The sequence below is a fragment of the Numida meleagris genome, chromosome 1 (genome assembly GCF_002078875.1).
Source record: "Numida meleagris isolate 19003 breed g44 Domestic line chromosome 1, NumMel1.0, whole genome shotgun sequence".
In the NCBI taxonomy this organism is placed as follows: Eukaryota; Metazoa; Chordata; class Aves; order Galliformes; family Numididae; genus Numida; species Numida meleagris.
Window position 1 is genome coordinate 7,479,621 of NC_034409.1, and position 63,988 is coordinate 7,543,608.

Below are 63,988 nucleotides of genomic sequence, written 5' to 3' on the forward strand. Positions count from 1 at the left end.
CCACCCCAAAACTGAGATTTTACACTTCAGGCCGTAACTCCTACTCAGTTTCTTGCTACTGAGCTACTGTGAAGCTCAGCCCAAGCAGCGTGTCTCAGACTGGACGGTGTAACATCATCTGCTGCAGGTGGAGGGAGATCTGGTCAGAAAGGCAGTTTGACTGATAACCAATAATTACTGAATGAGGAGAAGAAATCTGGTGTTTCTCAGTGGTTCTAGCTGCCACTTTGCTTTTCTTCAGACTACGTAGAATGGAAAGTTCTGTGTTACAAGAAAGATTGCTCCCTTAGTCCCTTTCTCAGGGAGGAGAAATCTGCCCAGTCTTTTCAACAAAGCTGCACCAGTGGGCAGGTGGATTCAGCCCTCCAAATAGGTAAAGATAAAACAATTGGGCTGTAAGAAAAACATAGTGCATTAGTGTAAAATCTGTTGAGAGTCTTGACCTGCACATTGGAGCACCTCAGCCACATTTCACACATTAATTTCCATGCAGTTCTCCACTTCCTTGTTTAGAGCAGATGTACCCAAATATCTTACTAATATGTATTTTTTTCTATCAATTTATCTACTTATGCTTGTGACAAGAAATACTGAAAACTTGCTGAGAAACCAAATAAGACAGACTCAATTCAGTGACTTCAACACACCTATCTCATCCAGTGCAGGCTGACACGACACAGGACCTCCAGAAGGTGCACATCCTTCCAGGCCAGCTGGAAGTCCCACAGGGTATCCTAGGACATCCTAAATGGCTCTAGATATGCTCAGGCTAGTGATTCAAATCTAGGTTTACCAGACAATGCAAGACTGTCAAGGGTCAGAGGCGAACTTTCAGGTGTTTTTTTAATTTGTAACGCATTAGAAGTTTGCTCATTACTCCTGGGAATACAGGCAAGGCTCTTTTCTTCCCTCCTGGTTGCGCTACAAACACGCACCCTGATTCTCTTGTTCTTTCCCTTGTCTTTGCCAAATCTCGGTAACTTAGCTTTGAGTTACACCTAAGAAAAAAGAATAAAAGGATCCTGTTGTTTGGGCCATCCTCCTAGGAAAACACAGGCACAATGCCTGCTCACTGGGCTGCTCAGGGACCGCATCAGTGCCTATGAAAATTACAGCATCACGAGTTCATTAACCCCAGTGTACTGAAACAGAAAGCGTGCCTACAAGTAACCACTGAAATTGAAGCAAATGCAATCTGAATCCTTTTCCTATTGGCTTATGATGTGGCACTGAACTGTGGAAATAACAGCGTATTCCAAGGGCTTCCAACACACGAAGCAGCTTTTTTCCTAAGTTCTGAATCATGTTTTATTTTTCTCCTCCAGCTAGCAATAAACAGGTCTCACTTTCTCCAGAATGGTTCAACCAGATGAAGGTTTTGTCCTGCTGCCGAGGGATCTGCTGCCAATCTCAGGCTTTGGGACCAGCTCACATCCTGCCCATCAAGGCTGAAGCTTCTCATTCAGGTCTCAGTCCTGAGTCTGTCCTGCTGCTAATCAAAGCTTTCCTGGGCACAGCAACGCAGGCTGGGAGATGGCACACTCACCTCTGCTGGGTTTAGAGGGGATTCTGCTGACTCTGGCGGGGAGACAGGAGCTTTCTAAGGCAGAACCACAATGAACTCTGCTGGCCTTTTATAAGTTGTACTGATCTTTCTGCATCATCTATTTCTCAACTTAAAATTAAGCTGTACGGGATCTACCTGAATGGAAGGCAAATAACTCATTTAAACAAGCAAAACGTCCTGGACTAGTGGGATTTTCTGGTTGTGTGACCATCCATTGTATAAACACCAAATAGCAAGGGATTTGAAGAATGCCAAACAAAATAAAATGTATCACACTAAAATATTTCTTGATCTTAAATATGAGAGATGAGAGCTCAAATTATACTGAAATCCTCTGAAAACTTCAGCTTAGCAGAGTAAGCAGAGGTGGCAAAATCCCTGGCTACCTATGGATTTTGGCAAAATATAATACAGGTGGACAGAGATGTAACAAAAGAGTTTAGTGATCTATCAAAAGAGGTCAAATAGTTTATGTTTTAATTTATGATTGCTTCTAAACCGCGTTAGACTGAGTATATGTGGCAAGATGCTGCAAAGACAACAAACAAAAGAAAATGCAGGATCGTTCAATAATTATTCCCAAACAAAGATCTACGGTGTATGGAAAAAACCCCACAGTAGATCACAGATACAGATCAGATGAGGCATTCAAGAACAGCAGGGCACCATCTGACTTTCTTGAACTGGCAGGAAAAATTCACTAAATCAAACAGGTCCTTACCTTCCTCACACCACTCTGTGCTGCAGCTGCATAGCTGCAGAATCTATCACATTATCACTCTGGTGCTGGAAATTTTTGTTTTAATTAGAGCATAGCATGTATTTATGCCCTACAGATCTTCCTATCCGTGATAAAGATTAAAAGTGCAAAGTGAAACTCATTATTCTCTCCTTTGTGCACTACAGTCTGGCTTTAAAAACACAGACTCAGACTGTTAGGTTTTCCAGGATTTGGCTTTATTCAGTAGCATACAATAGAAAAAGGTTATCTGCAGGGTCCCTGCCTCTTTCCTTTACCACTAAGATGAATGGAAAGAAGCTTCTAGGGAAGCCAAGATAGATTTCTGTCCAAGATGCTGCCTATGGAAGCTGCAGCCAAATAACTCTGTATGAGATTACAAGCTGATTTTTGCTAAACCTCAGCTTCTGATAGAAGTGCATGAAGATGCAGTCACATGCCATGTTTTGTCAGAACTCACGTATCCACAACCACCAGCAAGCTGCAAATGCATCACTGGAACCCTACCTTCAACTCCCAGCCTAAATCTTAGCAGAGCTCAGAGGCAACTCATGCAACATGGCTGGAGTGATTTAAACCTGCCTCACGTCAATATAACTCGTGCTTGTAAATTACAAAGTCTACTGGTGTTGGCCACACTCAAAATCAATGGAGAACCTAATCTCCGCTCCACTTGGGTATTGATTGAACTCCATTGACTTAAATTCAAATCTACTAAATCAATAGAGCTCCCTCGCACCGACACAAAATCTCAGGTTAGAGGTACTTCTATCAGTGTAGCTTGTCCAAAGAAAAATCATTTTAGCAGGATTAATTTTTTTGCCCGGGTTTCCCTGTGGATACGGTTGGACAACTGCAAGCAGGCAAGTTAGTTCCTTAAGACATTTAAGAGGAAACAGCAATGCTGCAAAGAAGAAACCTCCACAAAAGACTGGAAAAGCAGAAGGCAGGACACTCTGCACAGTCCTCCAAAGCTTGACCATCCCTGTTTGCTGGGTTCTTGCGCATTACAATGTGTGCGAATTCTGCCAATTTTCTGCAAGAGTAAAATGAAAAAATGAAATTACTGAACCGCCTTGCAACAAAGGTTTGATATTAGAAACTGAATCAACCCATCATGGGAGTGGGTCTAGATCAGCCCAGTGGACCTGCAGAGGAATGTGTTCTGTGCCAGTTCTGAGCAAGAATTTCTTAATGGATCCATAGCAAAGAATAATAAGAAGAAAATCAGAAGAGCAGATGCATACAAATAGTGGTGATGCATAGTAAGAGGTTGAGTGTTTCCTAGCAACACAGGCTTTAGGTGGTTAGTTTTGGTTAGCATTCTCTGGCTAACAGCTGCAATTTTCATCTGCTCCTCACTTGCCCACCCGTGCTGAAAGAGAGAAGAAACAACAGAGGATAGGACCCATCTGTGCTAAAGCTCATTTCTGAAAGTGATATTCCTGCTTGTGTGGGCTCCTGATTCTGACGGGCTGAAAGCAGCTCCAAATGCCCGTTCCTGCCGCATGTGATGAGCTCAGAGCTGGACCTTGCTGCAGGACGCACAGCTTTCACCTCAACTCTGCTCTGGCACTCTCCTCCTTCCCTACCTCCAACCCATAGCACTGGAATAACCAACAGTTAAATCAGTTCTTACTATCATCAAGTAGAGACCCTTGACTTCACCAGTAATAGAGCAGAGACCTCAGGTTTTATTTATTTATGGAATTCTTCTGTGGCTTTACTCACATCGTGTTATTAGAGAATAACATAGGAAAGCAGTGTGTGTGTGTGCATGTGTATGTGCATCTGTATGCACAGGTCATGGCTGACAGGGACCCTGGCTTACTTATTGCGAGGTGAATAATTCATGATTGCATGTCTGTTAGTAACCTTTTCCAAAGGTGTTTGAAAAAAAAAACATCTAGCATTGCTAGGGTACTACAAAGCCAGTTCCTAGAAAACTCTGCAACAATACCTGTAGACAGTACCTGTGAGCAATATGGCCTTGGTAGCAGTGTCTGCTCTGGGGTTTCTGCATGGACACGAAGGGTCCAGAACCTTCCTCAGGATCCCAAGTTCTGCTTTCCCCACACTAATTCTACTCACTCCTTCCCAGCCTGTCAGAAACCTCAGGTTCAGCCTTGCTCATCCTGGAAAGCTCCACAGATTTTAATTCCAGTTTCTTTTCTGCAAGAGGAAAGAATGTAAGAGATGCTTTAGAGAGCACGTAAGGCTTCACGTTGTCCTTAACTCCTCTGTTCTGCCAGAGAGGAAAAAAATACATAGTTGCTGAAAATTGCCGAAGGGAGGCAGGGAGAGCAGCTGCTACGCCCCACACAACCCGTGCTTGCCGTCCTCTGCCCTCAAGCCTCCTGTGCTCAAAAGTGTTTAAAGCTCAGGACCAGTGCTTTGTTGGTCCATGACATCCCTAGAGTTGGTGGCAGCAGCTCCTCTGTCACATTTCTTTTCCCCATAACTAGGATTCTCCATAGCCCCTAAGAGGAAGGCTGGAGAAGAAATCTTATCAGCCCCCAGAGCAATCTCTCAACAGAGGGAATCACAAGATGTGCCCAGCTGTGAGAAGTGCCAACCCTTGTGTTTTGCTAGGACAAAAGCAGCCGAACCACAGGACAGGAAGCCGTGGGAAATGGGGCTCCGTTCAGTCCCTATGCTGGCTGTTTATATGCGACATTCAGGTTTTATCTGCCACCACACACTGTCTGAGTAAGAGGAGAGCAAGCAAGTTTTTGACATACAAAGAAAGCAAAGACTAATTAACTAAAGGGGAAGAAGAGATTCCATTTATTCAGGTTATTTAAAACTCTGCAGTCTTTGTTAACAGCTGCTCAACTTGAACAAGCAACCTCACTCTCAAGGATTCAGCACCGCTCCAGCTTCACTGAAGAGTTGGGAAAGTGCCCATCCACGTGTTTGAGTCATCCAGACTGCTCTGTCTGGGATGAGAATACAAGCCCCAAACTCTCTTTCTTTCCTGGCCTAATCTGTAAGTAGACACAAACAGATTATTTCCCTTTCTTCTTAGGTTTAGAAAGCCAAAAGAACGGAAGGAGTCTGTGGGCAGGGACCCAAGAGAGACAAACAAATGTGACAAGAAAAGACTCCAAAGCCCCAAAATTTGCTTTAAAACCTCAGCCTACATACACTGTCTGACAAATATCTGTCTTCTTAAACTTTTCACACATCTTAAGCAGAAATACATGTCATCAACTGACTTCAGCAATGACTTTTGTAGGCAAAGACGGGAGCATTTTCAGCCCTTTTGAGAGCTCACAGGCGTAGAAGATGCACCCAAAAATCAGGGGCTAACTTTGTCAGAAGTCACCTGCTGCAAGCATGGGAATCCCTCTTCTTGGGGGTAAAACACATCTCCTGGCAAAGCAGAGAGCACAGCAGTGCCAGAGACCTGCTCTTAAAAAATGTCGTTAACACGCAAATAATGGCTTCTCTATTTCTAGGTGGTATTGAATGATGTTATTATCATTTTGTTTAATTTTATATCTGTCATAAATCCTGTAGGTAACCCTTGGATTGTGCCAGCTTGTCACATGAATAAACATAATGAATGTGCAATTAAATGAATTAATGCAGAAGGCAATGCACCAATGAAGCACTCCTCTCTCATGCTGGAGTGCATCACACGGAAAACAGCGGGGGATTTCTGCTAACTTTTACTATGTATGGAAGGCAAACAGACTGCCTGTGGTTTTAAATCAAGGATGAGAGCCTACTGTCTTTACCTATTTGATCTGCCTCACTGGGACCCATGGTGAAGAAGCACTCTTCAGCACAGGAGTGGGAATTCCTGTTGGTTTGGCTCACATCTTTGCTTTTCACTTCTTTAATGGCTGCAGGTTCTTCAAGATCTTGTGTTTTTTCTCTGTTGTAGAACAGAACTCAGAGAAATAATATCTGGACATGAGAACAGCGCTGAAATATCACCAAATAGTAACCTGGGAAAATAGAGACCTGAAAATCCATGTTCATGCAAAGGGAGGTTCCATGGGGAAGACTGGTGCTACTGACGGTGTCTGCTGCGTGGAAGGGACAAGCCAAAAAGCTGCAAGCTACAAAAATCTCAGGGGTTGCCCCACACTTCCAAAGAAGTGAGGAGTCCCTGCAGCATCACTAATTAATATCAGAGCACGGAGAGATTTTACAGTGTAAAGTGTGTGACTGCACAAAGCTCCTGCAGTAGGACCCACCAGAAAATGAGTCCCAGCGCTGCGGCCCTCACATCTGCCCTGAAATCGAGTCTTTCAGCCCTCATAAGCATGCACAGCTTTCCACAAATATGACAGCTATTTTCCTTATGTGCAACTACCTGGACCCAGGTGGGTAATACCAGAGAAAAATATCAGGTGCCTGAAATACATCAGCCCTGAAGTTCTCACCGAGGGAGAACAGGGCAGTCGTCTGCTAATAAGCAGCGCTGCGTCCCTTCTCTGCCCCCCTTGCCTCTCCCAGTTTCAGTCTGGAAAGGTGAAAGGGGGTTTCAGTCTTATCTATTCAGTCATCAGCTGCTGAACTGCCAACAGCTATGCTAATTTTCCCCTGCTGTAATATGGCGTTTAGTGTCCCAGCCAACGATCACGGAAGCTGCTGGAAAGAGTCCTACTGATTTCAATGACCGTCCAACAACATGGAGCCATACACGCCGAAAATTAAGCACTGATCCTCCAAACTCATTTCACACAGGCCACAGGACTGTCCTCTGTTACTAGCAATTATCATCATTACTGTCATTACGGGATTTGAAATAAAGCCCATGAGAGCAGATGGACAGTGATTTTTATCTAACAGAAATTCTGCCATTTAAGGAGGACTTTCTCAGAACCTGAAACAAAAGAGGATGGTTCCAGATGCTGTTCTGTTCCTTTTCCATCCCCACAGCTGCTGACCAGTTATGGTGTCCACAGCAAAATTTGTATTTCTTTCAAATGAAATGCAAAATCTGTCAAAAAAAAACAATCTTTACATGCTGCAACGAGAAAATAAAAGCCTTAAGTTGAACAACAGAAACCGGTACAGCTGCCAAAGGAAAGTTAGCAAGTGAGCTAAAGACAGGGATCATTAACACTTTTTAATTTTTTTTTTAATTAAAAAGAGAGATGACTGCTCTGTAGTTTAGAAATAGAACTCTAATTTCATCTTATAGATAATGGTGGGCTTGTGGGAAAGGAATTTGTTCTGTCAACTCTGTATGGATCCCATTAACACTTTTTTTAATAAAAGGAGTTCAGAATCTATCAACACTTTCATCTCAGTTCAATAAAGCTAATCCTAGAGTCAGTTTTAACATGGGCGTTTAATTGTGTTTAATCACCTTCTGCAAAAATCAATTTAGGTGACACGATACTGACCAGGACTGGTCAGTAGAGATAAGGAAGAGTGATGTTCTAGCTACCCCAGCCTATTAAACCCATCTCTAAGCAGGCAACTAATTAATGTAGTTATCCTCATAACACCCTTGGGAGGAAGGGAAAATGCTACGCTTGGGTTTTTTTTCAGATGAAGAACTCAAGAAACAGTAAATTTAAATGACTTCCTCAAGGTCACGCTGCAAATCTCTGACAGCATACAAAGTCACTTTCTTGTTTCAAGCTTATACCCCCATCCCTAAACCAGTTCTTACACCTGAAATTAAGGTATCTGTCACTGACTTGCAGCTGAGTGTGACTTATTTTGGCAATTAGCTCTTCCTACACTGCTAGGTTAGGCACCGTCTGTTTTGTAAGGAAGTGATACTACAGTGTACCAAATTTACCCCAGTGCTCATTGAACACCGGGTTTTCCACACACAGCACAAAAGTGAATTTCATTCATATTTTACCTTGGAACCGGCTTGGAAAGCTCTGGGATTGCACCATGGCACCTTCTCTAACTCACGATGTCACGCAGGCCTGCATTATTAACCATCACATTTTAAATTTACAGAGCACTCTCCAGCAACGATCTCAGCACACTTCCTATCTATTATTAAAACCTCCCAACATTCCTATAAAGTCAGTCTGGCATCATTTAGGAGATGGAAAAACTGGAACATGGAGAGGAAAAAGGCCAAAATGCTAGCAGGGAGTTATCTGAAGGTTTTCCTATTATTTTCCACAGAAAAAAAAATTGAATGTACGTTTAAATGTTCTCAGATTTTACATAAGTCATAAAATTGTTTAATCAACCATGACCATCATAGATATGCCCAGAGATGACAGCACCTGATGCAGACTACAGCAATTCTCAAAACAGCGAAGAGAATATATATCTCTTGTTTTGTTAACACGGATTGTATATGCAATTATCCGTAGCACAGGCTTATTGTTACTCTAAAGAAAATCATACCTATTTGATTTTCATAATTGCGAATAAAGCTTTCTGAAATGTGATCTGTGTGAGTTCTCAGTTCTAGCAATGAAATATATTCCCTGTGTTTAATTTGCCATTAGTGCCTTCCTCTTCCTTCTACTGAATAACCTGCAATCGGATGAATAGCGGCAGAGAAGAACAGTGTCAGAGCAGCATGGAAGAGGCTGGTATCTTCGGGACAATGCTGCTTTCAGACAAACTGAGACACTGGCAGTTTCCCTCAGGAAACTTCAGAGTACAGGTTGACAGCTCTTTGCGTGAACACCGATCAGAGTCCCAGTCTCTTCCCCCTCTGCACTGCTCTGGTAAGGCCACATGTGGAATACTGTGTCCAGTTCTGGGCTCCGCAGTTCAAGAAAGACAGAGAACTGCTGGACAGTGTCCAGCACAGTGCCACAGTGATGATGAGGTGCCTGGAGCATCTCCTGTACGAGGAAACAAAAGCAAATAGATGATCAACATGCTTTATGTCATCTGAAGCAAAAAAATATTCTTGGGATATTCTGTAATAAGCGCTCCAGTGGGAGTTAAAAAAATCTGGCTTCAACTTTACTGCAAACCTACCGAGCCTAACTGGCTCAACGTTGTAGATGATTTGTAACATTGCAATTACATGCTGTGTTGATGCCACCTGCAGGCACTAATGCCAGCCTTTCAGCAGATTTGCCTGCCAAGCTTTCTATGTACTTTTTCTGCCAAATACTTGCTTTCTTTTTTTCTTCTCGATGTCAGTGAATGACTCCAGAGCAATCCGAATCTCGATCCATAAAAACATTCCGTCCAGCTTATTAAAAATTAAAACAAGTACTTAATTCACTGATTGATCATGACATTTAATTGCTGATCCACTAACTGAACTTGCCTCTTCCCTGCCACTTAGCTACTGCGATTATGAAGCAATGAAGACACTGAAATCAACTTTCTCAAGTGCCTTTTGCAATGGATGGCAAGTGTTAAAGCAAATCCAGAAGTCATCTCCACCTTCCACCATCCTACCATCAGTAGGACACCCGCGCCTACCTGTACAGTCTCATGTTGTCTGGGGGAAGACTGTTTCTGAAAACCAAGAGGGAAGTGCCACCTAGTGGACCTCTGTCCAGATCTCCTCACAGCCAGGCTCTCCTGGGAGCTTTCCTTAGTAGCTCCTCTGACCTCAGTCCCATCCCCAGGCTGGAGATCACAGTCTTCCAGCTGCCAGATCCTCCTCGGAGCTTAATTTCCTGATAATTAAGTCAGAAAACACATAAGATAATTAAAAGGAGTTCTCTCATCCTTCCTTTCTCATCCCAAGGGACATCTTAGAGTATATACACTATTTACCAGACACGAAACAGTCTGTTGTTCAGAGATACTTGCTTCCATTCTAAATACTTAACAGGTGTTACTGCTTTTTTTTTTTTCTATAATCTCCATGATTTCCCTACTATGGACAGTATTTCTGCACTCAAGCCTTGCAGGCTGCCTGGGAATACAAGCACTATTTTGGGCAAGTTCACGTCACACTGTGCTGGCAGCTGGTCTCACGGTGGCAGGCCTGGTTTTTGGATGGCTGACAGATGTGCCACAGACTGGGAGAGAATGGGCATCTCTGAGATTCTGACCTTGTCTCAGGCAAAGAAGCTTTGTGCCACTGATTTGGAAATAATGCTAACATGTTTCAGCAGCATACCAAGCCATATCTACATAGTGTTGGAGCAGGAGAGCATGGTGGGCCTGTCTGATGTGTATACCTGGGAACGTGTGGGACTCTGAGCAGACTGGGGCTTGGTCCTTCTCCTGTTCATGACCAGAAGGAGAGCTTTGCCCAGGGGTGCGAAAAGCAAACTTAGTTGCGCCCTGAGTCCAGACTGCTGCTGGCATCAGTGTTCACTCTTCCTTTCCACCTTAAACATATTAAGGCTTTCACTTACTCACAGAACTGTCATAACAAATAGGGCAACCTTTTCTTTAGAAGTGGGTTGTTTACCCTATTTCTAAGCTAACTCAAGCCCAGTGCAACTTCAGAGTTTCCCATTACCTAAGGGAAACATGAAGCACACAGACAGACAAGCTCTTTTTACTCCACTACTACTGGCTGTCGCAAACAACTGCGAAGGCATTTCCAGCTGCTCACAGGTAGGTTCACAGCTGTATGGACTGTTAACTGCATTAGTTAAGGTAAGCAGAACTTCTGTGTGTCTGTCCTGATGTATCCACGGCATAACAACATCTGAAGAATAACTGTAGATGTGCTTAGTTGTGTAGGTGACATTGGTAGTGTGGCCACAAACACTTTTCCACACACACATTACACATAGCCTTTCAGGTTCTAATCCCATTACCAGGTTTTTTGTTTGTTTGTTTTTGTTTTGCATAAATGGTGCTAATGGCACTGGGATAGAAAGCACAAGAGAAATAAGATTTCAGTTCTCCTTTACCCTCCTAACTTTAATGTCTCTTTCTGTTCATTGCTTTCTACAATACCTTTTTCCAGCTCCCCTGGTCTCTCTTGCTCACCTTTACTCTTCTCTTTCCATTACTCTGCTTACAAGAGGAAACAGAAAGGAACTACAGTTTGAGTACACTGCAAAGGTATTGTTTTCAGCGGCACCAGTTTTGCCTTTATCAGCACTGTGATCATCTCATGAGCACAAACAGCTGCAAGCTGATCTACAGCTATGGAGCTCTTGGTCAGCTTTCAGCAAGCTCTGTTAGTGCAAGGGCAATAGTCCTACGGCTTAGGAAATAAAACCCGCTGTAGTTTCAACCACTAGCAAAGCTGAGCACGTATCCCAGAGATGCACAGGTCAATGACACAACTGGTCATGCAGGCTGCCCCAGCTAAGAGCTACCTTCAGTAGCACGTACACACAGGACTCATATAAAACACACACAGGCAACTGTGATCCCTTCCTCTTCATGGCTGTTGCGTACAGAAGTTCGCCAGTGCAGGCACACAGTGCACTCTCCACATTCACAAGTGCATGCACATTCACACACCAGCATGGCCCAGCACCCCTGCCCAGATCTTGGGCCCCTTACCCACTTCACAGGTCAACTACTCAGACCATGGCCCTATAGCCCAGACCCACACCAGTATCTGGCACTGAAGTTCACCCACCCACATCCAGATCTTGTCAGGATTGGGCAATTAACCCCTGCAGCTCACATATACACAGGAGAGAGTGCAAATACACATAAATTAGTGCAACTGCTCAGAGCTGGTTCCCATCACTGCCTCCCTTTCTCATTATCCCTTGTTGCCTTGGAAAAGGTCCTTGACCAGTGCCTCCAGAGGAGCAGTCAGTCTCCTCTTACACACCCTTATGTCCATCAAGAGAGATCCACCAGCACACACCACCAAAATCACGCTGGAACATGGTTTCTGGTGACTTCCATCTGTGCTTTAGCTCAAGTGTAGCAGCCTAAGCATATTCTCCTCCTCCCTTTTCACAAAGCAACCCAACATCTACAACTGCTAGATCCATGCTCCTACCTCTTTCAGTGAAACCCTCTAATATTAGAAAAAATTCTTCTCGGGAAGAGTGGTGAGGCATTGGCACAGGCTGCCCAGGGAGGTGGTAGGGTCACCGTCCCTGGAGGTGTTCAAGAAACGTGCAGGTGTGGCACTGAGGGACATGGTTAGTGGGCGTGGTGGGGATGGGTCAGTGACTGGACTAGATGGTCTTAGTGGTCTTTTTCAACCTTAATGGTTCTTTGCCTGAGAAACACAGCTGCCAAGGTTTTTAGAGCCTGAAAGCGAAGCGCTGAGGCAGCGCTGCTGTTGGGGGATGTGAGGAGCCTTCAGCATGTCAGGAAGAGGCGAGTTCTGCCTAAATGACATTAAATCTTCCCAAATTTTAGGCAGTTAAAAAGCACACTGATTAGTAATAATAATAATAATAATCTGTGGTAGTGCAGATGGATTTCTCCAGCAGAAGTGGAGACACCACGATGTGCTTTCAGATGTTGGCCACGCCTGGTTAGGCTGTGCAGAAGCAGCACTTCAGCCTGACCGCCTCACTTTTAATTACGAGACTTGGCTAAAAAAAATATTTATACTGCTTGCATGTGCTTCATTAACCGTGAGAGCAATCAAAGCGCCTCCCTAGTACATGCGTGAAATAACTTAATTCGTCCTCCTCTCTTTTTGTAATAACCAAGTGTTAAATTAACTCTGGGCTCCGCCCGCCGCGCCGCCCTCGGTAGCCCTTTCCCGCCAAACAGCCCGCCCCTCCCTCATAGTCTGCCGCGTTGCCATGCTCAATGATGTCACTCTCACTATTTTTCTCATTGGTCGCTCCCCGATGACGCCACACCCGAGGCGCGGGGTCGCAGAGAAGGACGAACAAACTGTGCGCTTCGTCGTGATTGGTTTAAGAGGCGGGCTTTGATGGGTGGCGCGGCGCATTGTGGGGTGGCGGGCGCGCGTGGAGCGGGAGTGGCTGATGGCGGCCATCGGGGTTCACCTGGGCGCTACCTGCGCGTGTGCCGCCGTCTACAAGGTGCGGGCCCGGGACGCCGGGAGGATGGCGATGATGAGGCCTGGGGGTGTGGGGCTGCGGTGCGCGGCGGCTCACGGTGATGCTTCTCTCTGCAGGACGGCCGCGCCGATGTGGTCGCTAACGACGCCGGGGACAGAGTCACTCCTGCGGTTGTGGCTTTCACAGAGAACGAGGAGGTGAGGCCGCGCTCGGCTGCGGGTCGGGAGGGACTCTGCATGGTGCTTACTTCCTTTTTTTTCCCTTGTTTCATTCAGGTTGTGGGCTTAGCTGCAAAGCAGGGCAGAATAAGGAACATTTCCAACACTGTGGTGAAAGTAAAGCACATCCTCGGGCGGAGGTAAGCAGGCCCGGGGCCGGCGGGTGTGCGTCCCAGTTGGTATGTATAGCTTTCCTCTCTGGAAATGTCTCAGCACGGCTGTGGGAGGTGTTTTACTCTTCAGTAGTGTAGTGAAGCTAACCCGGCATTGGAAGGTGGGTACACCCGACGTTAAAGGTTAATTCATTGAATCATTAAGGTTGGAGAAGACCATAAGATCATTCAGTCCAGCCATTGACCAGTCCCCACCATACCCACTGAGCGCGTCCTTCAGTGCCACTTCTGCCCTTTCTTGAGCACCTCCAGGGGTGTTGGCTGCACCACCTTTCTGTGCCTCACCACTGAGAAGAAACTTGTCGCAGTATCCAACCTGAACCTCCCCTGGTACTACTAAAGTCCTTTACCTCTCATCCTATCGCTGTTACCTGGGAGAAGAGGTCAACCCCCACCTCCCCCCAGGCTCCTTTCAGGCAGTTGTAGACAGCAGTGAGGTCTCCCCTGAGCCTCCTCTTCTTGAGACTGAACAATCCCAGCTCTCTCAGTCATTCCCCATCAGACTTGTGCTCCAGACCCTTCACAGCTTTGTTGCCCTTGTCTGGACACACTCCAGTGCCTGACTGTCTTGTAGTGAGGGGCTCTAAATTGAACACAATACTCAATATGCAGCCTTACCAGTTCCTAGTATAGAAGGATGATCACCTCTCTAATCCTGCTGGCTGCAGTATTAGTAGTTGAAAGACAGAGGCAGTCAGAACAATCATGGTTTTTTTTCATCTCTATAAATGTATCCTCAGCGTGAGAAATTTTGCCTAGAATGTAGCTTAATATGCTGTTGACACTATAGGAAACACTAGCAAGATGAACTTCTTGCAGTTACTCTTGAACATTCAACTTATTTTGTTATTCTGTGTTTGTCTTGACAGTTCTGGTGACCCTCAAGCAGAGAAATATATTAAAGAAAGCAAATGTTCAGTGAGTATGATCTAGTTTTTTGTTCTCAGAATAACTTGTTTCAGTTTACGCTATTGTACTCTGCATTGTTTGTGCCATGCTGTTTGTTCTGTAGTGATCAGCTCTCAGTATATGAGCTGTTTGCTCTTGTATAGAACGTGCTTATCTCTACCTAGTGGAGAATTTTATCACTTTCTGAGATGTGCTGCCATAACGTAGTCCAACAGAAAAATTACATGTCTTGATCTCATCAGAACAGACAATTCTTTTAATCATAGAATCATAGAATGGCCTGGGTTGAAAAAAACCTCAAAGATCATTGAGTTGCAACCCCCCTGCTGAGTGCAGGGTTGCCAACCATTAGACCAGGCTGCCCAGAGCCACGTCCAGCCTGGCCATGAATACCTCCAGGGATGGGGCATCCACAAACCCCCTGGGCAACCTGTTCCAGTGCGTCACCACCCTCTGTGTGGAAAAACTTCCTCCTAATATCCAACCTAAACCTCCCCTGTCTCAGTTTAAAACCATTCCCCCTTGTCCTATCACTATCCACCCTCATGAACAATCGTTCCCCCTCCTGTTTATATGCTCCCTTCAAGTATTGGAAGGCCACAATGAGGTCTCCCCGGAGCCTTCTCTTCTCCAAGCTAAACAAGCCCAGTTCCCTCAACCTTTCCTCATAGGAGAGGTGCTCCAGCCCTCTGATCATCTTGGTCGCCCTCCTCTGAACTCGTTGCAAGAGCTCCATGTCTTTCTTGTGCTGGGGCCCCCAGACCTGGATGCAGTACGTTATAGTGTTTCTTAGGGCTTGTAGATAATGCTCAGGGTAACACAGCTTGTGATTACAAATGTTTTACTGTTTGATTTAATCACAGTACTTGATCTGGGCAATACTTTACTAGTTACTAGAAAATTCCTGGCCTCTTGTAACATCTGAGGAGAAAAAATATCTTGGAATGTATCTTCCTGAAGATGTTGATATCCGTAGGCTTATTTTTATTGAATAGGAGTAGGCAAGTAATTTAGTTGTTGTAGTACAGAAAACATTTTGATAGCAAAGGGAAATTTATAGCACCGCAAATGTCACCGTTGCGTCTATTGGATAATATGAGCTCCTCCTTTTTATTCTTTAGCTACTTAGAACGGAAACTAAATTGAACAATAATTTCAGTAATAACCAAACTATGTGTCTAACAAGGGTGTGTTGTCTTTCTTTACAGGTAGTTGAGAAGAATGGAAAACTTCAATATGAGATAAATAATAAACTAATTAGCCCAGAAGATGTGGCAAAGCTAATTTTCAGTAAAATGAAAGGTATATAATAAATGTTTTTAAGCTGTTCTCACAGTTTTAAGATACTATATGTTGATGTTTTGCTTTTAATCAACATGTTCTGCCTATGTTTATAAACAGAAACTGCTCAGTCTGCATTGGGTTCAGATGTAAATGACGTTGTTGTCACTGTACCATTTGATTTTGGAGAGAATCAGAAAAATGCCCTTGGGTAAGAGGATTAAGATTTCTCTGTTATTTAACATGCCTAAAGCAGACCTTCTGGCAGATCAGCAGTGGAAGTTCTTCTGCTGGACTTGAACTTGCAGCTGTCAGTTGAGACATTAGGTTCCTATTTGAAATGAGGAGAACGTGAAGATAGGAAATCAAATCCTGACTATTAACTTTTCATGGAACTTACTGTTGTGAATTGAAATCAGTAGAACTGAATGGAGTTTTGATATCATGAGAAAAAGGACATCATTTACTATGCTGGCTCTTCAGCGTCCCCTTTGAACTTCAAGTGGTTTCTCAGCTCTCCTCCATAATTTCCTACAGTTTCCTAGAAGAATGCTCGCCAAACTAAATGGCAGTACATGGCTTTAATTGAGGACTGTGTTTGTTAGAGAGCAGATAATGAATACATACATACTGGTGTTCTATTTGGGAAGTGCAGCTGTGAAAGTACCGTTATATATTTAAAAACTAACAATAATAAAATATGACTAGACTTCTGCCGTGACAAAAGTACAGCTGAGTATATATGGCAGCATCTTTCTATGTTTGGATTATAGAATACCTTGTGTTGAACTATCATGGGAAAACTTACAACACTCTTAAGGTTAGTCATAAAATGTTCTTGAGCTGGTTATCTCCTGTAAGCGTAATGAAACATTCTATTGCTTTAGCATACAAATTTCAAAATATCTTCAGAGTGGAGAAACTGTTAGGAGAGCAGTTAAGTGCAAGAAAACATGGAGGGGAAATGTGAGCTGTGGTAACTTCTTTTGAAAATAAAATTTTCCTGGTGTAACAACTGGTGAAATAAAATGCTGCAAACATTTAGTGCTGGGCCTGAAGTTATGTCACCGAGCTTGCTTGAGGGTGGGATTTTCATCTTGCAGTTGAGGTTTTTACACTGTTTTTTTGTGGAGCGTGCAAGTCTGATAGATCAGTGTTTTCTGTGACAGAAAGCATGCAGCAGATCCAGCTAACTGAAGAAAGAAGTTGCAGCTCAGCTTCTTTGTATTTTTCTTTTCCAGTCATTTCACTTTGTTAATGCCATAATGTAACTAAGTACTGAATTGGTTGCGTATCTAGTTCTGATGATGTCTTAATAATGTGCATAACTACAGTGAAATCGCTAAGGTAAATGCTGTTGTGTGTTACCACAGGGAAGCAGCTGCAGCTGCTGGTTTTAATGTTATGAGACTAATTCATGAACCCTCTGCAGCTCTCCTGGCTTATGGAATTGGCCAAGATTCACCCACAGGGAAAAGGTAAATATTTTACTTCTTAAACTTAAGCTGCTGTAGTTTAAATCTGTAGAGATTTAACATGTCATGTTCTATCCTGAGAAATCTTAAATGAGGGAGTGCTGCATTGCCTAATTTTGAGGTTGGAATCTACAGTGTGTTAAACTTCTTTATTGTTCTGGTTTTTTTTTACTATTTAAGAGGTTATCTTAAAGATTTGTCCCCAGATTGTGTTGCTCTTTAATGAGCTGACTGGCTTGAAGAAAAATGTATCCCTTCTTGAGTAGGTTTACACAGCCAGTTGTGGGAGGTGTGGTCGTTTTACATACACTTGAGGAATTAAAGGTTCCGCCTGGAACGTGCATTGAGTTCCCCTCAGGAGTATTCACATAATTCACAAGGTTTTCAAAATAGCCACAATTGCCATGAGTGAAAACAAATGTCTTTCTTTCCTTATTGGTTTTTTTTACCTTTTACGTATAATTGGGACCCATGACCTTAAATGTAGTGTTCAGTTGCATTGTAGGTTTAACATTGCTGACTCTTGCTGTATAGAACAGAGTAACTTGCTCTTTAGGAAACATGGTCAAGTAGTGAGTGGTTATAAGATAGATAAATACAAACAGCTGAAGTCAAGTTTTCATGGCAAAGTTGATTAAAACCTGCAATATATGACATGGTAATGCTGATTTTAGGAAGTATGACAAAGCATAATTTTAGATGGCTTATTAATGTTACTTTCAATTTTCTTTACCATGGCAGCAATGTGTTGGTTTATAAACTTGGTGGGACATCGCTTTCTATCACAGTTATAGAAGTAAACAGTGGAATATATCGTGTGCTTGCTTCAAACACAGATGATGGCATTGGCGGAGTGTGCTTCACAGAAGCTTTAGCACAACACTTAGCATCTGAATTCCAGAGGTAGGTTTTGAATTCCAAGTATGTTGTCAAGACAGGAACTTCATTAGCCGATGCTTGTTTTCAAAAAAGAATTCATATTAATTTGTCAGATCTAGCAGACTGTGAGTGGAATGGCTTACAAATATTAAAGGAACAGTCAGCTGTTGGAGACTGTTGGAGCTGAGAAACAGTTCAGACTCGAATCTTTGTACTAAACATTAATGTCCAAGTTAAGATGAGTGCCTCAACACAGTGTTCTTTCATTGGAAATGAAATAGATGGTCTCATTCTCTGTGAACTTTCAGTAGTAACTCTGAAATGTCTACAGACAAATGTTAATAGCTCTGAATAATTTTTTTCTTTCAGAAAGTTGATGTTGCTGCTCAAATGCTTGCCTTTCTAAACAGACTCTTTTTTTTTTTTAATGTAGATCTTGTAAGCATGATATCAGAGGAAATCCCAGGGCTATGATGAAGTTAATGAACAGTGCTGATGTTGCAAAGCACTCGCTATCAACGTTGGGAAGTGCAAACTGCTTTGTAGATTCGCTGTATGATGGATTGGATTTTGATTGTAATGTATCCAGGTAAAACAAACCTTGAAGCTACTACTGTTGTGTGAAAGTGTGCTTTTTCTATTTTGTACTTTGAACGTTAATAAGCTTTAGGATTTGATGATGCTAGCTTTTAGAAACAGAAGTAAGATGGAAGATCCATGTGCTCTTTTTCTTTTGAGCTGTCTTTCACCTTGATTCTGTCATGATGTGATCTGTAGCAGCTGGGCAATAACATTAAAAATGTTTCTGTAATGGGTAAAAAAAGAATACACTGAAAAGGTACATGGAGATCCATTCTTGGAGTCTGGTCCCTGATGAAAGGCAGATAGGCACTACAATTACTCAAGATGTTTCTCCCCTGTTTCCTCCATTCTTCTTGTCGCTGTGTTGTTTTTTCCTTACAGAAAAGCATTTTGGGACTCTTTCATCTAAATGAGCTCCAGAATTATAGGAGTCATGGATATCTTGATGCTGTCTGACAGAAAAAGTTTTTTTTATCTCCTTATTTATACTGCTGTGTCCTACTCTAAGTATTTTATTTCTTGGAAATGATCTTTTAGTGAAGTATTCAGTAACTTTTATTGTTCTTCCAGTCACCAGCAGCTTTAGCAAAATGAAATTGGGCTTTAGTTTTCTTTTTTCAAAGCTGTACATGCACCATAGCAGCAGTTAGATCTGATGAGGTCAGGCACAGTGTCTCCAAGCATGAGAAGCTCTGCTGTATAGTGTGTTTGGCTCAACTGGGATAAGGATGCTGATGTTACAGAATTTGACTTACTGTATTTTTGTGGAGTGAAAGATCCTATTCGGGTTTGAAAGAGCCTGAATTGAGCACGGGTTGTTTTTTAATTTTACAAAGTACCTGCCCCTCCTGAAGCAGCTTGTTTGCCTCTGAAAGTTCAAATTTGGATACTTTTGCTTCTTTATTGTTGTCTTGTGAAAAATGTTATGTTTTTTTTTTTTTCCAAGAGTACACTAAGGAAAATGAATCTAAATTTCTTGAAGGCGTTAATGGTGGAATAGACAGTAGAGATATTATCTTAACAAAAATAACTTCTTTAAGATTAATAATTGGGAAATAAGATCTTGACTACTTAAAAATGGCATGAAATGAGGTATAGCTAGAGTAGTGAAGTATATTCTAAGAGCGATTGATCTGTTTTAGGTGTTAGTTTCTAATGAATGAGATGACATGGTTTTAATTGTTTTGTTTTCTTTTTAGGGCCAGGTTTGAACTTATCTGTTCTTCACTTTTTAGTAAGTGTGTGGAAGCAATTAAAAAGCTCTTGGAGCAAGTTGGATTTACAGCTGAGGATATTAATAAGGTAATAATACTTGTCTGCACTATGCCTTATGGCTCCACAGGAACATTTAGGGGATCTGTTTTCCTTTTACTGAGCTATTTCTGGATTTGTTCATGCATTTTTAGCTCCAGTGCAACAAAGTATGTGCATTCCAGGTCTTTAAAGGGTACTTTGACTGAATTTAGCTTACACTTCAGTTCATTTTTGCTGATGCATATTGAGTAAATGGTAGAGATTTGTCTCTTTTAGATGTGGTAGTGTAACTCTTGGTAGATCTGAGGAGTACTTTCTTTAAATTCAGTATGTAGATATTATTTTGCTTTCATGCTTTCACTGAGGTTTTGGATTGGGTTACCTGACACCTGAAGAAAGCCCAAGTTTCAGCTTTTTCTTATAAGTTAAACAAGGCACTTAATGTCTGCTTGGTGTCCCTGTTCCTCCTCTATTCATCCTCGTTAGACTTTAAAAACTTAAGATATTAGATGTGAGATCAGTGCTTTAATGTAAAGGGTGTTGAGTAAAATAGTAAACGTTACTAGTTGCTTCAAATGGCTTTTTGGCTTTGGTACAAGAGAGTCACTTCATCCTAATGCCTGTGCAAGTGTCTGTAGTGAATATCGCTGTACTCATTACTCACGGAATTGGTAGAAGATAATTAAGTTTAATAGCAGATTGCCTTTGAAGCACAGAAGGCCAATCCCATGCTGGAGTGTAATAACAGGAGCATAGCCAATGGGTGTAGAGAAGTGTTTCCTTCCCTCTCTGACAATTGCATCTGGATGTCCATAGTAGTTTATGGTAGAAGAAATACTGAAACTTGTGCAGCAGAGAGGCTGAATCATATGTCCATGGAGAGGCCAGGAGATCTGGGTCTTCTTGTCTGTTAGAAGGCGTGGGGATAGACTTTGTGTTATCTACAGTTGCCTGGTTGGAAGGCATAAATAAAACAAAACGTGACTTATTTGTGTAAGTGCATGATGGAATAACAACCAGCACAAGCTGTGACATGGGGAACCAGGAGAAGAATTTGTAGTATGAGAGCAGTCAAACACTGAAAGAAGGGCCTGCCTTGAGGTTTTGGAATCTCTATCTGTGTAGCTGCCTGTTGATGAGTTCTGAGCAGGAGACCAGACCTCTGGAGGTCTCTCCCAGCCCAACGTGATTTTATGATCTATTCCTCAGTGCAGCTTAATTTACTTGACGTTTACTATTAGAGAATTTTTCAAGATACTGTTTCAAACTTGCAAGCTATTTCCTTTAACTTCAAATGCTAAAGGAATAAATCAAGCAAAGATGCCATTGGGTTGTTTGTTTTTAACAGCTGTGGATGCTGAAGTGTCCTGGAGCAGTTTACAATTCTCTATTGCAGGCTGCTGCCTGTCTTTTTTTTTTTTTCTTCCTTTCTGAAAAGAGATTTAAAAACACTGTCATATTTTCCAGGTAGTTTTGTGTGGTGGATCTGCTCGAATCCCAAAACTGCAGCAGCTGATCAAAGACATTTTCCCAAACGTGGAACTACTGAGCTCAATTCCTCCAGATGAAGTTATTCCAATTGGTGCAGCGATAGAGGCAGGAATCTTACTAGGGAAAGAAAACCCTTCTCTAGAAGAGGAAGCATTGTTTATTGAGTGTTCTGCCAAGGATATTCTTCTTAAGGTAAGGATACAATTATTTAACTTGAAAATGTTACTGCTGCAATGATTGTGTAGTACTACTTATACATTGATGTTAAAGAAATAATATCGTTTTAATAAATTGCCACTTACACCTGACTAGTGTATGCTTGTTGGTATTGGTAGAGAAACTCCTCCTGACTCTCAAGGAGATGGATTGTGTCCTTACTATTTCCTTAAAAATTGCTATGTCCTTGTAATTGCTGGCTTTTCGTTCACTGACAGAAACTTCTTCTGAATGGAGTTGCTGTGATGGTAAATACAGCAGAAGGAATCTATCTTGAATTTCTTTTCTCACGGAGCACTGTTACAACGCATCTAGCTCACTAAAGTACTTAGACGTGAACTTTTTCTTTCTTTTTAAAGGGAGTAGACGAGACAGGGGCTGACAAATTCACAGTGCTGTTTCCATCAGGGACGCCATTACCAGCTCGAAGACAGCACACCTTGCATGCTCCTGGAAACATTTCTTCTGTGTGCCTTGAACTGTATGAGTCGTTAGGGAAAAGTCCTATGAACGAAGAAAACAAATTTGCACAAGTGAGTATATACACATGCATGTATGCTTGTAATATGACCTAGTTGGAAATCAAGTGGATTTAGGGGGGGTAAAAAAAAAATAAACTAAAAGCAACCACACTCCTACTGTAACTTGTTACAAAATTAGAATGAAATACATTTCTCTGGAAACTGTACTTGAACATTCTTCTATAAATGTGTAGTGAGTTATTGAGCACTTTTAAAAGAAATTCAAGTTTCCCTCTGGAGTTTATAAAAGCCTGTCTAGTTTTAATGTATGGCACTACTGTGGTGCATGCAACTCGTCTAGGATCAGATGCCATAACCAGTCACTCTTGTACCTACTTCTAAATAACTTGTTATTTAGAAATATGATTTAGTTATCTGGAAATGAAACTGTTGGAGGTGATGATGAAGCTGGTGTATGTACTGTAATTCCTTTATGACTTTCCTAAATTAGATAGGATGTTGGTATTAAATACTAGTTCAGATCAAGTGAAGATTTAATCATTAACACCATGAAAAATGAGCATATGATGCTTGGAAGTCAGCCTTTTGAGAGAACATGGCTTGTTTGAAACAGTGATGATCTTAGCTTTGCTTCAGTGCGCTTCTAAAGTGTTGAAGAGACTTGGGACTGAAATTGACAGAATATTTGAGGGAAACTTTTTTTTCCCACCCTAGTCCTGCTGCAGGGTATTGGAGGATAGGGAAAGGAAGTTGCCCAGGAAGTATAGAATTGATCCTAGATAAAGGAGCATGCTCGGCTCTTAATCTAGACTGTGGGGTTTATAAGTTCTCCAGCTATCTTGCTGATAGGCTCTGAAACATAAGAACACTGAAACAGTCATGCAGGCATTAATTTTCTTTTTAAAAGGGAGATTTTTACTATAGATGTGTGCCATCCACTAGGGCATGCTTTGATGCTGAGTATTAGTACCACATGTTACACAGAATAAATTGCATACCTCGGTCACTGTGTGCATCATTTTTTCTTTAGATTGCTGTGCAAGGATTTAGAGAACTTAATAAAAATTTATTATCTTTTTATTTTAGATTGTGCTCCAGGATTTAGATAAAAAGGAGGATGGCCTACATGATATATTGACTGTTCTTACTATGAAAAGGTACACAAAATATTGATTCTGCTATTTAACTTGCTTCATCACACTTGTACCAGATGGTTTAACTGTACTTGAGAGCAGTCAGGTTCTTGGGTGTCCTCTGGAAAGTGGTCAGGTAGTTCTGCAGAATGCCAGCGCTTTTGGGAATAACCAAAGTGAGATCAGTCTGTAGTAGTTGCTAATAAGCATATTCTTCCCTGGGTGCTTTGCTAATCTTGCTTCCTTTCATTTGCACAGACTACTGTTTTTCTGGAATGTATATTAACATACTGAGTGCTGTGTTGAGATGGCCCTCTAATTTTTCTTCTAGGGATGGATCCTTGCACGTTACCTGCACAGATCAAGATACTGGAAAGTGTGAAGTCATCACTGTTGAAGTGGCATCATAATCTCATTTGAAAGGCAACATTTTTGAGTTGATTTTTTTGTCTCTTGCTGGCTTGTCCCCTAAAGTGATGACTGAAACGGCTTTAATGAATCATAGAGAATTGTAATAAACTGAAGTTAAAGACGAATTTGCCACCAAGTCTGTGTGCAGTGGAAAACATGGTGCAGAATGTCAATCTAGACAGGTAGACAACAGCATTGAATTATCAGCACCCTTTTAAAGAAAAACTTCAGAGGGCATATCTCAGGTCTGTGGCTCAGCAACAAGCATGTTATGTAGTCTAAAAATGTTTCATTAATCTAATCAGGTCCTGTATGTCTTCAGAGAGTATACCTTTGGTTTGAACCAGCATAGCACTGAACCAGCAAGAACTAGATATGTGAAAAGCCACTCTCAAGTAATTGTATAAACTGTGCTGAAAACCTGTGTGGGCTTGATGTTGCCTGAAACCATGGAGGTTGTGCCCATTTGGGCTGGCCCCTTGAGCAGGATTTTTCTGGAGTTACTGCAAGATGATTTTGTGATGTTACCGGGAAAAAAATGTGTGTAAGGGTTATATGTGCTTATTTATGTGTTTATTAATAAAAAGTTTTATACAGATGCTGTCATCCTCTCTACTGTGGCACTATTCTCATCTGCAAATTACTATATCTTTGGATATGAACTGACTCCTTTAATTCAGGGTAGGGGAGTAGTAAAAGGGGAGGGGAACAGGCAAGTATTGTTATGGGATTTGTGGGTCTCAGTCTAATGCATAGTTCTGAGAGGCTGCAGTTCAGCCCTTACAGACAGATGTTAGCATGCCCTGCAGTCAAAGTGACCCAATAGTAGCTCAGAAACACAGGCATCAGCCGATAATAGAAAGGAACGGCAGCTTGGACTTCAAGCAACTTGGATTCAGTTACTGCTTTCCTACAAACTTGCAGATTTTGTCTCATGCTCCTCAGTTACCTGCTTGCAGGTTGTATGTTTTAATATTCTTTCTATCTTACAAAAGCAATTTTATATAGATAGAAATCTCTGCATTCCAAACAAATGGCCGTGTGGTGTCTGGCTTACCAGACCAAACATGGCTTTGAATTTGTAACGCTCATGGCCAAAGTACTCGAAGTTCTACCTACCATACCCATGCCTCTGTGATCTTCTAAAGGTAAGTCAATCAGTTGGCAGTGCATCTTCTTTTAAAAGCAAATTCATCTTTAAAAGGAGCCCTGGAAAACCCAAAGCTTGGTTCTGTGGGGGCAGTGCTGTCCCTCAGCCCTTAGCTCAGTGCCGTTGCACCTTTCTTCTCTGGGATTTCTACCAGGCCGATGAGCACCAGCTAGTGGCCGAATGCGTCTAAAGGCTGTAAGTTTTATTGTGCGTAACGGTACAACTTGGTGGGGCTTGTGGTGTTTCGGATTGAGCTGAAAGCTATTTGAGCCGCAAGCAGCTCTTCTGAGGAGTGTATTGTGATGAGGGAACACTTTGGTTTGCTTAAAGCATCTGAAATTTTTCCGAGACTCTGAACTGAGTCGGGGCAGTGTGGGAGCAGGGCCTCCTGGCTGCCTTCTGGGGCCTTTTGTCCCCCTGCCCGTGTGCCGCTGCTGAAGCGGTGCTGTAGACGAACAAAGAGTGTACATGCGAGGCTTGTTTTACCTGGCGCGTGATAGAAAGACAACTTCATGTAAAAGTGCCCTTTAGCCACTTGAAATTTATGATACTAGCGTTAGTTTAGTATCATTTACTTAAGATTTTTTAATTTTTTAATTTTTTTTGCCACTGTCCCTCCAGCACGGGCGCAAATCCCACAGGGCCCTTGCTGCTGCCTTCAGTGCAGGGCGGTGAGCAGTGCCCAGCTGCGGTTACAGCCCAGCGAAAGCGGTTTTTTAGCACTGTGGGCACCGGCGTCAGATTACTGAGGACTCTCAGTTTTTCACCGGCTGGCTCAAAACCGGAACGCGATCTGACCGAGCGCGAAGGTACCACCGCGGCTCGAGGAAAGGGGCTGGGGTCACGGCGCGCGGGGGAGCGGCCCCGCCGCTCTGTGAGGAAGAGCCGCGCGGGCGCCGGGAGGCGGCCGTTACCACAGCGCCGCCCTCCCCCCCGCCTCCCCCCTCGCCCGCCGCCTGCGGCCTTGCGCGGCCCCTCCAAGATGGAGGGCTGGCGAGGAGGTGAGGGCGCGGCGGCGGCGGTGAGGGCGGCTGCGGGGGCTGGGGACGGGGCCGCTCGCAGCGCCTCGCGTCGATCTCCCCTCCTTTCGCCTCGCGCCGGGCGGGCCGAGAGGGAGCGCGAGGGGAGGCCGCGGGGCCGGGGGAGCCGCTGCCGCCGAGCTCCGCGGGACCGTTACCGCCGCCCGCTCGCGCTGCGGCTCTGGGGGACGGCCGGGGCTTCGCGCGCTCCCTGGGGCGGGCTGCGGCGGTGGGGGGCGCCTGAGGTGAAGGCGCGGTGCGCGGGGGGCGGCCGGGGTAAGGCCTTCTCCTTCCCACCCCGCTGCCCTCTGGGGTGCTCCCATTATACGGGAGTTATCCCGTTCCGTTCCTCGTGCGGTTTCCTTTTGCAGAAGTCTGGTGCTTGCGGTGTCTGCCCTCCGGCAGGGTTGTTGTTATGTATCGGTGTGCGTACATCCGTGCCCAAGGAAGGCTCAGGGAGGGAGTCGTTGTGTTTGGCTTTGCCCCGCAGAGAAGCGCTAAGTGTGAGACGTGTGGTTGCGCACGAGGCTCACGGGCTGCTGCCGCAACGGTAACGCGGGGTCTTCGGGTTGAGGCAAACCAGGTGCGGGATGATTTCCACTCAGCCGAGACATTAAATAGGATTCTTTACCGATTTTCTTATTGTAGCTTGGTATGTGCCATGTCTAGCTTCACATGAGACCCTCCAAGAATTATGTAGGAAGGAAAATCTGAGATGTAAATCCATTGGAATCACCAACAAGAGTCTAAAGAGTTATGAGGTGGAATATTTGTGTGACTACAAGGTAGAAGAGGTAAGAGAAACACAGACCAATCCGATCGCTCTTTCAGCTGAAATTTGGAAGCCAGACCGAGGTAGTTGTGCTCACGGTGTAAAGTAGCAGGCTGCAAGAACACAGCTGTTGATGACACTGAATGAAATACCTTCTGAACTTTGTAAACAGAAAGTGGCGTAGCTAAGCACTTTCCGTATGTTGAAGGAAGCTTTTTTTTTTTTCTGAAATTATGGAGATCTTGGAATATAAAATATTTCACCTTATCGTATCTAGAAGTAAAGCAAAACGCTGATGCTTTTAGTTTGTAACTTGCTGTGTATTATGATGCTTCTCTATTTGCAGGTAACAGTATACATTTTTCTCTACAGTGTTGTAGTCTTTGAGAAGTTAGGGCCCTGTGCTACAACTGGATACCTATGGCTTGATCTTGACATTGCAATGCAGTATCAGGATTTGACCATGTAACGGTTATTGCAGTTGTCCCTTCTAAAACGAATACCAAGCATGTGCTTCTTGACCGTAAATACAGTATTAAGCATTTTGAACAGATTGCTTCTTTAGGAGCACAGTTGATATAGGACGAATAGTGTTTGTTAGGTAAGTTTAGGATTTGTTGTTTTTTGTGTGATACAACTATATTCTTCCTATGCATTTAAGTCATACAACCAGATAGTATAAATTACTGAACTGCTTAAGTAACTAGCATCCCCCTGCTTTACTGTTTGTGATCTGAGATCTTCACAGCTGTGTATTTCTGTGCCCCTTGAGCTGATACATAAAGTGTACAAAGCTGTGCTATACATTAACTTGCAAACAGAAGACTTGATTTTTCCCTTTCTCCCAATTCTAATTGTTGTGTGGACATCAGGACCTTTCTGTACTGTATGCTGTTTCTTAATGCTAGAACTCTGTGATGTTGGATTTCGGTAAACTGAAACGTGGCTAAATCTGTTATCTGTTTCTGTATTTAAAGGGTAAAGAATACTATCTTGTGAAATGGAAAGGATGGCCAGAATCTTCAAATACTTGGGAACCACAGAAAAATCTGAATTGCCCAAAACTTCTTGAAAACTTTCTTAGTGACAAGGATGAATACTTATCTCGGATGAAAGAAGGCAGAGCGCTGAAAGTGAGAAACAGTGTTAAAGCTTTGAAACCTGCAGTTGCAGATTACATTGTAAAGAAGGCTAAACAAAGGATAGCTCTGCAGAGGTGGAAAGAAGAACTCAACAGGAAAAAGAATCATAAAGGAATGATTCTGGTAGAAAACACTGTGGATCTTGAAGGTCCTCCTATAGACTTCTATTACATTAATGAGTATAAACCTGCTCCGGGGATAAACGTAATCAATGGAATAACAACTGGCTGTGAATGCTCAGACTGCCCTGCTGAGAAGTGCTGTCCCAAGGAAGCTGGTTTTATTTTGGCTTACAATAAACGAAAGAAGCTGAAAATCCAGCCTGGCTTGCCCATCTATGAATGCAATTCGTTTTGCAGGTGTGGTCCTGACTGCCCTAATAGGATAGTACAGAAAGGTACACAGTATTCTCTTTGCATCTTCAGAACTAACAACGGCCGTGGCTGGGGAGTGAAAACCCTCCAGAAAATTAAAACCAACAGTTTTGTGATGGAGTATGTTGGAGAGGTATGTATTTATCTCGTACGGATTACTTGGAAGGAGAAAACAGGAGAAAAGCTTAATGATCTTTCAGTTTCATCACATCCTGACTTCAGCTGTATAAGTCTACTTTTGAGTAGAAGAATACACTGAATAGACATTCATGCTGGCAGTAAAATTACATTGTCCAAAATGTCCTCCATTCCAGAGGCTGGATATGAAGAGAACACATCTTTTGTGTCAGTAAATAAGTATTTTTGATAATTATTTCAAAATTCCAGTATTTCTAAAAATGGATCCTCCTTTTCTTTCTTGGCAGTCATGTTCTTCATTCTTCCCTTATCTTTCTTGTAGTTTTTGCTCTTCCCCAGGCACAGTTGTTACCAAACTCTGCACCCAGTCTGTCAGTCCCTTTTCTGTTCTGTCTGCATAACCTGTCTCATACTATTTCAGAACAGAACTTTAATGCTGTAAAATGCAGAGCTTGAGTTCCTCTTGAGATTTGGTGTTACCTTGTGTTACCTGGTTCAGCCTCAGTTACGCTTCAGGGCCCTTCACATCAGCTGCTCCTGGCAGCCTCTCTGATCCAGTCTGTTGCGTTTCTGCCATGTATCTGCTTTGCTAATATGATGACTCAAAATAATTCATTCTGTCCATCAACTGTTCATGGTCTTCACTGTATTGTCTCCATGCAATACAGTGAAGGGTTTGTACCCTTTTCATTAATTCTTGTAAACACGCAGTAGACTGATGTGATTGCGTAACTTTGTTGCTTAAAGCAAAGATGAGGGCTGTCAGGAAAATTTTCCTCAAATTCTATTACTTTTCATGTCTGTCCTGCTGCCAAATTGTGATTTCTTTGCTGATTGTGCACAACAAAATACCTTTAAAGTAGTGGGCTGCAGATGAAGTTTTTAAAGCTGTGGCTGCTGTCAAACATTGGTGTAGTTCTTCTGCTCCTTTGGGGATCCTCTGGATTTCTACCTCTTGATGGCATTTACCATCATCAAAATACTTAACATGGGTGATGAAATTTCTATTTTTTTCTGAGACAACAGAGTGCTGTGCATCAGCCGTAGACAAGTTACATCCAAAGAAACCTCAGTCACTAATTAATTAGTTCAGCTCTATACATGTATTCTTTATCCATTAGATACAGAATGCTATTTCAACATGAAAAAAACAAATGTGATATTTTTCCGAAGCAAAATTTTTCTAACTCGTGATTTTTATTAATTTATTAATAGTTAATAATATGATGCAGGTTTCTTTTTTTTTTTTTTTTTTATCTTTTTGTAGGTGATTACAAGTGAGGAAGCAGAGAGACGAGGCCAATTCTATGACAACCAGGGAAATACGTACTTGTTTGATTTGGACTATGACTCAGATGAGTTTACAGTAGATGCAGCTCGATATGGAAACGTGTCCCACTTTGTGAATCACAGCGTAAGACCTTGCTTTATATCCTAAGTACTTAGAGAATTATCCTAATTGGGCCAGAAATATCTTCTCCTACTGCAAATATTTTCGTATGATATTCACAATTCTTTCTGAAGGTTTTCATGCCAGCGCAGTCCAGGCAGTTAGACAGCACAATGTAATAAATAGAAGGGAATACATACTTTTACTGAGTGAGAGTACGTACAAAAATAAGGCTGCACAAAGTGAACATCTGTAGCTCTGGGGTAGTCACTGAGTGTACTAGTTCTGGACGACCAAACAGGGTTGGTTTGAAAGGCATAACACATGAGAAATTCTTCATCAAATTATGTGAGGAGTCAGAGATGATGGAACCGCTGCGTTGTTTTGTAGCAGAGCAGGATTTTTAGGTATGTGAGATGTCATCCTTGAAACATTAGTAGCTGGAAAAAAAAAAACCAAGAAAATTCCTGTGCTGTCTTTGGTATTTCTCTTGTGTGAGCGCCTTTTTTCCTTCTCGGTATGAAATCTAAACTGGCCAGGGAATGTGAAAGTAAATTTTAAACAGGAAAATTTGTTGTTGTGTTTTATTTGCTGTTCAACCGAAGTACATAAAACGTGAAGCCTTAACTACGTTTGTAAAGAAATTACACTAATGTTAAGTTCAATAATGATCCGTTTGTTACTGATGTATGCAGTCTCTGTTCTACAAATAGAGTAAACTCACATCTTCAGATGTGTGAGCTGATGACATCATTTGTATTTCGTGCAGGCTTGTTGGGGAAAAGGATGAAGAGTTTTAGGTACGGCCTGCTCTTCACTTTTGAAAATGGAAACGGAATATTCTTGCACTTGTAAAGTTTAAAGTCTAACTTCAAGTTTGGTTTTGTAACGTGGGCTGTGTTTTTTTTTTTTAAAAGCACGTGTGCAGTTTAACAAGTGTTTTAGTGACTGCTGACTTCTGAAACTTAATCTGTCAAAGATGAGAAAGCAGCTTATAGCTCATGCTTAGTTTGCCTGACGCTGCTGCTCCTGCCTGTAGCGGATAATTCAAAAGCTGAGATGAACAATTAAAAATAGTTACCTGCAGTATGAGAATATTATTTCTGGCCTGGACGCAATGTGTACACTCATTATTCTGCATTTATGTTTATGCGGCTTAAACCGCTAGGTTGTTTTTCTCTTCTTCCGGCTTATTGTTGTTATTAAGCTTATTAATTATTGTTGTGGGTTTAGTAAGTAGATCTTAACCTTTGTTGTCTTTTTTGTTGCCGTATTTGGAAGTTACCATTATTTTAACTAGGCTGTTACGTATTAATATAGTCTTTATAGTCTTTGTACTGTGTGAAAGTTGCCTTCTTGAAGGAACTGTGCTTTAAGGTCTGAATGTTCTCCTTTAATGCTATTTCAGAACTGTTAATTTCAGAAGGTAGATAACTTGATTTTTAGACTCCTGTCGCTAAGAAGCGTTTCTGCCCCTCCTGAATGCTTCAGGGAAACTTACTGCGCATTTCTTAACAGAAACTACATTAATTTTTGCTTCACAGTGTGATCCAAATCTTCAGGTCTTCAATGTATTCATTGATAACCTTGACCTGCGTCTTCCTCGAATAGCACTGTTTTCTACAAGAACCATCAAGGCTGGAGAAGAGCTAACCTTTGACTACCAGATGAAAGGTCTGTAGATTCTAAGTGTTCTTGAGGGAAGTAGAGTACGGGGCACTGGCTAATTTTGTTGCAGTCTGACTAATGTCAATGTTTTAGGTCAGGCATTGCACCTCACTAGAACAGATGTCCCTCACTGACAGCGCAGACAGCGCACAACCAGAAGCTTTGTGTGCTCCTCTAGTGCATTACTTCCTTCAGCACTCCTGGTTCAGAGCAAGGGGTTGTGGTTGGAACCTCTCACAAGGTAGCTTACTTTAAAGATTTGTCACAGGGCTGCTCAAAATAACGGTTAGGATAAAAAACATTTGGAGACCTTTAGAAAAACTTCCCTTTATTCAAGCTTGCATTTCAGGTAAACCGCTTTTTAAAGAATCTCCTTAGAAGCAACTGCTAGTGACAGTTATGTAGACAATTGTAACAGCTGAGTGATGTAAGGTACCATAGGTGCATATAGGGATTGTTATGCAGAGACTTCAGGAAGAAATGTTCCTGGTAAAGTATTGCCAGCTTCTTTGATAATTGACCTTCCATTCAGGAATTCCTTTTTATTCTTTCCCAATACAGCATAAAACTTTTGAATCTGGTTGGTAGTGGTGTTCTGCGTGTCAGGCTTTGCGTGCTTGCAAGCCACTAAGCCACAACATATTGTTTTCCCAGCTAATTAATTTCCAAAGAAGAATCTTTATGCTCCAGAGCTGTACCTCATTCTTGCAGAAGCTCTTTCAGTACTGACAGTTATCTTATTTAAATCTCTTTTAAAAACTCCCCTTTTTTGTGGTGTCTGTGATACTGATGTTCAAGGCAGACTGCAGTCTCAGCTGACCAGTATGGCTATAGGCTTGAGCCTAAAGGGCCTGAGTTCACTGAGCTCTGGATCCTGACACGTGTGACAAGTGTTGGGTAAGCAGTTGTAATGTGGGTGTTGATAGAATTCAGCGTAGCTTCACACCTAATTCTTTTAAGAGCTGGGGTGGTAGAAGGCTTTTTGAAGCCATTTGTCTGTCTTGAATACCTAGTGCAATTTCAGTCTTTCCGTTAAAATGTCCTTATTTGTGTTTATCTGTGTCACAGGTTCAATAGATCTGACTTCAGACTCTGCTGATGGTCTAAGCCCATCCAGAAAGAGGATCAGAACAGTCTGTAAATGTGGAGCTGTGTGTTGCAGAGGTTACCTCAACTGAGTTTGAGTGCCCAAAGCCACAAGTACTTTGTTCTCTTCTAAAAGAGTTTTAAGGAGACTCTTCTTTCATACATATGTTATTCTTACAGCTTATGTAAACAAATACAACGAAAACAAGATGTTATGTTTGTAATTGAAATGGCATTGGCCAAAGAAAGAGATCTAGTGTTTCAGGTTGAAACTGATAACGTGGATTAAAATTTAATTTTTCTAGCATTGTTATTTAGGAAGCAGTAAAGTATATGGTCGGAAAACTCTTTAAAATGTACCTTGATTTGAATATTAAGTGTAAGCTCACAGTGGTAGGCCTTTTAGGAGCTGATTTCAGTGGGATAAAGTGGCGTTGCATATCTTCTGTACCTTGGAAAGAAGGTATTAGAAGGCATTCAAGTTGAGTCCTAAATCATAGCAGACAATTCCTTTTTTTTTTTTTTTTTTTTTGTGGTGGTGTGTAAAAGAAAGGCTTAGAGAGAGAGCAGCAATAACATTTATGGCACCACGATGAGAGGCGTCGGACCGTGTCTAGAAGAAGGCTCAGAGGAATGCAAACTGTAAAAGCTCCATTGGATTCCACGCAAGTCAAGTCATCAGTATTAGGCGAGTCCGGGGGTCTTAAACATTTTTTAGCTGATGTGTTGTTTAGAAGCTTTATGAATAGAATTTCTTACCATCGTTACGTTCTGACTTTTAGTGAAGATTCTCTAGGAGGTCTTCATTTCTACACAGAATTTGTAAATACTGGATTATTACTTGTAACACACACAGTTTTATTTTCATTGCTGAAATTTGGCAAAGCGCTGAAAAAAAATTACTGGCTACAGTTTGGAAATAGAGAAAATAATAAGGAAAGCAGCCTATTGCCCATCAACACTGATGCATTCTGGAGATATACTTAGTTATCTGCTAGGTGTAGAAATAGCTTGGGAATTGATTTGTATTAACAATTGTTTTTGCTTAAGTTTTTACATACTGTGACTTTTTTTTTTTAACCTAGTGAAAGATTTTTAAGATATTAGGCCTATTTTTCTCTTGTTGCAAAAATGTTAACTTCAGTGAAGTTAGACTAGGGTTGAGCTACCCGTTTGCTGTAGTCATTTGTAACATGTTCTTGAATGTAAAGGCTGAGAAAAATACTGTTCTTCAGCTGCTTGAATCATTTTATTATTATTATCTTAAAGTTGTCTTGATCTGTTCATAATATATGCTAAGTTTTGCTTGGCTTCAAAGACACTGAAGAGCACTTGAGTTCGGTTATGAGTGGAGTTACAGCCAAGGTCCATGCTCTGGGGATACTCGAAGGGCTTTATTCTCATGGCTACAAAGCTTGTAAAACTGGCATGTTGCTTACAAATAATTGCTTCCAAAATGTTGACAGAGTCAGGCAGAATGACGTTGCTCCCTAAATGGATGCTAGCTATGTATCATAGGTCAGCTAGTTGCCTTTATAAGGTGCACAGCTGTTGTCTCAGGTGAATGAAGTCAAGTACCCAGCATATATCAGTTTACTTCTTTGTTAGAAAATGCCTTAAACTTCACGCTAATTCCTAGCACTCCGAGAAGAGTGTTTCAGAGGATAACACAGGTTGTCTGTTGATTAAGAAGCACAGTTGCATTGGCACCGAACATCCGGCTCTTTGGCACGAAGTGTAATTTTATATGCTTCCAGACCTCAAAATCAGTGTCACAGTTGGAGCGAAGAGTGTGGGCCCCTGAAAGTCCTGTCTGACTTTTGTAATCTGCAGTACAAAGAGAGACGCGTCGAAATTGTTGTTTTACGTGAGTAGGAGGAAACTTGCTTGTGTTTAGAAGTATTTCACGTGAACAGGCTCAGCTGTATCCACACACTTGGATAACTGCTCCATCTAGTTAATTTATAAAATGTCACTTCTCTAACAAATTTTTATTTATTTAAGTGGAATGTGGAGCTTTAACAAACTCTAGATTATCTTCTATCATTTAGAGTTGTTTGCTTTCTCTTGCGTGTAGCCCAATTTAGAAATGCATTCCACGCGGCTGGAATGTGCAACCTCCAGCTCCCGAATCTGCTGCGGCCTGCAGCCTTTCCTTGGTACGGGAGTGCAAGAGTTCTGCAGCAAGAAATAGATTCCTTACCAGATCGGTTTCTCTGGCCTCTCCTGTGCAAGCTGACAGAATGGTTTACCACCCTCTTTGATTTAAAAATCACAAATAAATAAATACACTTTCAAAGATAAAGTCTTACCAGTTGTACTTGAGTTCCGTGTCTGCCTTTTTCCCCAAGGCAGTATATGTTATCACCAGCATTGAAGTAACACTGTTGTTCTTTCTATAAGGATATGTATGTTACCTCTTGTGTGTTAAATAAAGGACCTTTAACTTATGTTCTGGGAGGTAACAGTATTTTGTATTTATTTGAAGTAAATTCACATATCCAGTTTCTAACTTAGAATACAGCATTTATATTTACATATTCAGTGCATTTGCATTTGGTAACTGAGCTTAACGGAACACTGTGTCATTTTGAAAACTCCTTCTGCTGTTTTTATGAGTGCAGGGGGAAACTGCCAAATTGGAAAAGAAGAAAAAAGGTATTTTCCATTTCTTAAGGAGCCTAAACCAGCACAGCTTCTGCCTTTGTTTGGCTTTGTGGTCTGTCAGCACCATCAGAGCCGCTACGTCAGTTGTGTACGTGTACTTCTTAGGAGTCAGGTAACCTGTGCTCTATCATCTGGCTTATTTTTTTGTTGGATTTATTTGCTGAGGTGGCAGAACTAATGCTGCAAGATTATCTGTAAGATTGTCTATTTATTTAATCTCAAAGTTAAGTCAATCTTTGGGTTATTTCTAATGTATGTTTTAGGACTGTGTACCTTAGCATATGCAGTTTGTAAGCTCAGGAACATTTTCTTCTCACAATGTGTGATCTCTAGTATTGCTATCTTCCTACAGTTTTTGACAAAATAAATTAAATTTAGTTTTTTTTCTTGCTGTTGTCATTTTTGGGGAAGAAAGCATCTTACTCTGTCAGCTGTGAGAGTGCAGTTTGTTGCTGTCCTATACACACGTGTTCTAGCACAGAAAGGACCGCAGCTGAGCAAGCATGAGGAAATCATGTGTTTCCTATTCGGTTCATGGCAGACTGGAACTGGTATAAATAACTGGGGCTCTCGTCTGCTGCAGCACACCGTAAACTCAGCCCTGGTCTGAGACTTATTTACAGTTACAGAATCGAACCAGCAGACAGAATTCTGCTCTCCGTGACTTTATTCAGAGGTAGATACAACAGCAGTGTCATTCACTTCAGCCTGCTTAAAAAAAACGTGTTGATAGGTCTGTATTTTGGAATTCATGTTAGCAAATCCCAGGAACAGAGCAGAGTAGGCAAAATGACAGCGGAAAAAGCACAGACACAGATCACAGCAATTTTTTTATTCCTGCACCTGTTTGCAGTAGCAGGATGCTGGCTGCTGTAACAGCCCCATTTCACTACAGACAGCAGAAAAACAGATGTATGCAGATTGGAGAGCTGTCATACTGAAACCCTTTTTAATTATTAAGGCCTTAAGCCTCCTGGATAGGGAAACTGAGAGGTTACTTCAGTTGTTCAAGTCTTTTTTCCTTAGTATTGAAACTTAACAAAACCCAAAGCTGCAATTCTATGGTAGGAGCCAAGAATTTTGGCCCAAAGTCAGGTTTGATGGCAAACATGCACAGAGAATCTATTGTTTTACTTGAAGAAAGAAAGCTGCATGTGACTGAAGCAGAGATGGTGAAATTTGGTTATAAAAGAGCTTGAGTGGCATAACCCATCTAATATAGCATCAGAAACCTTAGTCCTGGAGGGCAAGCTCCTGCGCCTGGCTTTGGAATCAAATGCGGGACATTTTATGAAGTAGTTCTGAATAACAATTCAGAACAAAACACAAAGGAGCTAACACCAAGTTGGTGGTTGTGAGTTAGATTTAAACCCCAGGCACTGAGATGCAGTATCTGCTCAGTTCAAAGAGAGATCGATTTCATTTTACAAAAACACCACTGTCATTGTCTCATCTGTTCTGCAGTTATTTTCAAGAACCATGGTGAAAAGCTGGGATTGCAGGAAGTTGCAGGGCAGCTCATTTCAGTACCTGCATGGGCTTCAGGGAAGATGCCATATTCTTCCCCCCCACAGTTAAGAATGGGGTGTTGTATTAAAGCTTGAGATCACATGTATAAAAGGCAAACTCTTAGAGCTCATAATAAAACACTAAACTTCATTTAGTGTTGCACCCCTAGCTGTTTGGTCTATTTTCTGTCTAGTTACAGCCCTGGAGAACCAAAATTTAGGAGGTAGAATGCTTTTCTAGTTCCTTTCAGAAACAATTCTTTTGATATTTCATGGCACAATAAAGTTACACAGGCTGTAGAAGTCTATTTGTAAGAGTAGTACAAAAAATTGCATAGATCAGCATAAATGCAAGTAACAGCAATAAAGAGAATTTCAATTTAAAGAACAAATTTCCCTATTATCATGATATAAGCAGTTCTACCTCTTTTCAGGAGAGTTTTTTCTCATTATGCTTTCACCTGCTGCTAGCTTCTTATATAAGTAGTGCAGTTTATCTCGTTGAGGTATTTCAGCATCAGGAGTTAAGGGAATTTCAAAGTCAGAGGAGCTCTGAGAGTCCCTCTTCAGTTCTAGATCAGGAGTCCTGGAACTGTCATTTATTTCCACCATCAGGTCTTGAGCTTGAGCAGTGCCAGCTTCTGCACCTTTCTCATAGTCTTCACTTTTCAAGTCGCAGATGACCTCAGAAGCACAGGATCCGTCTGGGCTGAGTGGCTTCCACCTACTGTCATCAGCTTGACTACCCCTGGGAGTCTCCTGTGATAGAGAAGCTGTTCTGCTACCACCTCTGCTGAAGCAGCTGAAGTCGGCAGCATTTCTCTCTTGGGAGGTAATGAGAACTGTGTCCATTTGGCTATCCCAGCCCTGGCTCCCTTGTTCTGATATGTGTGTGGACTGAGAAGAATTCTGGGAGGAGATGTGAGTTGAGTCACTCACTGCATCCGAATCACTGAAGAGTGACTGGGACCCACCAGCATCTGCTGAAGATGGGAAGTTGTCTTCATTTTCAGAGCTTTCATCTACTTTGTTACACTTAAAAAACATATCCCAGCTAGGGATATCGGCATTAGACTCCTGTTGGTTGCTACGTATTCCATTGCAACTTGCTCTGGAATTGGCATCTGGCTCATGAGAAAGAACCTGAGCTGTGTTTGTTTCAGAATCTTCTTCTTTGTCATCATCATCGTCGTCATCATCATTTGACTCCTCACAGTCCACGAAGTCTACCTTGAGAGAGGTGTAAGCTGTGTTGGCTTTGTAGCTTTCCGTGCTCTCATTTATGTTTCTTTCAGCATTATCAGATTGTGCTGTTTTGGATGGCTTACTTTCTTCTCCCTGGTATTTTGCAATCTTAGGCCTTGCAGAGGTTAGTTCCGTATCAAAGAGCTCATCTTCATCTGTCAAGGAAATTAAAAAAACCCTAAGGAAATTCTGTTGAGAGAAAAGCTTCGACAAAAAATAATTCAATAAAGTTATTTAACCCAAAAGGAAGCTTAGCAGGACTTTAGAGACCATGCTTACCTTGCCTACCACCTTAGTATCTTACTGTGTACAGCAGTTTTCATTACTCACAGTTACTGGATTCCAGCAGCGCCTTCTTCATTGACTAGAGGCCTGAAGTGCTAGTATTCTACTGGCACAGTCACTGCACCAGTAACGAGACCTCCTGAACAGTAACTCTCAGAGCTATTAATGATTTGCCAGATCAGATACTTAAGGAAAAGAAATACATCAGCATAAGGTACTGTTTAAAGAAAGTAGGCTGCATGTTATTAGCAAAGTTATTTCTGCTTGCTAGACATAAGCACAACAACCAGAACTCTTTATACTACAACGAGGAGAAATTTAATCATAGAAATAAAGGGGTCTCTAGAGGTGTCAAACAACTCTGAAGTTCTTGTTGCTGAAGAAACTCCTGTCATTTCTTCCATGTTTTGAATGAGGGCTGACTCAAACACAAAGCAAACAGGTGGAACAGCTGTAAGCTGGTACAGCAGGTGCCCCTCTGGCCTTCATGTGCATGGTGCAGATCACACCTTGTGATACTGATCTAGATTCATTTATGCAGACTTCAGTCATGTTTTGCCAGGTCTGCATTGACCCTGCATGCTTGGCACTTCAGAAACAGCTGAAAAGAACACAGCAGGCCCAAAGTCATCCTCTAGTTAGGAGGGTTTCCAGAGGCCTCATGTAGCACCCATAGCTGTATATGGCAACCACCACAATTTTAAACAGATACTAGTTGCTAAAAAGCCAGCTGATCAAGATAATGGAGAGGACCAGTTCTTGTGAAATACCACACCGTCCTTCCACAACACAGGATGCGATGCAGTTGGAAGTTTAAAACTAGCTTTATTAGTGATAATCTAGGATCATGGAACAGAACCTCTTCTAAGAACTCACAAAGCTGTTAAGTACATTTTAAGACTGCAAACAGTGTGCTTTACTATCACTCTCCTGAAACCTGGTGGTTTCAGGTAATTTACATTTCTAGCTGCATTTGTTCTCTTGCTTCGTACACAGACTAGTGAGTACTATGGCTTTTGGCACCTCTACTTTGTCTTTGATTTTCATTTAGGGACAGTAACACTACCTGAACTTCTCACCTGTATCGGATAGGTTTCTTTTGCAGGCTCTCTTCAGTGTTCCCAAGGGCTTGTACCTGGGTTCTGTGTTTCTCCTGTATGACCTGCACAGTGGCTGTAATCTGAGGTAAACGAAGAGATCACTGTGTAGAACTCAGCAGATATTTTCAGGCAGAAAAATAAATCTTTTGACGCTGCTTCATGCCTATCACAGGCATTGCAGCAGAAGTGTTAAAGCAAATGCAGTAATAGCTAGGGAAAAGGTTAGCACTTTGGTGAGCTGAGACAGCTTAAAATACTAAAAAAAAAAAATCTGTCATTTTTATTTATTTACCTTAACACGTACAGCATTTGGAAACTATCTTTTAGGCCCTTGTTTAGAGAAGACAAGATGACAAGGTTGAAAATCTGACTGGAGGTTTATTCAATTATTGCAAAGTATCTCCTTTCCTATTAAGGAAAAACAGAAAAAGGAGCAAAGAAACAAGTCCTCATTTTGTTCAGATTGAGTAATATCACTACTATTCTACTCCATAAAAGAACTAAGCTGCCAAGATCTTTAGCAGCACGTGACTACGGGCCTGTGCAATACTGTACATGAGTGCTTGCACAGAGACTGGGAATTCAAGTGCCCAAAGAAATTCTCTTTCTTAGAAACTTGCCAGAACTAGTACGGACAAGCAGAAATGGGTCAAGAATAAAGGAAGAGGGATAAGTGTATATTCAGATGCCACCCAGAGTTATCAAAAAAGCCTCTATACACAGATATAACTAAGAAAGAAGTTTAGAGAGCTGAATACAGATTAACAAGACTGCATTATCAGAAGAGTTAAGCAAAAGGCACTGGCCTGCTTGAAAGGCTGGGATAAGGGAGAGTTGTGACCCTCACAAGGACACGGATTAGGTAAGCTCTGCTCACAAGCCAGCTGTCACTTACATTTCCATAACTTTATCTTCTGTCCCACCCACTGGCAGTACGTTGGGATACACGTTCACAGGACGGATATAGCTCAAAAAATCCTTAATCTAAATTGAAGAGAAGGAGAAGCAGTTTAAGAAGTTGCATCAACACTTAATAATTTCACTTAAAAACTGCACAGACACAGTAAATGCTCTCCAGTTGTGGATATTGTTCTTTATATCACACAAGTCAAACACTATGGAAGCGTAACAAAAACGCAGGTCTGAAAGGATGCTGAGAATTGTGTCTCACCGAACCACCTCACAGCATCATCAACTACACAGACAGTCACCTCCTCTGAAAGAAAACATCAGAGAAACCAGCCACGATGACTCCAACAAGTTCCTAGGAAATGTAATTCAGTGCTTCACCATCCTCACTACTGCAGATCTTATCAGCCTTGCACTCTTCTTACTAGAATTTGAGTCTTACTTCTGCAGATGAGAATAACCCTTTCTTCTCTGCACTAGCCCTACAAATTTGAAGACTTTTTCTCATATCTCTCTTCAATCTGTAAAAGGTCATACAAGGAAACACATCATTTCTTCAAGCTTTTCTCTTGCTGCCTTCTAGATGCTCCACAGACAGTAATAAGTTACTGTATAAAATTATAAGATTTCTGTCCAGTTTTGAGCACTTCACTTCAGCTGAGGCTCCACTGGTGCTGAGCACTGGACATGCCTGCATGTTTGCAGATGACAGTCTTATCTATGGAGACCTGTAGGACCCATCTATTTTTGCATTTGGAGGTATGAGTCTTAGCCACAACATTACCTGCCACATTCTGCCACGTATATACTGCTTAGTGCCTACATTTAAAGCTCTGTGAGGCAGAAAAAATTAGAACAACTAAGTGGGATGCTGAAAACAGGACCATCTTCCTCAAGCTCTGAATAATCTCCATTTTGTACACGCAAACCTTTGTGATAGACTGATTGTTAGCACTAATCCAGTTTCAGTTCAGCTCATGAGAGAAGTCCTTTAAGAACTGGATCAAGTCATATTAAATGAACATGCACAATTCTAAAGATGATGCTACCATGACCAATTTCATTTTAACCTTTTAGTGTTAAAGAGTAACAGTGGCAGCTACAATGGGAGAAAAAAAAAATCTGTTTAGAAGTGTGGACAAAGGAAAGAAGTCAAAGCTGCCCAAAACTGAGTCCCAGCAGATAAACATCCTACTGAAAACCCAATGCCAAGAAGCTTGAAGCATACCATAGTTACACAGTAATCCAAAATAGGAAAGCAAGCAAAACAATCGTAGCGGTGACATGAGAAAAAAAGAGAAAAAAAAAAAAAACAGGCTTGTAATCCTGCCCTACCTAAACATGTTCTGCAGATAAATTAAAATATTGCCAGCTTGGGGCTATATGTCTCCAGCAACCAGAACTTCCTATCCCGCTATGTCTCATTACCAAAAAGACTTTTTTGTTTGTTTGTTTTATGAAAGTGTCATCCTCCACACCAAAATAGTCTACTCAGTACTACAAGTATACAAACCTCGCTGTATGAGGAGTGGAAAGAGAAACAAGCTCTGTATGTACTCTCTCCAGTCCTACAAAATGAAAAATAAGAGGCACATAAATTAGATAGCTGGTTTTCAAGCTCACTCAACAGGCAAGATTAACATAGTCAAAAATAGTCCATTCTGAGATGCAGTTACACAAATCTCTGGCAAGACACACACACCTGGAACGGATTTCTGTATGGCCTAATGCTCACCTCACTATTACATTGGTTTTCTTGATCCTTTCTCCAAACCACATAGTGGAGGGTTTGATAATAATTACATGCAAGGGAGTTCCATTTTGGCAAGTGATTCCACAGGGCAGTCTGTTCCCTCGAAAGTAGTCATCGTCCTGTCAAATGCAAAATAAAATTAAGTCAAATCCTGATATTTTCCCCCAGAAATTAAGCCACATTATCTAGCCAGACCAAATTTTCATCTCACTTCCAACTCTTTCAAACACCAACCTCTGTTGCATTCTGCTTTCATAGCTGACAAAGCAAATCAAAGACCAATGCCCCACTGCCATCTGCAGTTCTACCTGCACTCTTTCAAGTTGCAGCCTTCAGCTTCAGACATGTTGGAAAGGGAAGGCCATAAATTACAAGCACACAGTGTGTGGCTGCAGGAGGCATCATACAAGCTGGTTTTTATTTATTTAAATAAATCATTCAGGTATTGTTCAATCTGTTTGTTTTACTTCATCGAACAAGTTTCAAAATACAGTTCAACTATTTCTAGCATCAGCTATTACCCTTTCTAATTAAAAGAAAAAAAAAGCCTTAACCTGCCAAAATTCTCATTTTCTACTGTATCAACTATTTGGGCCAAGTCTGCTCTAGAATAGCAGCAACACACCTACAACCAGTCCTTCACAGCAAGGTTAGCAAAGGCTTTCCAAAATGATACACACCTTAGGATGTCGACAGGCATGAATCTGAGTGTGTCGATCTGTAGTTATATGGTAGAGGATTTCTGGCATGTTTTTGAACATGTCAAGCTTGTTCACATGCACCTAAAAAAAAAAAAAGGGCAAAGTTTACTCTAAATTAGCTCAATGTGTCTGCCAAACTGCAGCTAGAGCAACTATACAGGTATGGTCCCGCTCTCAGCAAATGCCAGTAGGGATTTATTAACAGGTACTAATTTGTTAATAGCCAAGTGGAGAAGTGTCTTGGATACAGTGAACAAACAGAATGTACCTCCTATGCTACAGAAGGCTGAGTATTCAGCAGAGAAGGTTAGAATGCATCTGCTATTTATGTCGTGCAAATGAGAAGAATTTTACATGATATAAAGGAGAGAGCTATCTTGAGCTATCTCGAGATATCTTGAGCTTGAAAAACTGGGAATTAACTTCAGCCCAGAGAGTCCAGATGTTCCAGCAGACATCACACATTGAAACCAGTTAACTCATTTCTGAGCACAACTGTATATAAAAAAAAAAAATATGTATATAAGTGCACTGTGCACACCTTTCACAGACAGTAGTTCTCTAAACTGCCTTTTCCAGTTCAGTTCATAATTGTTACTCAGGATCTGTCCTAAAACAATTATGGAAGCATTACCTTGATTCCAAGTTCCTCACTGAGGTTTATGAATAAATACTCATATCCATAAGCAGCTTTGCAATTCAGCCACACAACATGATAGCGACTGAGCGAGGTCCAGCTTCGCACTAACTCTAAGATCCCATTCAAACACTCCTCCTGAAAAGTTTAGAAAAACATTGTGATTTGTCTCAGAAGATGCTATGATTTGCCAAGCAATACCTCTTCACCTTTCCAAGATTTACCTAAAAAAGGGCTCATTACTTAATTAGTGGCTTTAGGACCTTTCATAGCCTATTTAGACTTACCCTGCTTGGTATATGATAAAATCTAGGATCACAAAATGTGGTGTCCAAATAAACACTCTGGATGTCTTTCACTCTGAAAGAGAGAAATGTGATACCAGAGTGAGCAACACACTGCAGCACTAAGATACACTACTTCCTCTCTCTTCAAAAAGGATGCAATTCTTCATCTTTATTACAAAGAACAAGTCAAAAGAAGCTTGTAACTGAACTCCTTACTGCAAATATATTTAATCGAAAAAAAAAAAAGCATGATATAACTCCCAAATTGTCCATGTCTGTATGATCTTTTATGGGTTCTAAATCCCACAGGTAGACAAAACTCACCAGGAATTGAATTAAACTGCAGATGCTTTTTCTCATACCTGGTACCTGAATGCAAAAGCTCCATTCTGGCTGCTTCTCCTTTTGCAAGCCTGAAATCCCCTGTATACAGCACAGTGCCATTTTCACCTTGAAACAGAAACCTACAAACAGAAACGCTTCCATCAAACTCAATAAAAAGCATTAACTTGTCAGCTGTCACTTTGTCACTCTGCTCAGATATATCTGTGTGACCAGAACGTGGCATAACAGAAATACAGGGCTCATTTTTGTCCTAGAGTAATTTCAGGCAAACCCAACAATCCAGAGTTGGTATGTCTGGGATAACCCAGCCATCTACTGCATCCTCAACCACAGTATTTATTGAGAACTTCGTACGACAAATCTCCCATCAGAAACACTAAGAATATTGAATAGGACATACATGACTGATCCTGGGCAGTGGCCAGCTGGCAGAAGCGTCACCTCTACATCTTCTTTCTGCAACAGAGGGGTTAGCATTATTTTCACACTGGAACGAGTACTACTGGTTCTTTCCCCGACACAGTGAAAGCAACTCTCCACAGCCACTTGCATCACTTCACGTTGATTTTGAATGAAAAGAGTCTCTTCACATTCCAGCAAGCTCTGGAGAGCAATAGCCATCCCTCCACGGCAGAAGAGATGACTGAATATTGGTGCTCACAAGAGCCAGTCAGCCAGAAGACAGCCCTATTTCCCTGGCTCCTAGCAAACAAACATCATGGAAACATCTTGGGATATGCTCTGCCTGGAGATGATCTACCGGACCTCCAAGTTCTACACTTAAATACGGGGTGAAAAGATCACAGAAAGAATGCCTAAACTTGAGATCACTAATACAGTGGAAAGATGTTAGCAGAAAAAGTGCTCTGATAATAAGAAAAGCTAAGAGGAATTCACGTGGCTACACATTTTGGAGGAAAGCGAGAGAACGTACATTTTTAAAATTGCTTGCCCACTTTTGATGTTACAGATAAACTTTGCTGTCCATTAAAAACGTACAAGTTTTGTTTTTTTTTTTTTGTAACTTACCTCATCAGTTGTTTCATCTACTAAAGAAATCTGAGTAGGAGTTTCGACTTCCAGTGCAACCTGTAACAAAGCAAATAAATGCATTACATGATTTAATGAACATCATGGTTCATGTTTGACTAAGATTTCATTCTGTAAATATCTAAATAACCTGTATCTAAATAGTAAAATTCAGCTCACTTCCCTGTAGAAAGTCATACATTTCTATTTCTGGTAGATAAAGTTGACTTCTAAAAATGAAACAGAGAGAGTGCACGCTTAAAAAAAACTATGTTGGACTCTCAGCAGTAAGCACTCACGCTTCTCTGGTGGGATCATGTGCCTTGTTTTTAGATAACTGTAATGCTTGACTCCCCAGACCCAGAGCACACCAGTGGATCTTGCTAGGATATGCCTCTGTGCTGCAGCACAACTTCTCCTCACTGTTCCCTGTTACCAGAAGCAGACTTCACCAACTGCATGCAGCAAGTATTCCTGTGCTAGTGTAGAAGAGACTAATCTACAGACAGCAATTAATCTCCCTATTTTGGCATGCCCTCTGTTAACTCAGAGTCCTCCAACGTACATGCTCTGTGCCCCTCTGACCATATTTGTGTACAGTTGGTCTGCCAAGAAAAAGCCAAAGTGCAAGAAAAGACTCCTGTCATCACCCCTCTAGGTCTAACTTCCAGCTTCTCAGCTGAGCAGCCTGCTCAGCACAAGGGGTTTTACTGCACTACTGGATTCACAGAACAGCTCATCCCAAATTTCTGGGCTGTTCCAAGAGATCCATTCAGCAGGTACTCACAGAAGCTGGGAACACATGGCTTCACCACCACAAACAAAAATGTAGTCAGTCAACTGTCAGACTCCCAGACTGCTCCAAAACACAGATATACATGTCAAAAAAACATTTTATACTAAGAATTCAAACCATTCGGAATTTAAAAGTTAAAATTAAAAGAAAAAACTTACAATATGATTCTCCCAAAACTTGTATTTTGAATTAGTCAACAGCAGCTCCTTAGTTACTGGTGAGCAATATAATTTAACTTTCAAGCTGTGAGAAGAAAAAAAAAAAAAAGAGTTTTTTTTTTTTTTTTAAGCAGAGGCAAGGAGCAATCTAAAGATGCACTGGTACCCAGCAGCAAGCACATCAAAACATGCACACAGGACCCTCTGTCATCCAGAGACCCCACAGAACAGCAAGCCTGCAGTAGCTGTGCTGCCCCAACCTGATGTGGAATCAAGAAGAGCTGCTGCACCTTGCAGAGCAGGCTTTTCTTCAACAGGCCAGACCCAAAAACTTACCTACATGTGTCTATGCATGTGTATTTTTGTGCAGGCATAAATAAAGGATGTTGTAGGTCACATGTACTATATCGTTGCTTGCTTGCATACCCACCAAGGTCTGGACAGATTCATGTGCTTTCCCTGGAAGAGGCATTGCTCAGCTCCCTGCTTGAAAGGAGCAGTTAGAGCTCATAAGCATGTGGAATGGGCTGTGTTCTGTTATCAGCACCACCTAAGGGCCTTCCCATGTGATGTAGCTCTCTGCAGTTTTTAACGGGGCACAAACCTCAGTGCAAGTCAAACTGCCTTCAGTCACAGATACTCCTTGTTTAGAACCCAAGCAAAATCCTCTCAGGTTTAAGCTTTTATGAGTCAGTGAAATAAACATGAGAAGGTCTGAAGTTGTGAAAGGCCCATGTTTTCATGACAGTGCTTCAAAGTCACATACGTGACTAGAGGCTCCTCTTGCCAGTATGAGAAAGGCAGGGTAGGCCACCTACAGCCAAAGATCAGAACATTCGCCCTGCTGAGCTTAAAAAGAATTAAGATCCAGAATTCAGTTCTGCCCTTTCAGAGCATGGTTTCCAAACTATTTTTACCTTCTGGTAAAAAGAGTGCAGAGTTTTAAGCTGCAGAGGCTAATATCTACCTAATTTTGCACCTTAAGGACAACAAGATCTAGTGGGTAAAATTTTTTGGCCAAAGCATGCACAAACTCAGTAACTTGAGCAGCAAGGGGCTGAAAGATGAGAACTGCCAAGTGGAAGACCAGGCCAAAATCAAGCAAGCACCAGACCTCCAGCAAGCAGAGCCAACAAGAACAGCAGACACGTTTGCTGCATGCCCCAAGCGCACTTTTTTTTCAGAGAATTACTGAATTACAGAAGTTGGAAGGGACCTGTGGAAACCATCAACTCCAACCTCCCCATTAAAGCAGGTTCCCTACAGTAGATTTACACAGTTAGGAATCCAGATGGGTCTTGAAAACCTCCAAAAAAGGAGACCACACAGCCTCTCCGGGCAGTCTGTTCCAGTGGCCTGTCGCTCTCACAGTAAAGATGTTATTCCTCATATTTGTACAGAACTTCCTGTGTTCCACTTTGTGCCCGTTGCCCCTTGTCCTGTCACTTCACATCACTGAAAGGAGCCCAGCCCCACCTGTTGGCTCTCACCCATTAGATATATAAACAGCCACTAGATCCCCCTCACGTCTTTTCTTCTCCAGTCCAAACAGCCCCAGGTCTCTCAGCCTTTCCTCGTAAGGGAGATGCTCCGTGCCCCTAACACCCTTGTGGCACCCTGCTGGACCCTCCAGCAGTTCCCTGTCTTTCTTGAGCTGAGGAGCCCAGAACTGGGCACAGTATTCCAGATGTGTCTCACCAGGGCAGAGCAGATAGAGAAGAGAACCCCTTGCCTTGCTGGCCACGCTCTCTTGAATGCACCCCAGGCTACCACCGGCCTCGCTGGCCACAAGGGCACGCTGCCAACCTGCCGCCCATTTTCCATAAAGCGAGTAACTCTCACCAGCTCTGAGCGTTCCCTTCCCCCCGACCACACAGACCGACGAAACACCAGCAGCACAGACCGCCCCAGGACGAACAGAGCCTCCTCAGGCTCTCTGGGCTCCAGCCGTGAGGCCAGGCCCCATTCCACCCCACCGCCGCCCCCGTTCTCCACACAGCGCCGAGCTGAGGAGCCCTCAGTACCTGCTCTGCAGCCTCCTCCTCAGAGCGGGCGCCTTCAGCCCCTTCATGTGATCTGAGGAGAAACAGCACGGCGGTCACAGCGGGGAGGGACACGGGAGGGTGCCACAGAGACAGAGCGGGAAGGGGTGGGGGGAGGGGCTCACCTTTGTGGCAGTGCGACAGGAAATAGGCGCGCGCGCGCAGGTTGTCGTGGTCGAAGCGGTCGATGGACAGCTGCGGGTACTCGCGCAGCCGGCCCCCGAACCGGCTCATGGCGGCCGCTTCCGCCGCGCAACGCCCGCACAGCCTCGGCCAATCGGAAGGCGAGCTCGCCTCCTGCCAGCCAATCAGACGCACGGGAGGGGGAGAGGCGGGAACAAGGGCTTAAAAGGGCAACGGCGGGAGGCGGTTGCCTAGCAACGGCGCGGAGCCGTGGCCGTTGGCGCTGTGAGGAGGCGCCGCCATCCCCGGCTGGGGCCGTCCCGGCGGGCACCGAGGTCTCTGAGGAGCGGGGCGTGGATGTGGGAGCGGGCTGTGTGGTGATAGGGCGTGGTAGGGCTGGCGTCGTGGTGGTAGGACGGGATGGAAGTCGTTCGTGGTGGTGACAGAGGGGCTGGACTTGGTGTGGTGGCCGTGGGGGCTAGGGATTGTTTTGGGTAGTCCTGTGTGGAGCCCCGCATGAAGTGGGACAGGGCAGGAATTGCATCGGTTCGGCTTGGCTGCCCTTAGCCCGTGGGCTTCGGAGCGGGGTTTGGATCTGATGGTTGGGTGGTGGGAGCCTTGCTCTGCCTTCGTCTGTAGTCACTGCTGAGCTCTGCCTTAGTAAATGTGGATGCAAGATATATTCTGAGCATTCTTGGTGGTGGTGACCGTTTAGGTGCAATCTGTGTTGTAGAGGATGTGTTCTTTTCCTTTGTGAACTTTAAGGAAATACAAGGAACAAACTTGGGGAAAGAAGCAGCGTTGTGGTGCAACTAATTTAATGAGAAGCAAATACTAGATGGGTTCAGTAACTTGAAAGAAGTAGTGAGTTGCTTCTAGTTTCTCAGCTTTTGGTGGTGCTTAATATTGTTAAGGGAAGCCAGACACCAAAGACTTCAAGTGCCAGGGAGTTCTTCTGTTCCAGTGCCACAGAAGCAGGCTGCTGTGTTTCATTTTCCAGAAGGTAGCTGGTATGAGGGTAATATTCCCAATAAGTGTGTGCATACTCACACATATACAGCCTGAAAACGTGCACAGAATGAAAACAATGCATTTACTGGCACCCACGTAAACACCACTCATATAAAAATGAATTAAACAGACAATTGGACCTATTTTCCCTCTCCAGCTGATCAGGACCGAGGTTCACTTGTGAGCTGTCCGCACCTCGTTATAAATACACCTGCATTCACAAATCTTTCAAATATATTTTTACACTGGCATCTGTCTCGTCTGACAAATTCCCATACGTTCAGTAGTTTCCAGTTCCGGATAAGAAACAATAGGCCCTGAAACACGGGAAAGTAAGAAAAAATTCCCTAAAATAATTAAAAAAAAAAAAACAACTTTACTATGCAGGTGACTGAGTGCTGGCACAGGTTGCCCAGAAAGTTTATGGATTCTTCCTCCTTGGAGGTCTTCAGAAGCTGCCTGGATGTGATTTGGGGCACCCTGCACTCTGGGTTTTCCTGCTTGAGTGGAAGCTGGACCAGACAGACCCAAAGGTCACTGCCAACCTCATCCATTCTGGGATTTTGTTCAGTTAGGGTAATATCAGGCCAGGGCCTCGATGCCTGCCTGAATACCTTGGAAAATTCAAAGGTTCTCATGTAAAGTCTATTGAAGTCATTGGAAATATCTCACTGACTCTTCTAGGACCCCAGATAGGCCCTGTGAATGCTGACTTGTATAAGCAGTAAGGTAACATACACAGGCCCAGGCTGGTTAGGATTCCATTGAAATTAAGCAGTCATTGATCTAAAAAACTTTTCTCAAAGCTGAAACAGAGGTATGTGGAATCTCGCCATTTCCTCTGAATTAAGAGTAGGCAAACGTTGTTATAGCAAAGTCCACTTCACTGTTCAATGATACTCTTTGCATAAAAAGCATTTGTATTTTGCTGAATCATATTTTCTTACCATTGTCTTGCATTCTTTCACTTACCTGTATCTGTCTGCTATCTTTTGTCTTTTCACTGAACTGTAGACTGTCTGAAGTATGGTTCACTTGTGCTCTCGTTCAACGAGACCAGCCCCATGCTTGGAACTCGGAGGCACTGTAGTAGACAAAGAGTGCAATTTCTAAAATCTAAAAATATCAGCCTAAAAATATTTTAAAAATCAGGATTTTTTTTTAAAGTATTTAAGTCACCAAGCTAACACTTTATGTGACATTTAGAAATGTTTTTGAGCAGGAAGACCTGTGGACAAGCAATCCAAAATAATGGTGAGTCAGGAAAGGCCAAGCGTATCTAGATGTCTTGAAGAACCACGTTCATCAGATGAATTCAGCACATCCTCTAAAGAAGTACTTAAGCCCAGTAACATGTAAGTTATCATAAGACGCTTAATAAATGCTGAGCTATTATGAATTTAAGATCTAATGCCCTTACTTGTAGTACGGTCTTTCTCAAGTCCCAGACTGACAGCAGTTCACAAACATAAACAGTATATGAAAAATTCTGTAATGGCTACAAAAGGGCCCTCTGCAGCAAGGGATTAAAGAACTGTCTTGAGATAAATATTTCGAAGGCTACACTAAAGATTTATAATAAGGATGTATTTTGAGCATGTAATTTGTATCTGACACCTCATAACTGGGTGTGAAAATTACTTTTTTTTTAATTATTATTATGAAATGGCTGCCTTCAATTACAAAACACCAGTAAGAGCTTCAGAGCTAACTTAACATTTGGAGTGCTGAACTGCAAGAAATAAATCAGTGCTGCTAGGAGAGAGACTTTGTGCTTATTTTTTATTGATCTTTAACGAAACACGTGCGGTAAGAGATGAAAGGCCCTTTCTTCCTTTCCTAATGGCTCTCATATGTTAGGTGACAGAGATGCAGATTTCAGTTTCCACATTATGATGGCAATTCTTGATACAGGAGGGGGTATGACTGTTTACATGGGTGGATACTGATAGGACAGGGGTGAATGGTTTTAAACTAAGACAGGGGAGGTTTAGGTTAGATATTAGGAGGAAGTTTTTCACACAGAGGGTGGTGACGCACTGGAACAGGTTGCCCAAGGAGGTTGTGGGTGCCCCGTCCCTGGAGGCATTCAAGGCCAGGCTGGATGTGTCTCTGAGCAGCCTGGTCTGGTGGTTGGCGACCCTGCACAATGCACAGGGAGGTTGAAACTCGATGATCATTATGGTACTTTTCAACCCAGGCCATTCTGTGATTCTATGATTTTCCTAAAGAAGCGTAAGCTGCAGTGTGACATTTTTTTCTCTCCTGCCCTTTTTAACTGTCTAAAAACATTTGTGCATTTGATAAGTCACCAGCTTTCAACTTTTCAGGCTCTCAGCTGACACTGGAACTTGCTAAGTAAGGAAATTTTACTTTGTGTGCAGAAGGGTTTTGTGTGGGGAGAGTCAGTAGCATCAGTAAGATTTTAGTTGGGCAAGCACTGAGTAGGGTGAATTTTGGTAGATTTTATGCCTTTCCTTCTTGCTGCATTCGATTTAGAACCAATTCTTTGTCATCTCCACTGTAGCCATGTGACTGGCAGGGCATTTCTTCCTTCTGTTCCTCACCTATCCTGAATGTTTCCTAGTAACAGCCCATTTCTTCATTTTGTGTTTGCCATTTTGGTGTTCCTTCAGTAGGAGGAAAGAAAAACCTGAAAAGCTTCCTGTCCCAGGGGGGCCGTGACTACCGAGGTGTGAAGTTAGAAACAGTTACTGGGTTTTCTTTGTTTTTAATGCATCAGTGTGCACCAGTAAATTTTAGGCAGCACTGTTAACTCAGGGTGGCAAAAATATCACAACAACAGTTTCCTAGATGTCATGGGTTTGTTTGAGATCAACTAGTGCATTTAATTTAATTCTGATTGTTTATAATTGTTTTTTTTTTCAACCTCAGACTTTGAGAGGAAGACATCGTATTGGCCGTACTTTATTTTTTCAATTTTGTTCTACCTATCTCAATTTCATCCTGACAAGATCACTTGCTTTTGTCTTCTCTACTTCATTTTCAAAAATCTAATTTCAGGAAAATGTCTGAAGTTTCTGCAGTCACGGCTAAAGCCGACATCAAGCCAAAATCCATATGCCATGCCAAAAAATGGTCAGATGAGGTAGAGAACTTATACAGATTCCAGCAAGCTGGATACAGGGATGAAGTTGAATATAAACAAGTAAAACAAGTTGATACGGTAAGATTTCAAACTCTGCAAGAGTTATCACACTGAATTCCTTTCTCATGTTAAACTGTTAAATAAAAATGAAGGTGTCTCTTATTTCCTGACATTATGCTAGCTTCTGATAGAGTTGTTTTTTCTCCCAGATCTGACTTAAATTCTTGTGCTATTATTAACATTATTATGCAGAGTAAATTATTTTACAGAAGCAAAATAGAAACACAAGCCAGCCTGTTTTTGTTCCCCATCTCTTATGCATTTAGAGATATTACATAGATTTCTTGGAACACAGGTAGCTGCCATCCAAAAGAATAATTCAGTTTTATGGAATGGAATATATTAAAGGTAATTCTCTGTAAAGTCTCCCCATATCTCTGCCAATGGGCCTGATAGGAAACACGCTCATTGTCCAGGAACTCAGTCCTGTGCTATTGCATAGTGGCATAATCAAACGCCATGCACACCGAAAACCTGGTTTCTATTGAAACTGTCCAAAGTAGAAATATTTGATGGCAATTGTGGTAAAGAGAGTTGTGTCAAAGGCATTTGTTAACTGAGCACATCAAAGACTTGGTCTTCTGCTCGTTACAGCTGATGGCAATACTCCTTAGCACATCAAATGAGGTAATGAATAATACCGGATATTCAGTGGTTTCTTGAGATTCAAAAGACCAACAGAGGTTAAGAGAGCAAACAATGTGATACCTTTATGGCATTTCCATAATTGATCTTCCAAAGCAGCACACACAATATGAAACATACCATTTTGAAAGATCTTAACCTCCCATGTATGTAAATGCTGCCATTAGTGTGGTAGGATCAGTCCATTCAAGATTTATGGCCGTGTATAACCACACACAATTAAACCCTCATAAAAGTTGAAGAGCATCACTTATGCTGATTTAAAATGTGTGTTTTGTTTAAACTTGCCAGGATCTGGTAGTGGTTTTCTTTCAACTTACACATTTTGAGATGTCATATTTACTCCATATTATGCTTCCACAATGCAGTTATGATTAATGATGCAATTACAGTGTTGTTGTAACAAATGCTAAAGCTCATCTTCAGACAGAGAATGCACATAACTCAACTGTGTGCCTACATAATACAGAATGAAACTACTGCTTCTGGCACTCTCCAATCAGAGAATGCTCTAGGTTAATATCCTATTGTCAGCTCTGCCTGGAAGAGAGATGAGATTCTTACTACTTGATTTTTAAGGTTCAAGCTGATCAGAAGTAATCACGGTTGTTCAATCTGGAGATAGCTATAAAAGCCATAAATCTCTTCAACTAAAGGCTTGAGCACTTGGATGTTCAAAGCTTCACACAGTGAATAATGAACAGCACCATGATGGTGCTGGTGTCCTGCAGGACTGATCCTGCTTATTCCTAGACTTTCCTGTTAAAAAAAAATATTTATACTAGACCAGAAAACTTTTTTCTAACATGCTGCTCTCAATCTTCTTTAATAGCTAAGGAAGCTAATGCAAAATATGTTCAGATACAATGTTGTTTTCACGTAGACCTATACCCTATGTTCTGTGCAATGTAAAGCATAAACATCATTCAGTGCAAACTCGTTCCACTGAATGCATATCCTTTTATTTCATTTGTAGGTAGAGTGTTGGCCAGAAACTGGATTTGTTAAGAAGCTTCAGAGAAAGGACAATACCTTCTATTATTACAATAAGCAAAGAGAATGTGAAGACAAAGATGTTCATAAAGTGAAAGTTTATGTATACTAATTTTGCTACTTTCCAAAGTTCGTATATTCTTTTTATAGATCTTTTTGTTAGTTAGGATCTATAAGTAAATGAGACTTTTGTACAATCCAGCATTTAAAGTATAAATGTCATTCTTGGATAGAATGGGGAATACAGAACGTGTTCCAAGTAATTTGATATCAGAAGGATAAAAAGCTTCAAAGGGACTTTGTATATTTGGTTTGACTCTGTGCAAAGTCCATTATAAGTAGACTCGTTAATCTTTACTCTGAACAATATAATCTTGTTGACACCGGCTAATGTCAGCCACAGTCTCTTGGTATAATGAAGGGCTACGAAGCTCCAAGTCCCAAAGGCCCTTGGAGAGGAGCTGCAGTAACAAGCAGAAAATGTTCTTGTTTTAGTTTACTGTTTATTTAGTTGTTGTTCTGTCAGATCTGTTCCCCAGTATGTTTGCTTAGTGTATCCCTTTTTTCCCTTAGCAGCCCAGCTTAGGAGTCCTCCATCAGACAGCTCTGCTCAAATAAACATTCTCACATAAACATTCTCACACTCAGTGTTTCCTTATCAATCACTGAGACTGACCAGGTCTGTTTCTTTTGATTGTTTCCTCATTTGGAAGTCCCTGATCAGATAACCCTGCTGGAATAAACATTCCCACATGCCATTTCTTTTCTTATTAATGAGGGCAACCCACCAAGTTTGTTTCTGGTCATTGTCTTTGTTAACACCAATGGGTCAGGATTTCTTTCTGTAAGTGCTTGTTCCTTTTGTTTGCCTCATCATCCCAATTTTGTGAGGCCCTTAGCCAATTTTACATTGGTAAATAAACTGTCTCACTTGCCACGTATCCTTACAGCATTCGTTGATGTGAAAGCTTATGCCATTTCATGGAGGAAAAGAAAAAAAGATTGTGGATTTACATGCAGTGGGATCAAGGAGTACAAAACTGCAGAGAGAACTTGGAGCGCGCTTAAGGAATATTTAAGATTAGGTAACCTACACAAATGATACGTGAGATTTTGGGCAGAATTTGTCTTACCTGACTTCATCAAATATCACATTGTCAATATCTACATCTTCTCATTTTACACCCTTTGTTCTGAGCGGAGGGCAGTTGGCTCTTCTGGGCACAATGCATTTCTTGTAAATGTTGGTATGTAGCATGAGCCTGTTGCTGTGCCTTCAGCTCTGCAGAAGCTGTCCACAAGTGTTCCTTCACTGAGACATCTGGTAAATGTGAGGTATCTCATGCTTACCTTTACTTTAAGTATAATACTTGAATATGCCCAAACTCTGTAGATAACTGACCTGTAGAAGCTGACTGTCATCTAAACCAGTAGGTGTGTTCGTGGTAGTTACACAAAACATGTGATTAATATCTGCTGTCTCCAGACTAAAGCACAGAGTGATCTCAACCGAGTTTTGGGCATGCATGTAGATGTCAGCAGGAGGACGCTGTGTATGGCAGTGTGCACCTGGATGTATCTTAGGGTTATTCTTCAGCTGAAACTAAGACACTGGCCAGCTCAAAATGCAAAGCAGAGGGCCACAATAAGTAGAATAGATACAACCTTCAAAAGAGCTTGTTGACAATGGGTGGCAGTGATCTGGTCACCTTATTTAGACACCTTGGAGAATTTTAGCCTAAATCTGTATTAATTGTATTAGACAGACAACTGGAAGGTTCTCAGAAGCAGCTGTGAAGCCTTTTTGTTCCAGGGAGGTCACGGTGTTGTGTAAAACAAGTTCTGCAGTGATAGCAACAAAGCATTACTGCAGTCAGTTCTAGTTCTTTGATTGGTTTGTGCGTACTTTGTAAGAGAGGACTTTTCTGTGTGCTTTGCAAACAAGCAGCAGAAACAGAACAACTACAAGGATAATCCATCCATTTTGTCGCTTTGAGATAGAGGCTCTCCCTTTTTCCGTGGGTTCTGAAAAATGAAATGTTCCAGTAGATATGGAAAGAAAGAATTCAAAAAAGCCAGGTCGATACATTTATCAGCAGAAATGATTGAATTATTGCCATCAGCCCACACAGAGTAAGTGAGAATGGACTTGGCGCAGCCATTTTATCAATCCATAATAAAGATGAAGTTGGATATTCAAGAAGAATTAAAACTGCAGGAAAGCTATTCAAGCTTGATTTTTTTTACTTTTTTTTTTTTTTTTTAATAAAAGCCTTTTGAAATGGAAATAAATGTAAAAGATGATTCTGTGTTTCCCTCCTTTTACCTGATGGCACCTAATATTTCTGCATTATGCTTTAAAACAATGAGCACGCATTTCATGCAGCCCACTGGGGCTCCTTGGCGTTTCAGACAAGTAGGACAGCGATTCACATTCCACTTTGGAAACGCTTTTTTTTTGTATGAGCTGGCAGATTCTTCGTGCTTAGCGAGCGAGCAGCCCAGGTTTTATTGCGAACATTTTCTCAGCACTGTGTGTTGAATCTCACTGTCATATTTAAAAGATTAACGGGGTGAAAAGGAAAGAAAAGCCTTGTAATCAGTGCAGTTTATTGCATAGCTTTTGTCAGCCCTAATGCCATATTTGAAAGTTCACTCACTTCATTACCAAAAAGCAGGTCTTGTATCGACAGAGACAGTTTCAGCTAGATTTGTCTTTTGGCATCCAGGTTGTATTCATATTTCAGTACAATTTGTGCCAAATTTAAGGTTATTGAAACCATTTTTTTAAGACCTTAGCTACGTAATGGCCCTAGCTGTGAAGCCAAAACAGTTCCTTTTCTGCTTAAAGAGAAGCAGATATGGGGTTCTTGCCTGAATTCAGGTTTGCCTGTGACCACAAGATAACATTCATCTGGTGTAAGGGTGCTTGCTTGAGTTATTCCTCCTGACACGGATTCGGCATCCAGCTCTGCTCGCTGAGCATGGAGCCGATCCTTGAGTCCTAACAAGAGTTAGGACTCAAGAGTAACAAGAGTTTCTCTCTTACTTCCTTGCTGAATGGATCAGTCAGTCAAAGAGCTGTCCAAATGTTGATGAGTCAGCATTTCCTCTGATAAATCTGAAACTGAAATGTCTTGCCTGGCTCTTCTGTTACTGTGTAGTGCGTTGAGAGCTGCCATCCTGCTTGTGGGGAGCTCTGCTTTATGTTCAGGGTGACGTACCGCTTCATGGGGGCTGTTAAGATAAATAACTTGTATTTCTCAATGCTATTATGAAAACCCTTCAAACTCTAGCAACTTTAAAGAGAGAAAGGAAAACACATTTCTCCCTTCCATTGCTCGGAGGTGAAAATACATACAGTGCTGCTGATTTGAGCCTTCATAAAAAGTAACTCTCCAAAAATGCTTTCCTGTGTACTGCCCATGTTTCCAGGGAGGGGTGCCGCCCCTCTGAACTCATCTGGTCGTACTGAGGAAATAAAGCTGTGTTTGTGTATTTTAGGCTGATTTTCAATGTTTTCAGCCTTTACTTGAATTCATTACACAGCAGTATTGTCTGAAAGTGATTCTACAGTTGATTGCCTTGCAGTCACAGCAGCCCAACCACCGCACAAAACATCAGTGTAAGGATTTCAATACTCACTTCAGTTCCTGAGTGGACAGTTCCAGTTCTGAAGACTCTTGAGCCTCAACCTTTCCATTTTTAGACATCATTTCCTTCTTTCAAGTTGCTGGAAATGGCTTCAAACTTTGTTAAAGAGAACTTTAACTCAGCAGCTGTCGATGTCACCGTGCCTCACGCTGCTGAAAAAAAGTGAGGCCTGTCTGGAGGCAGTTTGAGTGGAATGGCTGCATTTTCTTTGCAGGTTCTCTCGTATTTCCCTAGTTCCACTGGATTCTTCTATATGCTACAGCTATTTATGTTAGGCGCTGCCAGGTCCCATGCATAAATGAATGATTCCCCTGAAAAAATGAATGGGATCTAATGAGGCCATATGACGGGGCTCAGTGCAGGGCTCAGCCAGGTGAATCTCCCACCTGACAGCCTGCTCACGTGTGTCTCTACTTGTTCCTCCCTAGTCATGCCCTTTCCATGGCTTTGGTCTTTCCCCTGGACAGATCATAGGAAGTTTTATGAAGTCATAGAACATCCGAGTTGGAAGGGACCCCCAAGGGTCATAGAGTCCAACTCCCGGCTCCACGCAGGACCACCCAGCATTCAAAGCTGGTCCGAGAGCGTTGGCCAAACACCCTTTGAACTCGGGCAGCTCGGGGCCGTGCTCACTGCCCTGGGCAGCCTGTTCCATGCCCACCACCCTCTGGTGAAGAAAGTCCTCCGAATCTCATAAAACAACCCACAGTATTCATGCTTATCATGTCAACAGTTATAATCCAAGGCTGGATTAGTTCTTCTAATTGCCCATCAACCACATCAACCAGGAATTCTGGCTTTTGTTATTATCTCTATTATCACTTGCTCATTAATGTTTGTGTGCATGCTTAGTTTAGCAATTTCCTGGTCTTTGCTATTTCTATGATTCTGAATAGCCCTTAACCCACTGGCCCAGGGCATGGGTCATGGGTCATGGAGACAAAGGGAAAGGAATGCCTGAAAACGGGAAGAGGATGTCAAGGGAGGGAAGGATGAGCATGTGCAGGGAGTCAGCCATGCAGATGTGCAGAGCTTTGGTGAGGCCCTGGCACAGGCTGCCCAGAGGAGGTGTGGGTGTCCCCTCCCTGGAGGTGTGGGAGGCCTGGGCCCCCTTGGGCAGCTTGATCCGGTGAGGGGCAGCCAGCCCACGGCAGGGGATTGGAACAGGACCTGCGCTAAGCCCCCTTCCAATCCAAGCCATTCTGTGACTGTGATTCCATGATCTGGTACCCACAGAAACCTCCTCCCCTGCTGGCAGCAGCTCAGCTCTGCCTGGCTGGGGGGCGGTCCCAGCTCCTTGCTGCAGATGTTTGTCAGGAGCCTTGGCAGGAGCACCCAGGCACCTCATCCAAAGGCACAGTGCCCTGCCTGGGCTGCCTGGCTGGCAGGGGACGGAGCACGAAGCAGGGCACCACGTGTGGCTGCTTCTTCGGGTTTGCTCAGCGTGCCCAGGACACGTCAGATCACTAAGCAGGATCACTGCACTCGTAACTACAGAGATTTGTTTAAAAGTCATTGGATTAATAGTTTGTCAGACCAGAGCCCTATTTCAACAAAGAGAGATTTACATATCTGGAGGATGAGTTCAGATATAGAATCCTAGAATCATTAAGGTTGGAAAAAACCACTGAGACCATCCAGTCCAACCAGCAGCCCATCCCCAGCGCCCACTGACCCATCCCTCAGTGCCACATCTGCCCGTTTCTTGAACACCTCCAGGCACAGCAACTTCACCACCTCCCTGGGCAGCCTGTGCCAACGCCTCACCACTCTTTTTGAGAAGAAATATTTCCTAATATCCAGCCTGAACCTCTCCTGGCACAGCTTGAGGCCATTCCCTCTCATCCTGTCACTGTTTCCTGTGCAAACAGCTGGTGTGGGCTGGAGCACCTTCCCCTGCTCTACACAAGGAAGCTCACAGCTCTGCCTCTGCTCAAGGCCTGCCAGAAAAATAAAGAGAAGAGCTGGGTGCTGCTGCATTGCTTGTACATGTGTCACAAGTGAAAAAGGGAGGATTTCATCATACATATTTATATTTAACAAAGCATTCCTCTTTTTGAAGATATTTTTCTCAAAAAAAAAAAAAACCCACATCAAAAAGTGATTTCTCTCGATCTGCAATCAAATGCTGAGACCTTTAGTTCAGATTTCGTGATGGGAAGGAGCAGATGGCAAAGCCAGCGAGGGATGCCATGGGATGGGGCCGCATGCTGGATCCGTGGGCCCATGTCTCCCTTTGCTGACCGCCCCGTGGCTCCTGGAGCCCCTTCCTTTATGGCAGGGGATAAAAAGGCAGCGATTTTTGTTACTGCTTTTTCTCCTGCTGACAGATGAATGCCCTCCCCATGTCCCAGCTGGTGACCGCAGCACACGTGCAGGAAGGAGCTGCTCACATCAGCCCCCAGCACCGAGTGCCGGGGCACGTCATTTCAGCAGTGCTGAGCTCACTTTGGGCCTCAGCGCCACCGGATCTTCACATTCACCATGAAACAAAGCATCAATCCTCGATTAATGGAAGATGTGCAATTACAGTAAGGGAGAGACTCAAGGAAATTTGCTATAACCCAGGATAAGCTAGAGAGAACCTTTGGCTGGGTTACTGCATTAAAGATGGAGTGTGCTAGAAATATCCATGCAGAATTTGGAGTTTCTTTTCTTTTTCAGTTTGAAGGTGTCTGTAACTCCACTTGGCGCCAGTTTAGAGACCCCTCAGTCCTTACATGCAGCCATGAGTACACCTGGCCCTGGGAACTGCTCTACAAAAAGGATCCGGCTCCGGTGTTTCCCCACAGATAACCTTCAGAAACCCTCAGCGGGGCGCATCCATGCAGCACATGCAGACAAAATCATATCCCTCTCCACGCAGCGGACACCAGCGATGCTGACAGCCCTTCTGCTGGTGATGGAACCATAGAGTTGTGGAATGGCTCAAGTTGGAAGGGACCTTAAAGCCCATCCAGCTCCAGCCACCAGCCATGGGCTGGGTTGCCAACCTCTAGATGAAGCACCAGCTTAGGCTGCCCATGGCCCCGTCCAGCCTGGCCTTGAGCACCCCCAGGGATGGGGCATCCACAGCTTCTCTGCACCTGGAACACCAGGTCCCTTGGAAGCACCTACAGAGACCACCAAGCTCAGTGATGAGCTCAGGACAGCACTACGCAGACAGGGCACTGACCTCCAGCAGATGGGGATGCGGAGGCAGCAGCAGCACTGACGAGGATATATAATTAGCCTTGGGATGTATTAAAATTGTCATGTGTATGCTGAATTAAATCTTCACCCAGAGAGGAGGAAGAACCACGACGGCCTTCAGAATAAATAAAATATTAAAGGAGAGATTATACATATTATTTATGAGTGAGTTTGTGGTGCCGATGTTCTGAGGAGAATCCAAAGCTCTCTGCAATTTATGGGTCCAATCTATCTGTTGGGAGCAATGCCAGGACTGTTATTGAGAAAGGAGAGCTCAAGCATAGTGAGTAAACCTTGGAACTGCGGGGGCACTTAAGCAGCCGGTTGTGATAGGATCATAGAATGGCTTGGGTAGGAAGGGAACTTAAAGCCCATCCAGCTCCAACCTCTGCCATGGGCTGGTTGCCCTCCGCCAGCTCAGGCTGCCCAGGCCCCATCCAGCCTGGCCTTGAGTATCTCCAGGGATGGGGCACCCACAGCTTCTCTGGGCAGCAGTGCAAGGGAAGGGAAATTGCATCCAACCTGATCAGAACAAACCATGTGAAACCTTCTGAGATGTCTTTTTATATAATTTTCCTATTAAAACACAAGTTGGCTTTTACTTCTGATTAGAAAAGCTTACCTAGTCTTCACTGAAAATTGACATGCGTTCTTTAAATTGTACAAAGAAGTGACTCAGTGTTACGGGGCAACAAAACTGTGGCAGTCACGAACGTGCTTGTTTTGAATTTGATGGTGACAGCTTGTTGGTCTTTTTTATTTTCAACTTGATTCCATTTTGGCAAATGGGGCAAATCATTTGATGGCTGGACTGGATGATCTCAGTGGTCTTTTCCAACCCTAATGATTCTGTGATTCTATGATTTTATGATTAGTTGTATTCTGCCAGGCAGTAAAGAGGGCATAGGGGGTCCCCTGAGCTTGGAAATGTGGCAAAAATCCTAAACCACAGCTCTGTGGAATGACATTGCATCAGTGAGCATCAGTGGAAGCACCCATGTTCATCATCACCCTACCATGTAACGTATGGGATACCCACGAAGGGTATTGATAGCATTCGTTCTGTGGATGAGATGTGTTTTGAGTGCTAACATAAATGTTAGGGTAGATTAAATGTGAAGGAGTTTAACCCCGCGTGCCAGGGCTGTAGGCATGGTCTCACTTTCCAAGGGAGACTTCGTGTTTGACAGACATTGAAAGATGAGCTCAGTGGATGGGCGGAGAGAAATCTGAACCCGTAGCACAGGCTGAGCTTGCGCTCAGATTCACGATGCCAGCAGGATTCGTGATGCTGGAGCTCTGGCTGTGGGCGTGCACACCAAATGCATTTAGGTGCAACAGGTGGTACAGTATCTGCTGCCATACTGATCTTTTTGCTGAGCTTGGCCTTGTGGAAAGCGGACTTTTTGTTGCAAAGGACATCTGATTTCCAGTGCTGATTCCTTTTTCTCACCTTATTTCATTTCTCATAAGTCAACCAAACTTCATCCTGTAAGCAATTTGTTGTTCTGCCCCCACAGCTCTGCCTGCAGGGCTGTCCTGAGCTTCCCTCCTTTGACGGGCTGAAATCTCCCAGCCTGAACATCATTCACAGCCATTTGCTTCCATGCCAGCAAAACCCATTAGCTTAAACATTTAGCTTGTTCCCTAGCATTTACTCCTTCTCATGTGTGGAATAAACCCACAAAATCTCTTCTTGGCCACCCTTTCACCATGGCAGCCCAGCTGAGCTTTCCAGTCTTCTCATGTGAGACAGCCCCCGCCTGGTCATTCATCCTGCTAATGACTTGCATCCTTCCCTGCGGACTCTTGCTACAAAGAGTTATTCATCTCCAGCCTCCACAGGGATTCAGCTGTGTGTGCAACTCGTGGACGGGGCCACGTGCAATAACCCAGCGGTCCCACTGAGATCCGTGCTGCCGGGGGCTATCACCTCCTGGAGAATCAGACCCACGGGACATTGCTCGCATCATGATCCAAACACGTCCCGTTGGGAAAGAGGACACAGCTCAGTGAGACACTGCGTTTGCCAAGCAAGTGTTGCCATCCAGTGAAAGACACCATTTGTCATAGAATCACAGCCATAGAGGCCCAGGGAGCCTTGAGCTGAGCCATACAAGTGACACCAATACTGAAACACCATGTGTCTGCAGGGGGACTATAAGGAAGAAGGGGACAGACTCTTTAGCAGGGTCGGTCGGGATAGGACAAGGGGAAATGGTTTCAGACTGAAAGAGAGCGGGTTGAGACTGGATGTAAGAAAAAAGTTTTTTTTACAATAAGGGCGCTGAGGCGCTGGCACAGGGTGCCCGGGGAGGTGGTGGATGTCCCATCCCTGGAGACACTCAAGCTCAGGCTGGACGGGGCTCTGAGCACTTGGTCTAGCTGTAGGTGCCCCTGTTCATTGCAGGGGGGTTGGACTAGATGACTTCAAAGGTTCCTTTCCAACTCAAACGATTCTATGATTCTAAATGGTTGTACTGGTCTAGTGAAACCCAACCACTGTAGAATGAGCTTAAGTGCAACTGGTTGGTGTCTTCGGCTCCTCCATCAGCACTACAGATGCTATGCATGCTCAGTGAGGGTCGGTGCTTTCATCAGGTTTTGCATCTATTCTTAATTATTAGCATTTAGTTGGCTGACAAAGAAAGTTGTGCCCATTTTGAGCCATAACTCCAAGAGTAATGCAGCACACAACGCAGGGGCTGCCACAGCCCCTGTCCTCCAGCAACACGGCTCATCCCTGACTCCAGCCAGACCTGCCCAGCCCTAGGAATTGATCTGGGCAGATCTTGGACATACATACGAGAGCTGAAATACCAATGCAAAACTAACTGTAACATTTCTGTAGGTCAAGAGCACTTGCTCAACCTGTGGGATTTATTTTCTTAGCAGATCAAGACGCCATGAAGAGCCCTCCACGAGACCCTTCTTCACCAATCAGTGAGCGTGGGAGCCAGTGCCTGAGGGCTGGAGGAGATTTTCCTGACTTCCACCCAGCACTTCAGCTCGGGACAAAGGCAGGCTCAGAGAACCCTCGATCATTTGCTTGAACTTCTCTTTCATCTCTGAAGCTGCGGTGCTTCAGTCTTCAAATGTGGTGACCACAAGAGGGGAGAGGCCTAGTGGAGATGAAGAGGGCCTGGGCCCTGTGTACACAGCGCTTGCCCCAAGGCCCAGGGCCCAGCATCGCCTCCACCTCCCATGGCTGAGATATTTCGCAATAGAAGTGCCTGCTTGCACTCAGGAGCTCAGGAGCTGGGGAGCTCCCATGAGTGGTGAGCGCTGGCTCAAAGGGGACTTGGGATGACAGGGGTCATCCAAATTGGGACCTCAAGCAAATGAATACACAGCATGGGGG

The 63,988-nt window shown here is 42.8% G+C and overlaps 4 protein-coding genes and 2 long non-coding RNA genes across 10 annotated transcripts; 3 read left to right on the top strand and 3 right to left on the bottom strand.

Annotated features, from left to right (window-relative positions):
- Window positions 2,517-12,216, bottom strand: LOC110392669. 2 transcript variants are annotated; one of them, XR_002434544.1, is made up of 5 exons: window positions 9,693-12,216; window positions 8,649-9,097; window positions 6,050-8,212; window positions 4,280-4,478; window positions 2,517-3,342 (listed from the first exon to the last, which is right to left on the bottom strand). It is a non-coding gene; the product is annotated as an uncharacterized LOC110392669 (long non-coding RNA). The 2 variants fall into 2 exon arrangements; XR_002434543.1 differs by having other exon boundaries at window positions 6,050-9,097.
- On the top strand, window positions 12,996-24,243 carry HSPA14 (heat shock protein family A (Hsp70) member 14). The gene is made up of 14 exons (XM_021384420.1): window positions 12,996-13,156; window positions 13,252-13,332; window positions 13,411-13,493; window positions 14,396-14,444; window positions 15,644-15,737; window positions 15,837-15,927; window positions 17,090-17,194; window positions 17,933-18,094; window positions 18,504-18,659; window positions 19,852-19,954; window positions 21,374-21,589; window positions 21,973-22,146; window positions 23,182-23,252; window positions 23,560-24,243. Exons 1-14 carry the CDS (start codon window positions 13,100-13,102, stop codon window positions 23,636-23,638), a joined length of 1,521 nt encoding a protein of 506 aa, XP_021240095.1. The 5' UTR covers window positions 12,996-13,099; the 3' UTR covers window positions 23,639-24,243.
- On the top strand, window positions 25,691-35,427 carry SUV39H2 (suppressor of variegation 3-9 homolog 2). Of its 2 annotated transcripts, XR_002434285.1 has the most exons (7): window positions 25,691-25,790; window positions 26,457-26,602; window positions 27,558-28,229; window positions 29,502-29,648; window positions 31,169-31,298; window positions 31,386-31,533; window positions 32,361-35,427. XR_002434285.1 is itself a non-coding variant. In XM_021384421.1 (6 exons), the coding sequence occupies exons 1-6, from the start codon at window positions 25,772-25,774 to the stop codon at window positions 32,468-32,470; spliced, it is 1,224 nt and encodes a 407-aa protein (XP_021240096.1). In that variant the 5' UTR covers window positions 25,691-25,771; the 3' UTR covers window positions 32,471-35,427. The 2 variants fall into 2 exon arrangements, 1 of the variants encoding a protein (XP_021240096.1); XM_021384421.1 differs by lacking the exon at window positions 31,386-31,533.
- Window positions 35,695-48,120, bottom strand: DCLRE1C (DNA cross-link repair 1C). Its single transcript, XM_021384419.1, has 14 exons — window positions 47,966-48,120; window positions 47,823-47,874; window positions 45,799-45,883; window positions 44,845-44,904; window positions 44,216-44,271; window positions 43,833-43,934; window positions 43,471-43,543; window positions 43,181-43,321; window positions 42,526-42,627; window positions 41,828-41,964; window positions 41,606-41,660; window positions 40,079-40,167; window positions 39,163-39,263; window positions 35,695-37,953 (listed from the first exon to the last, which is right to left on the bottom strand). Exons 1-14 carry the CDS (start codon window positions 48,072-48,074, stop codon window positions 36,974-36,976), a joined length of 2,142 nt encoding a protein of 713 aa, XP_021240094.1. The 5' UTR covers window positions 48,075-48,120; the 3' UTR covers window positions 35,695-36,973.
- On the top strand, window positions 48,173-54,722 carry MEIG1 (meiosis/spermiogenesis associated 1). Of its 3 annotated transcripts, none has more exons than XM_021384422.1 (4): window positions 48,173-48,298; window positions 50,197-50,329; window positions 51,999-52,161; window positions 53,765-54,722. In XM_021384422.1, exons 2-4 carry the CDS (start codon window positions 50,226-50,228, stop codon window positions 53,891-53,893), a joined length of 396 nt encoding a protein of 131 aa, XP_021240097.1. In that variant the 5' UTR covers window positions 48,173-48,298; window positions 50,197-50,225; the 3' UTR covers window positions 53,894-54,722. The 3 variants fall into 3 exon arrangements, with proteins under 3 accessions (XP_021240097.1, XP_021240098.1, XP_021240099.1); XM_021384423.1 differs by having other exon boundaries at window positions 48,198-48,298; window positions 50,181-50,329; XM_021384424.1 differs by lacking the exon at window positions 50,197-50,329 and having other exon boundaries at window positions 48,208-48,298.
- Window positions 48,306-59,184, bottom strand: LOC110392284. Its single transcript, XR_002434286.1, has 3 exons — window positions 57,427-59,184; window positions 49,947-50,058; window positions 48,306-49,024 (listed from the first exon to the last, which is right to left on the bottom strand). It is a non-coding gene; the product is annotated as an uncharacterized LOC110392284 (long non-coding RNA).

Coding starts and splice junctions, on each gene's coding strand:
- HSPA14 (XM_021384420.1), top strand. CDS start 13,100: ATGGCGGCCATCGGGGTTCACCTGGGCGCTACCTGCGCGTGTGCCGCC. Junction 13,494..14,395: donor AAGCACATCCTCGGGCGGAG/GTAAGCAGGCCC, acceptor TTGTCTTGACAG/TTCTGGTGACCCTCAAGCAG. Junction 23,253..23,559: donor ACTGTTCTTACTATGAAAAG/GTACACAAAATA, acceptor TTTTTCTTCTAG/GGATGGATCCTTGCACGTTA.
- SUV39H2 (XM_021384421.1), top strand. Junction 26,603..27,557: donor GTGACTACAAGGTAGAAGAG/GTAAGAGAAACA, acceptor CTGTATTTAAAG/GGTAAAGAATACTATCTTGT. Junction 28,230..29,501: donor TGATGGAGTATGTTGGAGAG/GTATGTATTTAT, acceptor ATCTTTTTGTAG/GTGATTACAAGTGAGGAAGC.
- DCLRE1C (XM_021384419.1), bottom strand. CDS start 48,074: ATGAGCCGGTTCGGGGGCCGGCTGCGCGAGTACCCGCAGCTGTCCATC. Junction 43,544..43,832: donor CTTTTGCATTCAGGTACCAG/GTATGAGAAAAA, acceptor TCTCTCTTTCAG/AGTGAAAGACATCCAGAGTG. Junction 41,661..41,827: donor AAAACCAATGTAATAGTGAG/GTGAGCATTAGG, acceptor TTCATTTTGTAG/GACTGGAGAGAGTACATACA.
- MEIG1 (XM_021384422.1), top strand. CDS start 50,226: ATGGTGAGTCAGGAAAGGCCAAGCGTATCTAGATGTCTTGAAGAACCA. Junction 50,330..51,998: donor GTACTTAAGCCCAGTAACAT/GTAAGTTATCAT, acceptor ATCTAATTTCAG/GAAAATGTCTGAAGTTTCTG. Junction 52,162..53,764: donor AAGTAAAACAAGTTGATACG/GTAAGATTTCAA, acceptor TTTCATTTGTAG/GTAGAGTGTTGGCCAGAAAC.